This window comes from Lactuca sativa, chromosome 8 (genome assembly GCF_002870075.4).
Source record: "Lactuca sativa cultivar Salinas chromosome 8, Lsat_Salinas_v11, whole genome shotgun sequence".
NCBI classification, from domain to species: Eukaryota; Viridiplantae; Streptophyta; class Magnoliopsida; order Asterales; family Asteraceae; genus Lactuca; species Lactuca sativa.
The window spans coordinates 116,235,481-116,307,569 of NC_056630.2; positions in this window are offsets into that span (position 1 = coordinate 116,235,481).

Consider the following 72,089-nt stretch of genomic DNA (forward strand, 5'->3'; position numbering starts at 1 on the left):
CGGTTTCGCATTATCAATGTACAACCAATTAACAAATAACAAACCATATATCTGTTGGAATAGTGTCTAAGGCTGCAACTATATTAGACAAGTATTTGATCCGGTTGTGCATGGTCCTTTTGGGTTGCCTTCACCATAGCAACTTGATAGGATGATTTATTAAGAGAGAGTAAATATTATTAATATATTATGAGAATAATATAATGAATAATATATTTGTTATTTGATTAATCTAAGTCATAGAATTAATTGGAATTAATTTGGTGACTTAAAGAGATTAATTAGATAAAGGGGTATAAACTGTCAATTGTTTGATAGTTAAGCTTTAGACTGTAAATCCTTATTGATATAGGATTGGACGATTTCTAGGGCTAGGATAAGCCAAAATCGTCCAAAGGGTTATCAAGGAAAGGATATGGATTAACTTGAAGTCTAGGTTATCCAATTAGGGTTTAGGTTGTAACCCTTAAGGAGTCTACAAGTATAAATAGACCCCATGGTATAGAGAATTCGACACATCTCCTAAAGTAAGAGAACTCTGGTCGAAATTCCTCCCCTCTCCTCTCTCCTAAATCATTCTTCTTGCTTTGGTGTTTGTAAGCCATTAGAGGAGTGACATTTGTGACTCTAGAAGCTCCAAGACCTCAAGATCAACAAGGGACTCAAAGGTATGATTCTAGATCTGTTTCAATTTTGTAATTTAACCTAATTAGTCATTAGGAGACTTGGATTCAATGCATGTTTATTAGAAAGCCTAGATCCAAGCATTAGGGTTTTGCATGCGCACATAGGAAAGTTCTTATGGCTAAAACCCATCAATATCTAGGTTTTAAGACCATATGATATTATCGTCTTGCGATCACCCTTTTTTTTATCATATTTCATAAGGTGATTCTAGCAAGCGCAGGTTTGTTCCAATGCTCAAAACTAGTTCATAAGCACTCATGAACGTTGCAACAAACTTTTGCTATGTCTAATACCATTTAAACAATCTACACACCAATTCATGACAATCTTCATTCATACCTACTTCCAACATATGAATGATTGTGGACAATTTGAATAATTCGATTATTCTTAATAAACTCAATTATTCTGGAAGTCAAAACATGCAAAGTGAAACAATAGTTAAACAATTAACATAAGACAGTAACATTACCTATAAATAATACTCCTTTATTTAATCATCAAATGTTAATTACATTTATCTATTACACGTTTCCAATACTATCTAATCTATACTAATATCATCCTTCAGCCCAATACTCCTAGCATACTGCCAGTGCTTAACCCTGCTCAGTCTCTTCGTAAGCGGATCTGCTGGGTTATCTTCTGATGATATCATCTTAACCACGAGTTGTCCTTCTTCTACTCGATGTCTAATAAAGTGATATTTTCAGTTGATATGTCTAGATCTACCATGATCCCTCGGTTCCTTGGTCAAGGCAACCGCTCCTTCATTATCACAAAAAATTTCCACGGGCTCCTTTATGGCAGGTACAACTCCAAGATCACCGATGAAGTTCTTCAACCATATTCCCTCCTTCGACGCTTCGCTCACTGCAATGTACTCTGATTCGCACGTTGAATCAGCTACGGTTTCCTGCTTGGAACTTTTCCAAGTCACTGCTCCTCCATTCAGGGTACAGACCCAACCCGACTGCGAACGGTAGTTGTCCCTGTCGGTCTGAAAGCTGGCATCACTATACCCTCGCACCTTCAAGTCATCACTCCCTCCGAGGACTAAAATCCATTCCTTTGTCCTCCGAAGGTACTTAAGGATATTCTTGACCGCAATCCAATGGGCTCTGCCAGGGTTCCCTTGATATCTCCTAACCATGCTCAAAGCGAAGGCTACATCAGGGCGAGTACAAGTCATAGCATACATGATAGAGCCAACTGCGGAAGCATATGGGACTCGGCTCATTTCTGCTATTTCAACTTCGGTACTCGGACTTTGAGTCTTACTCAACTTGGGATTACTTTGTATCAGTAATTCTCCCTTCTTTGAGTTTTCCATACTAAAACGTTTCAGTACTTTATCTAAGTAAGTGTTCTGACTAAGTCCTATTAGTCTCTTACTTTGTTCTCTCACTATCCTTATTCCTAGAATATAGGAAGCCTCTCTGAGGTCCTTCATAGCGCAGCACTTCCCGAGCCAGGACCTAACCTCCTGCAGTGTCGAGACGTCGTTTCCTATGAGTAGTATGTCATCGACATACAAAACGAGGAAGCTTACTATACTCCCACTGGCTTTAACATATACACATGATTCATATTCGCTTCGTACAAATCCAAACTCTTTGACTTTCTCATCGAAGCAAAGATTCCATCTACGAGACGCTTGCTTAAGTCCATAAATGGACTTCTCAAGCTTACACACTCTATTTGGATGCTACGGATCAACAAAACCTTCTGGCTGAGCCATGTAAACATCCTCAGCCAACTTCCGATTAAGGAAAGCGGTCTTGACATCCATTTGCCAAATCTCATAATCATGAAATGCGGCAATCGCTAGCATCACTCTAATAGATTTTATCTTCGCAATTGGTGAGAAAGTCTCATCATAGTAGAAACCGGGAGTTTGAGTAAAGCCCTTCGCAACCAATCACGCCTTATACGTGTGTACGTTTCCATCCACGTCGGTCTTCTTCTTGAAGATCCATTTGCACCCAACGGTCTTACGTCCGGGCACATTATCAACCAAATTCAAAACTTGGTTGTCATTCATGGATTGGATCTCGCTGTCCATTGCCTCTTTCCATTTCACAGACTCCGGGCCTACCATGGCTTCCTTATAGCTATTAGGTTCATCTAGATTTATTAGTGTACCATCACTAATATACGTGTCCCCTTCGGTAGTAATATGAAAACCATAAAACTGGGGTTGAACTCTAACTCTTTCGGAATGTCTAAGAGGTAATGATTCGTCAATCAGTTCAACCGGAGTTTCCTCCTCGGGTTGAGTGCCAGCGGTAGAGGTTCCTTCATCAATCGACTCTTGAATCTCTTCAAGCTCGATTTGCCTCCCACTGTCTCCTTGGCTTATGAGTTCTTGCTCTCGGAAAACTCCTCTCCTCGCAATGAAGAGAACATTGTCCTTCGGTCTATAGAAGAGATATCCAAAGGATTTCTGCGGGTAGCCGATGAAAATACATCGCTCACTACGAGGTTCGAGCTTGTCGTGAGTATCTCGTCTTACGAAAGCCTCGTAACCCCAAACCTTGATATGTGCTAATGAGGGAGCTTTCCATGTCCACATTTCATGAGGTGTTTTGGTAACCTTCTTAGTAGGGACTCGGTTAAGGATATGGGCGGCAGTCTCTAAGGCATACCCCCAAAACAAGATAGGTAGCGAAGCACGACTCATCATAGAGTGGACCATGTCTAACAAGGTTCGATTACGCCTTTCTGCCACACCATTCAACCGTGGTGTCCTAGGTGGCATCAATTGTGAAACTATTCCACACTCCTTGAGATAGTCATGGAATTCAAGACTTAGGTCCTCTCCTCCTCGATCGGATCGAAGCATCTTGATTTTCCTGCCCAATTGATTCTCCACTTCATTCTTAAACTCTTTGAACTTTTCAAACGTTTTTGACTTTTGCTTGATTAAATAGATATACCCATATCTACTATAGTCATCGGTAAAAGTTACATAGAAGCGGTTCCGATCCTTTGTGGTTGATCTAAACGGTCCACATACATCGGTATGTATGAGGTCCAATAGACCCTCACCCCTTTCACATGTGCTAGTGAAGGGTGACTTGGTTATCTTTCCAAGTAAACAAGATTCACATGTGTCATCTTCCCTAAGGTCGAATGACTCCAACACTCCATCCTTTTGGAGTTGGGCTATGTTCTTCTTGTTGACATGTCCAAGACGACAATGCCACAAGGATGCCTTGTCCATACTATTGGAAGAATACATGCATAAAACATCATTTCCTAGGTTATCTACAATCATAATAGTTTCATAAATTCCATTACATGGTATTGCTTCAAAATATAAGACACCATTTAGATAAGCATAAATAGAACCATTCTCATTATTAAAAGAAAATCTAAATCCTTGTCTAAACAAACCATGAAATGAAATGATGCTTCTTGCCATTTCTGGTGAATAGCGACAATTATTAAAATCTAAACATAAACCATTCCTAAGCACTAGAGAATACACTCCAATCTTGGTCACAGGCGACGATCTTCTGTTCCCCATGATTAGATTTATTCTTCCATGCTCCACATCCTTATTTCTTCTTAGTCCCTGCAATTCAGAACAAATGTGGTAACCACACCTGGTATCGAGGACCCAAGAAATAGCATGAGATGAATTATTAGATTTAATTGTGTATATACCTGCGAAAGACAGCTTGATCTTTCCTTCCCAGATGGCTTGCAGGTAGTCTGGGCAGCTTCTCTTCCAATGCCCTATTTTGTGGCAATGGTGGCACTCTGCCTCCTTTGGGTTAAGGTTGGGCTTAGCATGAGCAACTTTGGTCCCACTAGAAGAGGAACCATCTAGGGACTTTCCCTTGCGGTAGCTCTTAGATGGAGCCTTCCTCTTCTTACCCCTACCTTGTCCAATTGCCAAAACAGGAGCAGCTGGTGGATTAGGAGTTGGTGCAACAGACTTGTCCTTGAGGTTGCTCTTAGCAACCCTAAGGAGACCTTGGAGCTTACTTAGGGTGACCTCTTCTTTGTTCATGTGGTAGGTCATCCTAAATTGGTTGTAACATGGAGGCAAGGAGTGAAGCACCATGTCGATAGCCAAGTCTTCCCCAAAGTCAACATTCAACTTGCGAAGACGATCGACATACCTTTGCATCTTTTGCAAGTGCACGGTTAGAGATTCTCCATGACCCATTTTATCGGAGATCATGTTAGTGAAGATCTCATAAAATTCCTGCCTCGCGTTTTGATGGTATCTCTCCAATAAGTCTTGGTGCATTTTGTACGGATACATGTCCTCGTATGACTTTTGGAATTCGGCCTTCATTGTGGCTATCATGATGCAATGAACCTTCGTCGCATCACGTTCATGAGTCTCAAAAGCAATCATTTCAGCCGGAGTAGCGATTTCTGGGTTGATCTTCTCGAGCTTCTCATCGAGGACATACTCCTTGTCCTCGTAGCGAGCAATCGTGTGAATGTATCTTATCCATTCGCTAAAGTTAGTCCCATCAAAAGTCACCTTTTGGCAAAGACTCATCAATGTGAACAAGATAGCAATAGCGTTGTTCGCGTTCGACATCTACAAAATAGAAAAGGACAAAGATAGATTAGAATTTGAATCCCTAATTATCACCCAATAAGAAAAATTAGGGCTAGGATCCAACAACAATATTTACATATTAGAAAAAGGATGTCGTAATCTAACATGCAAACAATTTGAAGGTAAGTGAATGATGATTCACTAATTCTCCACCATGAAAACATAACTTTAATTTCTAAATGTATTGAGAATTCCTAGGTTTTGATGAGATTCATTGAACTTTTCAATAGCATGTTTAAATCTCGATATGCCCCTCTTGTTTGTGACTAGGATACCGAGGATCACAAAGTGGGTGTGAATTACCATGCAAATTCACATGGTGCCTTCATTGTAACAATCACCTATTCGATGTGCCGGTAAACCACACACGCTCCATCGAACTATGATAAACAATGAATCACCCTTTGCCACCTATGCTTAGAACCAATTAGTGTGCCGGTAAATCACACACGCTCCACTAACTTCTTACCAAGGGTGCAAAGTGTAATTTCATGGGATTGCATCAATTCACTTTTCCTAAAGTAACTAGGATTGGGAATTTTTTTGAAAAACATGTAGTTACTTTCTATTTCATATTATACTTTTAATGAGGAGATGAGGTTGCCCTATCCTACCCGTTCGGCTAACGACCCTCCACAGATCAAGCATGCAGTGGGTGTGAGTGTACACCCGTTAAGCGCCATTTTATAGGCCGCAACCTTATACCCACCTTATAAACTGACTTCGTGAATGAGGCCTACTAACGGTAAGACTAGCATTTTAATTATACATACATACATACATACATACATATATATATATATATATATATATATATATATATATATTAGTCTTGTAATATTATATTAGTATAGGGTTGAATTTTAAACTTGTAAAATTCTAGGGTTTGAAATTTAAATTTGTCTAAATTAAACTTTTAATCACAAAACATAAATTTCAAAACTTGAGGGCAAGTTTTAAACTTTTCAAAAACATGGGGAATCAAATAACAAATAATCCAAATTAACATTTAATCACATAATCATCCATATTTGATTTATTTAATTATTTCTTGCAAAACAATTTACCAATTAAAATAATTAATCAATTATCACATAAGGAAATTAATATTCAAGTAATTGATAAATATCTTCAATTAGGTCAAGAATATACTCAAATATATATTAAAATCGGATTTCTATTGACCTATTAAGATTAAGGTAAGTATCCTAAAGATAAACAACAAGAAATCCTGAAATTAGCTCTTTCTGACGCTCGAACTCGCCGAGTACCACAATGGACTCGCCGAGTTGAGGCCTACTCGCCGAGTCCACTATGGAACTCACCGAGTTCATTAAGCAGAATGACAAAATTCGAATTTTGCAAGGAACAAACAAGCAACCAATGCATGAATTCAATAGAAACCAATCAAGGCTCTAATACCACTGATGGGTTTTAGCCATATGAACATTCCTATGTGCACATACAAACCCTAATGTTTGGATCTAGGTTTCTCTAATTGAACATGCATTGAATCCAAGACTTCTAATGATAATTCTAGTATAATACCATAAGAAATCAGATTTAGATGATTACCTTGAATCATTTGCTTGAATCTTCTTGTCCTTGGAGCTTTAGAGTCACAAGTATCACTCCTCTAATGGCTTACAAACACCAACTTAGCAAGAGGATGATTAAAGAGAGAGGGGAGGGAGCTAGAAATCGGCCAGGTTTCTTCCAAAGACAAGAGTGCCGATTTTATTGACCCCTTGGGTCTATTTATACTTGTAAGGCTCCTAGGGTTTCACCCTTAAAACCCTAATTGGATAACTTAGGCCCTAAGCAATCCAATCCCTTTATGATAAGCCCTTGGACGAATTCTAGGCTCTTCTAAACCCTAAATTCGTCCACCCCTTATCCTTAAGAGATCATAGCCCAAAGTACAACTATCATACAATTGACAGTTTATGCCGTTCTATTTAATTAATCTCTTTAAGTCATCAAATTAATTCCTAATTAATTTATGACTTATATTAATCAAATAATAATATTATTATTCTTTATATTATTCTCATAATATATTAATAATATTTCTTCTCTCATTATAAATCATTCTGTCAAGTTGCTATGGTGAAGGCAACCCAAAAGGACCATGCACAATCGGGTCAAATACTTGCCTAATATAGTTGCAGCCTTAGACACTATTCCAACAAAAACGAACCGGCAAGTATATTTATATCTCCCTATTCTAATAAAAGAATAGGTTTAACCTCCTATTGACAAGTGTCATACAATTAGAACACTTCATTAATGTTATATATCCATTATCATGCCACTTGTCAACCTATTAATTATTCATTTCAAATATTAAATTTTAAATTTTTGCACTCTAATTACATTAAACTAATAATTGATTCTTTTATTTAAATTTCAAATTTTAAATTTTCCCCCTCTAATTATATTAAATTAATAACATTAGATTGAAAAATAAATTAAATTTAATACATATTATAAGATGATATAATTTCATGTATTTATTTAAATCAACAATTCTAATTTTATAAACTAAAAAAATTTCTCTTAAATAATAATTTATTTAAAATAATAATTTTGACTTTTTATATGAAAGTTTAATTAATTTTATAACCGTGGTTTTCACGGGTTATAAACTAGTTTCCTAATAAATCAAAGTGTAGTTTTAGTATTAATTATTAAGTATACAGTGGTCTTTGTTAAAATAAATAAATCTAGGGTTTCATTTCGCCAAAAGTCATACTTTAGGGATTGATATTACAAATTACTCTCAAGATAGGGGGTTAAACATATGCATTTGAAACTGTTTTAGGGTTTATGACTTAATTTATTAGGTTTTTCTGGGGAAGGGGCCAAATCTGTTTAATTTAAATATAGGTTTGACTTGGCTTGATAACTTATTTCATATAAGGGACTAGAGTCGTAAGTATCAGAAAGCTCAGGGTCATAATTTAACAAAATTAATTGAAGTTTGTACATTTGTTTACAGATCACGAACGGGGAAAGTACAAGACCCATTTCTATAAGGGTGTGTATGGGGCGGTTTGGTTCGGTTATTGGTTAAAACCTAACCATAGCCATTATGATTGGTTAATGCATTTTGGTAGTCATTGGGTATGGTCAATATTGGTTATGGTTAGTGGTTTTTATCGGTTAATGGTTTTTGTTAATGGTCAATATTGGTTAACCATAATGTTCAAAATAATATAAATGACGAAAGTAATTTGGCATGAAAAATAAAAATAAAATACCAAAAAGTCCTCGACGCCGATGTTTGTAACCTAACTTATAGTAATAGAATAAAATGTGTACCTTTAATACTTAGTGTGAGATAACACATAGTCACATTAAAAATAAAAAATATTCAATAAAAATATAAAACATTAAAAAAAATGAATTAATAATTTCATATATTGATATTGATATTTATATTAAAATAAAGTCAAACATTAATACATGTTCAATACGATTAAATCAAAACTATTAAATAAAAGAGCCAAACATTCATATTATGTGTTATTGGATTATAAAAAAAAAGCCAATCACTCATCTACATTCAACGTGATTAAGTCAAAAACATTAAAAAAATCAAAAAATTCAAAAAAATACGTTCTTAATATATCACAGAGTCAAAAAGAACCAAAAACTTAACTTACCTAGAAGTCTTGATTATAAAGTCAAAAAAAATCCTTCGAATAGGACTATAAAGTCCAAACAATCTTTGATTAAGATTAACAGTGTGAGAAGTCTTCGATTAGGATTATGAGTGTGACGATTAAATTAATTGTGAATAATATTTACAAATTGTAGAATTAACTCAATGTATGATTGGAAGATTATGTGTGTTTGCGTGATCAGTCTTCGATGGTTTGATTGCTCATCCGTCTCCTGATAAGTGAGGGTTAATGGATTATATTTTCAAAATTTTAATGGATCTTAAATAAGTTTGACTATATTATTTTAAATATAATCTATACTTTTTATATATTAAAATATAAAGTTATCAGTTCGGTTAATAATGGTTCGGTTAACCTATAAAACCATAACCGGACCGATAGTTATCGGTTAACAAAAATTAGAAACCGAACCAACGGTTTTTAAAATGGTTCGGTTATATCGGTTAATTTAGTTTTGGTTTGGTTTTTCGGTTATTATGCTCACCCTACATTTCTATCCCATGAGGAACAAAAATACAATGGTAGGGTCAAAATTCACAGTGGTAGGTGATGGTTGTGGTGACTAGGCAGTACACAATAGCGGCGACGGTGAGCATCGATGACAGCTCTAGTGTTTCCATTTTTTTGTTCCGAAGAGTTCGACGAGAGGGGAGAAGAGAGGCTGGAGGCGGAGGGATTTCAATAAGGGGCTGGTCATGATAGTTCCAGTAACATCAACACCACTGTTGATGGTGGTGGTGTTTTCTCGGTGGTGACTCACAACTAGGAGAAATCGAAAGCAGAATCGATGGGCGGGGGGGGGGGGGGGGGGTTGTTAGCTTCGATCAGACAGGAGAAAGGAACGGGAATATGGCTTTTCTGGTGGTGATTTACAAAGGATACCGTGATGCAGAGGCGGCAGCTGGTGTTCATTGGTGTCTTCTGCAATGGTGGCGAGGAAAGCTGCTCTGGCGGCCTCCTCGTTTCCTCTTCTTTTCTGATCCAACAAGTAGTGAAGGAACATGGAGTGATTTGTGTGGTGTTCCACAACCAATGGAAGGGGAGATTGAGGGTAGGGCTGCTACGGGAAAAAGAAAGGGTGGAGAAGGGTTGTGAAGGTGGCGTTCGGCGGTCCTTCCTCGCCGGAAAAATAGGGTGACGATAAAGAGTGTTAGAACTAGATAGTGAGGTACAATACTGAGACTGGAGATGAATCGGATGTACAAAATCTGATCATTGTACATATTTTGGGAAGATTTAGGGGGTGTTTGACTTGTCTTTTTGAGAGGCAAAAGTCCTTGTTGGAAAAAGTTAAAAGGTAAAAGATGTTTGATAGAAATATTTTAAAAGCTACTTTTGGATTTAGATAAAAGGAAAACTGACTTTTTGGAAAAGTTAGGAAAACCTGAATTTTTGTAACTTTTCCAAAAAGGACTTTTCCTCTCAAAAAGAGAAGCCAAACACCCACTTAATCAAGATTTCTAAGTACCAATCAAAGATCATCCCTGATCGGTGACATATCTTGATGTCATTACCCATTGAATCGATCTTCGTGCCATCATATCGCTTTATAAAAAATTTATGAGTATGCCTTCTTATTGTCTCGGTTGTGTTGATTCCATAAATGCAGATGAAATTCAATTCTGATATACCAAACTCTGGGAACAGCCTTTAAAGTTTTGCGATTAATTAGCTCATATTCGACATATTTTTACGAATTTGATTTTGGTCATGATTAAAAATATGATAAAAAAATAATAAAATAATAAACCATAATCTGAACTCAAAACATGCCTAAAAGGAGTTTACGAGATTCGAACTATTCGATACGAAGCAGTACATAGTTCGTTTCAGGAAAAATCAGGTAAATACTGATTTTTAGAAGGGTTTAGGTCATTTTTGATCACGTAACTTTTGGTTTTATGCTCATTTGGTCACTTAACTCTTTTTAATTTTTAAAAGGTCATCAAACTTTTGACTTTGTGCTCATTTAGTCACCTAAATTTTAAAATTGTGCTCATTTAGTCACTAAACTTTTGAAAAAATTTATAAGTTTAGTGACTAAATTAACACAATTTTAAAAGTTAGGTGACTAAATGTGATAAAAAAAAAGTTAAGTGACTAAATAAGCACAAAGACAAAAGTTTGATGACCTTTTAAAACTAAAAAAGAGTTAAGTGACCAAATGAGCACAAAACCAAAAGTTGAGTGACCAAACATGACCTAAACCCTTTTTATAACTTTAAAAATGCGTTACTTTCTCATACGACCACCATTTTGGATGTTATTTATATTTATGAATTCAGGAGACCATAATCTATTCAAATATCTTATCTGTAACTCTCAGATATATCTGATACAAAAATTTTATTTTTAACGCCACAAATAAATTAAATTTTTGGTGATCTTCGATTCGATCTACAACGATAGATGGTTTGAGTAGTTTGAGATGTTCTTAAAGAAATTATATAATATATATATATATATATATATATATATATATATATATATATATATATATATATATATATATATATATATATATATATATACATTATAAACACAAAATTACACATAATTGGTCATTAATACCGGTTCGTGGTGGTTTAACCGCCGAACTCTGACCGATTTTTACCAATTGTGACATTGATATGTGCCACTGTCTCAGTCGTCTGAAGAAGGTCCTGAAACTCCCTCGCCAAGTGCTGCACCTCGATAGTTGGTGCAAACTTGGCCCGAAATCAGGTCACAAACTAATCCGAAGTCATTGTCTTTAGGGCTTCGCCTCCCAAAGTGAAGTCTACCTCCTCCCACCAATCTCATGTTATGTCCTTCAGAAGACAGGAGGACAATATGACCTTCGACTCCTCGAGGTAGAAACTTGTCCTGAAAGCATTAGCCATATCTGCTAACCATCTCCTACTGGAAATGGGGTTATTCTCCTCACAAAACTCGAGAGCTCCACAATCACGAAAATCATGGAAAGAAAGAGTGTGAGCCTCAACACTAGCCATAACCTCATTACAGAATGCGCCAAAACACTCATCCAAAATCTCCAAAATCCCCTCCTTGACCATACCAAAGATCACAGGAGTCTGCTCCAAAATACCATGGGTAATCTCCGACGAGATGAAATACCACATCCGTTCATCAATCGACTCTTTACCTGCACCTGAACCTGAACCCCCTTCCCGAGTGCTCATCACCATACTGAAAAACAAACATGCAAATGATCAAGACACATCCATGAATCCTCATTCTATAGGCTTCCTAGATTCTGCAAGACTCTCCCTGATTCGAGTATGGATCCTATGCTTTCAGTGGTACGGGCCCAATACGACCTTCCACATCTATCCATACTTTCCTTAAGAATCATCCTGAATCCTCCAAGTCACCTTCTGAAACTAATAGTCCAAACACTCACTAAAATAGTGCAACTAAACCCACTGAAGCACTTCCTAAACTTTCCTAGGTTTCCGACCTCAACTTGCCATCAACCGCTGAAGAAATCCCCATAATGCCAGTTAACCATCTCATGAATAAAATCACATGCAATAATGCTTAGATAATCCTTCTAGTAAAATAGTCATTCCTACAATGGTTTGACTCAAACGAGAGTTGTGTAATAGGGTTAAATCCATCACTCTAAGATTATTCAACCTTTGTCACGTGTGACTTAACATATTCACTTAATATCTAACTCACATCACTTAAGAGTTCTACAAAGCACAAAGCAAGCAGTAGTCGTGCCGTACCACTCCAATCCATAGAATAACCAAAGACCATTCAAACTCAGATACAACAACTCATGCTAGGAACTTCCATTCTCACTGTTGGTTGCCTTTTGCATGCAAATTAAACACAATACAAGGTCAAATAGACTATCGAATAAAAGACTCTACCCTAGGACCACAACCAAACGAGGAATAAGAAATAAGGTCAAGTCAATCATTTTAGGGCTATATAATCTTAATCATATACAATTATTAAAGCATATACTTAGCAATTACTAATACCAGTACATATTCCCATTCTAGCACAACATCCAATGCTTCCTAAGCTACAAGGCGTCACATATTAGGCCAATCTATCATGAAATTCCAAAAAGTAACCCTAGCCTTATCCTAGCATGAAAACATTCATATCATATGACATATCATCATGTATGGGTATTCTGGGAATCACTTACTTTATCTCGGCTGATTGCACGCATCACACCCCTTTGTCTTTATAAAATCCTTTTAGAAATTTATTCTCCTTTACAAAATATTTTTAGAAACTCATTTTCTTTCAAAATATTATCAATTCCTTAGTTTGAGTTTAGACATACCCGAGAGTGTGCCTGAATCCCTCAAACCAAAGCTCTGATATCAAATTGTAACGTCCCGAAAATTACAAGGTAAAAATTTCATTTTTAATTCGATCAAAACATTAATTATCTCTAAGTCAAATGTTCATTACCCTTTTCCTAAATATTCAAAAGTACTTTATAAGAAAATAGTTATCAGACTACAATCCCAAAATCATCAGAATGCGGAACATGGGTGGATGCGCTGCAATCAATTCGAACCGAAAGTAACTGAAACCATAACCATAAAAACCGTAAGCAAAAATCTTAGTGAGATCCCCCAAAATACCACATACCATACATACCAATGGGCCTAGATTGGGTCTAACCCACCATAATAGGCCTAGCCCTGCCAAACCATTAGGCCTAGCCCAATCATACAAATGCAAAAGTCACAAAGACAGTTAGCACCTACATAACATACAATGGGCCTAGCCCTTCCTTTTCTATAGGCCTAGCCCAACCTACAAATGGGCCAAGCCTATCGTACAATGGGCCTTGTACAACATACAAATGCACCTCGCCCAACATAACATGCAAGAGTCACAAAGACATCTATTATAAAAGAACCTAGTGGGCCGACATTGGTGCCTTCGACCCACGAGTACCATGAGGAGACTCATCTTTAACTGCTGAATCACTCAAATAAATCTCTGTTTGTTGGTCCAACAAATCCCTATGCTGTCATCATAAAACACATTGAATTAATAATTGAATTCCGACCCATATCTAAGAGTCTAAGGTAGGGTAAAAGATCATTTTGCTCTTTATCTAACTTGGCCCAAGGCCAAGGCCCAATCCAACTTCTCGAAAGGGCCAAACCCAAAATGATCACCCAAAGCCAAATTAAACTAAGCCGAAAACCCCAAATGGGCCAAGGCCCAAAATCAATCCATTGGGCTTCTGATGAGAATGCTTGGTGTTCCTTCCTACGATGCCTGGCATCTGAACACCGAGCATTCACATGCAAACGCCTGGTGTTTCCTCGATGTTCACCAACTTCCAAACAAATGACTTAATGGCTTAAGATATCAATTCCAAACTTTAGATCCATAGCTAATTGAACGTATAAAGTCATAAAGTTGCAAACTTTATGGCCATGCATGGTTACAATGAGTCCAAAAGCTAAAACTCCAATCCTTTAACCCATTAAGACACCTCAAAACCTACATGGAATGAGAATAAGTTCAAAGATCACAACTTTATCACTTAATCTACCCTAAAACGTCCAAAAGGACAAATCCTTTGGTCTAAGGTAGCTCCTACCCAAAACACCAAGAAAATGGTGCTAATAAGCATAAACTTCTACTATAAGCAAGATCTAATGATATGATGATCGAGTTCAGAACTTTATACCAGAAAATGATGCTCCAAGATGCCAAGAGTCCAGATCCATAGGCTAGAGAGCAAACACAATACTCCAAAGATCTTCCTTCTCTTATTAAGAACACTACATGATACCAAAAAGATGAAACAAGGCTTCAAACTCTCATACACACTTACGACTTTAAAAATGAGGATGGAGGCTGGAGTGGTGAAGGATTTTGAGGTCATAATGTTCTTGAAATAAGGTGCAAACCCTATAAATTTGGGTTTGGTCTCTACGTGCAAACTCCTGGCGTCCATCATAGAATGTATGGCATTTGAACACTTAACGATCTATGCCAAACACCTAATGTTTGGACCAAAGAGTCAAAAATTAACACATCATAGTTCTAACGTGAAAAGTACTTTGAGCCAAGTGTTACATGTGATTAAACACATAAAATCCAACACTGTGTTTTAATCAAATATGATTACCATCTTTGAGATACACAAAACATCAAAGACTATGGTTCTATCGCATATGACTAATATTTGTTCTTAACATTCTATGGTTAGTTACTATAAAAACGCATCATTAATTTAAAAATATTCAAGATAAATGATTATACTTAACAGAAAATTGATTTAAGCATATATTTTATACATCAATCACATATGATTAGATACTTTATGCTTTACTTATCATGACTTGTTTTAGTTGTTTATGATTTTCCGAATATCGTCTTTATTTAATCACGTGTGATTATTTATACATATTAGAGATCCCGAAAACAAGAAAAAAATGTCACTGGAGAAGAAAGTACAGAGAGGAGAAAAAATAGAAACATGACCAAGGTATAATTATATCACATGTAAATATGAGCCTAAAAATCTTTTATACAACAATCACCAATTATTATATACATAAACAACCACAATCTAGTTAAATCACGTATGAGTACCATCTTTTATATACATAAAATATATTCAGTCACATGTGATTGACATCTATTATGAACAATTTATTCTTATTTATAATGAATTTGTTTAATAACATGTGATTGACATCTATTATGAACAATCTATTCTTATTTATAATCACCAAACCAAGAAAAACAGGTGACTGGAGAAGAAACTAAAGAGAGGGTATCCAAAAAGAAAATTTACAAAGGTATAATTCAATCATATGTTATTAGTTAGAATTTGAGTTGAACATTGTATGCTTATTTATCATGAGTTTTGATTAAAACTTGTTTGTTAATGATAATTGTATTAACATATGATTATCGCATATGATTTCCAAAACAGTTTTGATAGTAGCAGAGAAGAAAACATAATTAAAAAGAAGAAAAGTAATAGATTCAAGTACATAAAAAAAATTTGTTGATGAAAATGAAGAATCTAATTTTGAAACAAAGGAAAAAGAGAGAAGGACGAAGAAGAAAGTAAAGAAGAATTTTCATACAATTAGAAACATGTATATTTTTGTGATTAACATCTTTTATAAATTCTATTTTAAATCATATATGATTAACATTCGTTATAATAAAAAATGTTTTAGTAATATATGACAAAAACTATATATGATTTGATGAAATAAATAACATATGATTATATACGTAAACAACCCATAGTATGTTATAATCACATGGTATTATAATATTTGTATAAATAAAGACATAAATCATATATGATTATATTTCCTATGTTTTCAGTTAAATCACATATGATTTAAATATCACACATGTATACTAATAACACTAATTCTTATTATTACATAAGAATTTAGTTCATGAAATGTTGTATTTGATGGTAAGTGCTCCCTAGAGCTTTACTTTAGATAATTCAAGGATTCAATAAAGTTCAAAACGATTGTATTAGAGATATGTGATGTGGCGATTTTTAAAGATGAAGTTGAAGGAGGTGTTTGTGGCACTGAGTTGCTTTACACTTAATAAGTTCGAGCAAATAACAAAGAACATTATTCTTCAAAGGGGTGAGATTAATGTGGTAAAGGAATCAGTCAATTAAATTCTTTGATTTCCGTTGTGAAGGAATATTTTTGAAACTTCCATTTAGAATATCAGAAGATAACACCTATGGTGAATGGGCACAACAGTTAGAAAGTAAGAGTATGATCAGACTTCAATAAATAAAAATGAAGATTTTATCGTCAAACAAAGACGATATCAACTTTATAATGAATTGCTTGGATTTGTTTATCAACTCTTTGATTGAATCAAACGCATCTGGAAACGAAAACACATACCCATTAAACTACATAATGAAGAACACAAAAATAAGCAACATTGACTGGTGCTCCTATTTGACAAAATGTTTGGCTAAAAAAAATAATCTTATGATCCATCCAATTCAACAAGAAATTTTGGTTGACCATGATCTTATTTAGTGGTATATTTAATAACTTCTCTTCTATTTCATTATCTATGTAACACTAAAATTTTTAAACCATTTTTTTTCATTTTAAAACACATAAACTATTTTAATATTACATAAAAAACCACAAATGTCTCAAATGTCCATATAAATCCACAATAAAATTCAAATCCCATAATCCCCAACATAATCTCGGGTAGGTGTGTGCAATCATGTTGGTACCTTCCCACGGTCCTAAGAGGTACCTGAAACACATACACATAACACAGTAAGCACGAAGCTTAGTGCGTTCCCCAAAATACCACATAGACAAATAATAAGCCTCTCATGGCTATAACTCTGCATGGACCCTCCGGTCTCATGCGTCTCGGTGTGGACCCTCCAGTCATGTGTCTTAGTGAGGACCCTCCGGTCCCACAGCTTGGTTTGGACCCTCCAGTCCAGTATCTCAGTGAAGACCCTCCGGTCCCACAACTCGGTTTGGACCCTCCGGTCCTATCTCGGTAAACATAGAAAATAGCACAAAAGACCCTCCGGTCATACATAGATACCACTCATGGTAAGTATAGTGAGAAGACTCACCTCTTAGGAAAGCTAAGGAAATGTGTACTCCTCGAACACGAATCACCGAACCTAGCCTCCGCCTAGTCACATTTGATGATTATCTTTAGTTAACACTTAAATCAAAAATTCTGCCAAACTAGGTTATTTTCCTTCTCTAACTCTAGGTTTGGGAAAAAGACCATTTTACCCTTCCATGGTCACCATGACTCATGATTGACCAACCCTAAAGTCAACAGAAGTCAAACTCGAGTCAACAGTCCATGTTTGACTCAACTCGCCTAGTGCACCTATGTGAATCGTCGAGCCCCCACTGTTCCTCAGAATGTCGCGAAAATCCATCTTAACTCTTCGAGCTGTGACTCGTCGAATCCCTTAATTCAAAATCTTATTCATACATTTTAAAGGCAGATCTACCACTCCAAACTTTAGATCTAGCCTCCTAAGGTTCGAATGTCACGTAAAGCTTCGTTCTTTACGTTCATGCATGGCATATTTGCTCTATAATGCCACTAAAACCTCTAACTAAGGTGTTTAAGCACAATAACTCTTAAATGGTTGAATAAAGTTGGGACCTTTGGACTCTATGGACCTCATAAGGTCCAGATCTGATGTCTTAATGCTTGGCAAGCACAAGTCATACCAAATCTCAAGGAAATATGGAAAAAAACCCAACAGTTCCTCACTAGCAAGATCTAAACAACACGATGAGCAAGGTGATGGATTTTACCTTCCAACAGAAGCTCCAAGTCAAAGAATACTAGATCCCACAGCCTCTCCTCATTTCTTGCTTGTATTTCACTTCTTCCCTTCCAAAAGATTCACCAAAACACTCAAATATTAGCTCAAACACTCTCTCTTAGCTCAATGGCTGATTAGGGTTTCACATAGGGGAGTTGGATAGTTGGTGAGGCGGAAATGAGGACATAAGTTTCCTTAAATATGCTCCAAACCTAGGGATTTAGGGTTTCCTCACACAGCGCCAACTCGGTGAGTCGGCTCTCTGACTCGTCGAGTCGGTCATTAAACCCACGTGACTAATCCAACTCTACTCGACGAGTCGAACACACAACCAGTCGAGTCACTTATTAAATCCAAAATAAATAATTAAATAAATAAATGCAATACGTGGAAGTTGGGATGTTTTAATTCTCCCCCACTAGAATCAGACTTCGCCCTCATAGTCATGCTCTATAAATAACTCTGGATACTGCTCTCGCATTTCAGACTCCGGCTCCCAAATCCACTCGGACCCCTTCCGATGCTGCCACTAGACCTGAACCAGGGGTATCTCTTTGTTCCTCAAAACCTTAACTTTCCGATCCAAGATCGCAATCATCCTCTCAATACAATTCAGACTTGAATCCTCCTAAATGTCCTCTAATGGCACCACCACTGTCTCATCAGCTACACACTTCCTCAACTGAGACACGTGGAAGGTGTTATGAATCTGACTCAACTTCACAGGTAGCTCCAGCCGGTAAGCTACCTTACCTACCCTGTCGATCACTCTGAAAGGACCAATGTATCGGGGCCCTAGCTTGCCCCGTTTCCTTAATTGGATCACCCCTTTCCATTGGTATACCTTCAGTAGTACAAAATCTCCGACCTGGAACTCTAGCTCAGATCGTCATTGATCTGCATAACTCTTTTGGCGACTCTAGGCTGTCAGTAACCTCTGTCTGACCTGTTGAAACTGCTCGTCGTCTTCAGCACTATCAGTGCCACCCATCACTCGCTGGCCCACCTCTCCCCAACAAATGGGAGTCCGACACCTCCTCCCATATAATTGCTCAAAGGGAGGCATGCCAATACTGGAATGGTGGCTTTTGTTGTAAGAAAACTCAGCCAAGGGAAAATAGGTGTCCCAACTTCCACCGAAGTCCGTGAGACATGCACACAACATGTCCTCGAGCATCTGTATCGTCCGCTCACTCTGCCCATCTATCTAGGTTGGTAAGTTGTACTGAACTGCAGCCGGGTACACAACTCCTCATGAAACTGCTTCCGTAATCTGGAAGTAAAACACACATCCTGATCTGATATTGTTGATGTCGACACCTCATGTTGTGCCACCACCTCTCGAACATAGATCTTGGCTAATTTCACTGCAGAAGAGCTCTCACTAATAGCGAGGAAGTAAGCACTCTTCGTCAACTGGTCTACAATCACCCATATCGCGTCTACTCCATGTGCGGTCCTCGGTAACTTAGTGATGAAATCCATGTTGATCTGTTCCCACTTCTACTGGGGAACCTCTAAAGGCAGCAGCTAACCATGGGGTCGTTGGTGCTCTGCCTTGACCCGACGAAAAGTCAAGCATCTCTCGACTACCTAAGCCACACCCCTCTTCATACAAGGCCACCAATAATCCATCTTCAGATCCAAATACTTCTTAGTTGCCCCAGGATGGATCGAAAATCTCGATCTATGAGCCTCCTCCATCAATATACACTGAGCTCCACCAGCATATGGCACCCAAATCCGACCTCGAAAAGTCATAAGCCCCCGACTATTTGTCTGAAACTCGAAAACCTGCCCGACCACACGCTCTCTCTTCTGGTTCTCCGGTCTCACAGCCTCCACCTGAGCCTCTCGGATGGTATATAAGACTAGAGTCATCACCGTCATCCTCATACACACATCTCGGATCGGAGCGCTCTCGGCTCTGTGAATCAAGGCATCGGCTACCACATTAGCCTTGCCTGGGTGATATAAGATCTCGCAGTCGTAGTCCTTCACTACATCCAACCATCTCCTATGTCTCATATTAAGGTTGGGCTGATCCATCAGGTACTTCAGGCTCTTATGGTTCGTGTATATGGTACACCGGACACCATGAAGATAGTGGCACCAAATCTTGAGAGCGAACACCACTGCCCCCAACTCAAAATCATGGGTGGGATACCTCGTCTCATGAGGCTTCACCTGCCTCGACGCATATGCTATCACATGACCCCTCTACATCAAAACTGCACCTAACCCTGAAATAGATGCATCACAGTAGACTACGAAGTCCTCCACTCCCTCCGAAAGGGATAACACCAGAGCTTTGCACAACCTCTGGCAAAGAGTCTCGAATGATGCCTGCTACTCAGGCCCCCAAACAAAAGTAACATCCTTCCGGGTCAATCTGGTGAGGGGAACCGCAATCTTGGAGAAATCCTTGATAAATCTCCGATAGTAATTGACCAACCCTAGAAAACTCCTGATCTCAGATGGGGATCTTGGCACCTCCCATCTCATAACCGCCTCAATCTTGGCCGGATCGACCAATATCCCATTCTGATTAACAAGGTGTCCCAGGAACTGGACTTCTCATAACCAGAAATCACACTTGGAGAATTTGGCATAAAGCCTCTTCGACCTCAAAACCCCAAGAACGTCTCGCAGATGCTCCTCACGCTGCTCTCTGGACCTCGAATACACCAATATGTCGTCGATGAACATGATCACCGACCAGTCCAACATAGGCCTGCACACCCGGTTCATGAGATCCGTGAACGCTGCCAGTGCATTGGTAAGCCTAAAAGGCATCACCGTAATCTTGTAATGCCCGTAACGAGTTCTAAAGGCCGTCTTCTGAATATCCTCCTCGCACACTCTCATCTGGTGATATCCAGATCTCAAATCAATCTTGGAAAACCAAGATGACCCTTGCAACTGATCAAATAAATATTCAATCCTCGGAAGTGGATAACGGTTCATGATTGTCAGCTTGTTCAACTCCTGGTAACCTATACACATCCGATACGAACCATCCTTCTTCTTGACAAAAAGGATCGATGCTCCCCACAGAGAGCTACTTGGTCTGATAAAACCCTTCCCTAGCAGCTCCTGAAACTAAATCAATCTGAAAATCCACCGCTACTTGGTCTGATAACTCTTGCATCTCAGGCGGCACAAGGCGATAAGGTGCCTTGGCGATAACCGCCGCTCCCGAAACTAAATCAATCTGAAAATCCACCTGCCTCTTAGGAGGCACTCTCGGCAATTCCTCGTGAAACACGTCTGGGAGCTCGCACACTATCGGAACCTCGGAGATAGAACTCGGTCTCTCTGTAGCAACCAACGTATCCACCACATACGCCAAAAATTCCATATAGCCCTGCTGTATACTCTGTCTGGCTCTTGCAGCAGAGCAAAAAGCTGAAACGGACCTAGTACCCTCGTCGTACATGGTAACCAATCCCCCACTAGGGTCTCGTATAGTCACCATCTGATTCTCACAATCGATCATAGCTCCAAATCAACTCAACCAGTCCATGCCCACAATGACACAGACGTCACCCATCGCTATCGGCACCAGATCTATCGGGAACTCCATACCAAAGATCTCCAATACACATCCCTGGAATACCTCAGTCACATAAATTTCATGCTCGTTGGCTATAGAAACTCTCATAGGCCGACTCAACGCCTCTCACTCGACACTAATTTGACGACTAAGAGCTAAGGACACGAAGGATCGACTCGCACCCGAATCAAATAACACCAAAGCTGGTACCGAACTCACAAGAAAAGTAACTATATATATATATATATATATATATATATATATATATATATATATATATATATATATATATATATATATATATATATATATATATATATAACACAATGCAATCATGCACAAATCTCAAAATAACAGGAAAAAAGGAAATATGTACCGGCTACAACATCAGGTGTTGTGCGGACCTTCTCCGCTGTCAGCTGAAAAGATATCCCACGAGCACTCGGTGTCTCTGCCTTTACTGGCCGACTGTCTCTAGCACCAATAGCAGCAGGAGCAGAACCCTCGGCTGATCCCTGAATGAGCTGAGGGAACTCGGCCTTCCGATGGCCTGTCTGGTTACAGTGCAAACAAACCGAAAATTCCTTGGGCCAGTCCCTCGCCACATGCCCCTCCTTACCGCATTTTCATGAAATCCCAGATCGGTAAGATCCCTCGTCGATATTACCACACTTGCTATAAGTGTGGCCCGTCTAGCCTCCAGTCCTCGAATCAGCGGGCTTAGCCCGCTTAGCCGCCTGCTGCGACCGTGTCGGTCTCCTATCTCTCCCCTGCTGCTCTGCCTCCTCTCTCGACTGAATCTCTAACTCAGACTCCCTCCTCCTGGCATTGGTCTGAAACTCAGCCGATGTCTTATAAGATGAGTTCACCATGAACTCTTGAATGTCTCTCCTCAAAATGCTCAAATACCGACTCACACATGCATGCTCAGTGGACACGTGCTCAGGGCAGAACAACGCTGTCTCATGGAACATCCTCGTAATCTCAGTCACCGACTCCCTCTTCTGCTTGAGAGAGAAAAACAACTATACCAAACGCTCCCTCTCCACCTGGGGAACATACTCATCTCGAAAACAACTTGGTGAACCTCTCCAAATTCACTGCAGCATGATCTGCAAGTGTAAAATCAGTCTTCACAAACTTCCACCAATTCTTCACTCCCAAGCGAAGCTGGTTCAGGGCAAACCGGACTCTCAGATGCTCTGGGCATGAACAATTATTAAAGCATCCCTCAATGTCGGCGATCCATTTCATGGAATCAACCAGATCCCGCGTCTCGTCAAACTCTGGTGGCTTCGTGTTGCTAAACTCCCGAAACAACAATGAGTCACCTCCCTGTCGCCTAGCAGCAACAACAGTCGTAGTGGCTACTGCAGTAGCATCCTCAGTAACAACAACGTATCGCTCGTCAAATGTCTCTATCAGGGTGGTCTTAATAGACCCCAAACATCTCCGATATCCCCTCTCGAATGGATGCGACCACCTCCTCATGGATGATCTTGCATATCTCCTCATCACTGGTCCCACTGATCTCGGGGTTATGGCGCGTACCCACCATGATATCTCTGAAACACAACATAAAAATCATCAGAGACTCGCTCGAGCGTACTCACACTTGATTCCCGCCTCTACATGCTCCTCAGCACCCTAAGGATTCTTACTTAGATTGCATACAAATCTGGTGCTTTCAGTAGTACGGGCCCAATACTACCTTCCACAACTAACCTGTAGTCATCCCAAGTCCTCCTCCTAGGATTCTAATTCACAAGTACTCTATGTCTCAAAAATATCAGACTACTCTCTCAGTAGGCTACTCGACTGCTCATCTAGGTATCTCCCTAGATTACCGCTCGACTCAAAACTCAGCATATACTCAGGGAAAATAATAGCTAACACTAATCAATAGCATCTCCTAGGCTAAGGCATCACAAATCAGACAAGTCTAGCCCTAGAATATAAAATACCTAGCCTATTCTCTAGCATTCATTTCTAATATTTCATAAACATCTCATAAATATCTCATAAAGTAAACAACAAAGGGTATTTTGGGAAACCACCGTTCTGGCTCTGGCTGATTGTACACACTGTTCCTTCTCGTTTTTCTCTCAGAGACTCTTACTCGGTTTTAGAAAAGTCATTTCCTTTGAAATTTTTTCTCAAATCCTCAGTTTGAGTACATTAATACCCGAAGGTGCATTTGAATCCCTCAAACCAAGGCTTTGATACCAACTTGTAACACCGAAATTTTTAAACCAATTTTTTTCATTTTTAAACACATAAACTATTATAATATTTCATAAAAACCACAAAGTGTCTCAAATGTCCACATAAATCCACCATAAAAGTTAAATTCCAGAATCCCCAACATAATCCAGGGCAGGTGTGTACAATCATGTCGGTGCCTTCCCGCGGTCCTGAGAGGTACATGAAACACATACACATTACACGGTAAGAGCGAAGCTTAGTGAGTTCCCCAAAATGCCACATACACAAATAATAAGCCTCTCATGGCTATAACTCGGCATGGACCCTCCGATATCATGTGTCTCGGTGTGGACCATCTGGTCATGTGTCTCAGTGAGGACCCTCTGGTCACACAACTTGGTTTGGACCCTCCAGTCTAGTATCTCAGTTAAGACCCTGCGGTCCCACAACTCGGTTTAGACCCTCCGGTCCTATCTTGGTAAACACAGAAAATAGCATATATATCACATAGACAAAATGCATAACATCATATAACTCAAATAAGCACAAAAGACCCTCCACTCACACATAGATACCACTCATGGTAAGTATAGTGAGAAGACTCACCTCATACGAAAGCTAAGGAAATGTGTACTCCTCGCACCGAACCTAGCCTCCGCCTAGTCACATATTATGATTATATCTAGTTAACACTTAAATCACATATTCTAACAAACTAGGTTATTTTCCCTCTCTGACTCTAGGATTGGTAAAAAGACCATTTTACCCCTCCAAGGTCATCATGACTCATGATTGACCAACCCTAAAGTCAACAAAAGTCAAACTCGAGTCAACAGTCCTGTTTGACTCAACCCGCTGAGTGCATCTATGTGACTCGTTGAGCCCCCACTGTTCCTCAGAACGTCGTGAAAACCCAACTTAAATCATCGAGTTGTTTCATCAACTCGCCAAGTCACCGTTGTCCAAACTCATCGGGGAAAACCCTAGCCGACTCGTCGAGTCCCTTAACTCAAAATCTTATTTAGGCGTTTTTAAGGCAGATCTAGCACTCCAAACTCTAGATCTAGCCTCCCATGGTTCGAATGTCACGTAAAGCTTCGATCTTTACGTTCATGCATGTCATATTTGCTCCATAATGCCACTAAAAGCTCTAACTAAGTTGTTTAAGAACAATAACTCTTTCATGGATGAATAAAGCTGGGACCTTTGGAATCTATGGACCTCATAAGGTGCATATCTGATGTCTCAATTCTTGGCAAGAACAAGTCATACCAAATTTCAAGGAAATATGTAAAAAGCCCCAAAAGTTCCTCACTAGCAAGATCTAAACAACATGATGAGCAAGGTGATGGCTTTTACCTTCCAACAGAAGCTCCAAGTGAAAGAATATTGGATCCCATAGCCTCTCTCATCCCTTGCTTGTATTTCACTTCTTCCCTTCCAAATGATTCACCAAAACACTCAAATATTAGCTCAAACACTCTCTCTTAGCTCAATGGCCGATTAGGGTTTGACACAGGGGAGTAGGATACCCGGTGAGGCGGAAATGAGGACATAAGTTTCCTTAAATAGGCCCCAAACCTGGGGATTTAGGGTTTCATCACACAGCGCCAACTCGGCGAGTCGGCTCTCTGACTCGTCGAGTCGGTCATTAAACCCATGTGACTAATCCTACTCTACCCGACGATTTGGACACACAACTCGTCGAGTCCTTTTATTAAATCCAAAATAACTAATTAAATAAATAAATGCAATACCCGGGAGTCAGGATGTTACAATCTATATAATCGTCTGATATTTCCAGGGGTTTTTATAGTTCTGTTAAAATCTGAAATGATATAATCATCTGTGATTTAAAAGTAAATTTCTTTAATCACATGTGATTGTATTGCAAAATATTTTAATCACATGTGATTGCCATTATTTTTATAATGACATGAGATTTCAAGTGTTTTTTTTATAGATCTTAAAATCTGAATAGGTATAATCACATTTGATTTAAAAGTAAAGTTGTTAAGTCAAAACTAAAACTCATGATATTTATAATCATATGTGATTTTTAGGGAGTTTTACAAATTTAATATTTGAATTGCCATAATCACTTGTAATTTAAAAATAAATTTCTTATACTAAAATATATTTTAATCACAAGTGATTTTTAGGGTTTTTTTTACAGATGTTAAAATCTAAACAACTATAATCATTGAACACCCATAAAAATCAAAACGAATTTGGACTTTTCAAAACAACCCCAAATCATAGAATGTTTTCAAAGTACTGTTCCATATCAGAGTATCACATAGATCAAAAGTACGTAAAACAAAGGATGTGTATGGTCACGCCTTCGTCTTCTCGCGATCATCAGAAGTATCTAAAACAATAACTAAAAACCTTAAGCCAAAGCTTAGTGAGTTCCCCTAAAGTACTAACACTTAAACAGATATCATATATAATAATATGTTGGGTCAAATCAACCATCGGGTTGGAATACCCCAGAACCAGTCACCCTCCGGGTCCAGTCATCCTCGAGATGGAATACCCTAGGTGGAAGGCCAATATACAATGGGTCGAGTCAACCATCGGATTGGAATACCCCAGGCCCATTCAACCATCAGGATGGAATGCCAATATACAACTGGTCTAGTAATCCTCGGGATGGAATGCCCTCGGGCCCAATCACCCATCGGGTTGGAATGCCCCCGTTCTATTGGCCCATGCATATAGATGTAAATCCTCAACCACCAACCAAAATATGTGCACATATAACAGATAAACATATATTCATTCAACATACAATCAGGTAGATCTACAGATCACTAAGCATAACATCATCCTATATACCATGATACAGATCTAATAGATCACTACAACACGATAACATACTATCACATAACAGGATATCTATTCCAAAGAGCCGGCCTTGGTGCCTTAGACCCGTAAGTAGAGTAAGGAAAATTCACCTCTCGGTCTGGAAAAAAGTTGATGGGGTCTCGATTCTGAGTCTCAATTGTAACCATCACTTATCCACCCAAAAGACCAATTTCTCAAATACCATTCAAATTACCCAAAATTCCCCTAGTCAAACTTGGTCAAATTCAAAGTCAAACGGGTCAAAATCCATAAGTTAATTGAGTTAACCCAGCTGGGTCAACCCAACTGAGTCAACTCAGCCGAATCAACACAGAACACTTATGTTGGGCATACTCAAAATGTACGCGGAGTGTACTCAAGCTCTGACCACCATCGAGGAGGTTCACCACGTATGCGATGCATACTCATATTACACAGGATGTACGCCCAGTCTTCCCAAGCTCTCATTAAGAGCTTAATGCCTTAAGCTTTTATGTCCTATATTTACATCCAAGGCTAAATCATCCTCAAGAGTCATAAAGTTTCCAACTTTATGACATTGCATGTCCATTAAGTTCTTAACTTAAGGTCTTAATACATTAAAACCTTCTAAAGAGTTCATGGAGAAAAACCAACCATTAAGACCCCATTTTTATGATTCAAGACCCTTCCTAAGGTATGAAAGGACAACTTGATGGGTCAAGAGCAATCCATGCTCAAGAATCACCTTTTTGGACCAAAAAGTGACTTAAAAGAGTAAGAATCAAAATATATATGAAGAAGGGGTAAAGTTGCAAGCTTTATACCTTCAAAAGGTTACAAACAAGGTAGAAATCCCAAATCCAAAGTGATATCAACTCATATATATTCTCACCACCTTATTCTTTCTTCAAAACCAATTCAAAACTCTCTTAAGGGCTCACAAATCGCTCTCTTTCTCTTAGGGTTGCTCGGGGATCGATGTCACAAAAGGAGGTTGGGTAAGAAGAAGATATGAGACCTTAAAAGACCAATTTATCAAATACCATTCAAATTACCCAAAATACCCCTTGTTAAACTTAGTCAAAGTCAAAGTCAAACCGATCATAATTCATAAGCCAACTGATTCACCCCTGCTGGGTCAATCCAACTGAGTCAACTAAGCCGAGTCGACACAGAACATGTACGCGGGGCGTACTCTAAATGTGCATGGGGCATACTCAATCTCTGACCACCATCGAGGAGGTTGACCACGTATGTACTGCGCACTCAGATTACACAGGGCGTACACCCAGTCTTCCTAAATTCTCATTAAGAGCTTAATGCATTAAGCTCTTACGTCCTATTTTCAGATCCAAGGCTAAATCATCCTCAAGAATCATAAATTTTCCAACTTTATGACATTTCATGTCCATTAAGTATTTAAATCAAGGTCTTAATACATTAAGACCTTTTAGAGAGTGCATGGAGCAAAACCAACCATTAAGACCCCATTTTTATTATTCAAGACCCTCCCTAAGGTCTGAAAGGATGGCTTAATGGGTCAAGAACAATCGATGCTTAAAATTCACCATTTTGGGACAACAAAAGTAACTTAAAAGAATAAGAATCTTGAACTACATGATGGAGGGGTAAAGTTGCAAGCTTTATACCTTCAAGAGGTTGCAAACAAGGTAGAAATCCCAGATCCAAAGTGTTCTCAAATCCAAGATCTTCTCACCACCTTCTTCTTTCTTCAAAACTCACTTAAAGGCTCAAAAATTGCTCTCTTTCTCCTGGGGTCGATGTTACAGAAGGAGGTTGGGTAAGAAGAAGATATGTGACCTTAATGATGGTTATATATGAGCCAAAACCCAAAAAGTTAGGGTTTTATGATTTCCATGTATGCCTTGTACGAGGTTTACACCCAGCATACTAAGGCACGCCCTAGTACGCTTAGCGTACACACAATGTACTCCTTAAATACCCAATTTACCAAAATTCCACTATGGGATCTTTTTGCACTCTTTCTTAAACGTAGGGACCAAAATGAATTATAATTTAATTATAGGGTCAAAATTAGAAGTACCACATCATTGGAATGTTACAATTCTCCCTCACTTGAGCTAGACTTGGTCCTCCAAGCCGGTTGCGGCGAATAACTCAGGATAATGATCCCGCATCTTAGCCTCTAACTCTTAGGTTCACTTGGAGCTTCTCTGATGCTTCCGTTGAATGTTTACCAAAGGTATCTCCTTGTTACGCAAGACATTCATATTTCTTTCCAGAATAGCCATCGTTCTTTCAATATAGGTCAGGTGCTCATCGACCTAAATATCATCCGACGGTACCACTGCCTCGCAGTCCAACACACACTTCTGCAACTGAGAGACATGGAAAGTGTTGTGGATCTGACATGAGCTCACTTGGTAATCCGATATGTAAGCTACCTTTTCAAACCTGGTGATCACTCGAAAATCTCTAATATACCAAGGGCCCAATTTCCTCCTTTTCCTGAAGCGTATCACACCTTTCCAAGGTGAGACCTTCAGTAATACCATATCGACGACCTGAAACTCCAACTCATATCGACGTCGATTAGCATAGCTCTTCTACCGACTCTTAACGGTCTGCAGCCTCTGCCTTATCTTTTGAATAAGCTCTGTGGTCTGAAGGACTACTTCGGTCCTTCCCATGACCCTATGACAACCTCTCCCCAACATACAAGGGTAGGACATCTCCCACCATACAAGAGCTCAAAAGGTTGGGCACCAATGCTGGAGTGATAAGTATTGTTGTAGGAGAACTCTGCAAGAGGTAGGTAGGAGTCCCAACTCCCACCAAAATCAATGACACAGGCCCGCAACATATCCTCAATGGTCTGGATGGCTTGCTCACTTTGACCATCATTCTGCGGATGATAAGCGGTGTTGAAATGTAACCTCGTGCCCAGTTTCTCATGGAACTTCTGCCAGAATCGAGACATGAACCAAACCTCTCGGTCAAAAACAATGGAAATATGAACCCTATGATGAGCAACGATCTCACAGACATATACATTGGCCAACTTTTCAGCTAAATAGCTCTCCCAGATGGCCAAAAAGTGGTCACTCTTGGTCAATCATTCCACGATGACCAATATATTATCACATCCCTTGGCCGTCTTCGGCAACTTGGTGATAAAATCCATGGTGATTTGTTCGCATCTCTACATGGGAACCACCAAAGGCTGAAGTTTCCCATGCGGCCTCCGATGTTCGGCCTTGACCATCCTGCATGTCAAGCACCTCTCTACGTACCAGGTTATCTCTCTCTCTTCATACACGGCCACCAGTAACTCAACCATAAATCCTGATACATCTTGGAGGCTCCCAAGTGTATAATAAAATGAGACTGATGAGCCTCCTCTAGTACAATCTACCTAATCCTTCTAGAAACTGGGACCTAAACTCGACCACATCGAGTCAAGAACCCTTGATTATTGGTGACAAACATGTCGATCTCTCCCATGATCCCTTCCTGTTTTTAGTTCTCCTTCTGAACTCCCTCATCACGTACCTCTCTGATCAATCCTAAAAGCGGAGAATCAGCGAATATCCTCATCCACACCCCTCTAACTGAAGACCCAACCGAATTGCTACTCAATGCATCCTCTACCACATTCGCTTTACCCGGATGGTAAAGGGTCTCGCAATCATAATCCTTGACCACGTTTAGCCACCTGTGTTGCCTCATGTTTAGGTTTGGCTGATCCATAAGATATCTCAAACCCTTGTGATTTGTGTAAATAATACAACGTACCCCATAAATATAATGTCTCCAAATCTTGAGGGCAAACACCACTGCCCCCAACTCCAAGTTAGGTTTGGGATATCGCATCTCATGCGGCTTCAACTACCGAGAAGCATAAGCAATCACTCGTCCCCTATATATAAAGACCGCCCCAAACTAGTGGTGGATGCATCGCAGAATACCACAAAATCCTCGACTCCCTCCGGAAGGGTCAAAACCAGGGGATCACATAACCTCCGCCAAAGTGTCTTGCCAACAGTTGCTCAGGCCCCCATCGAAAATCCACTCCCTTCCTCTTTATACGAGTGAGGGGTACCACAATCTTGGCGAAATCCTAAATAAATCTCCGATAGTACCCTACCAAACCCAAGAAACTCCTGATCTCTAAGGGGGATTTCGGAGCTTCCTACTGCATCACCGCCTCGATCTTGGTCGGGTCGACCAAACTCCTGATACACACTGGATGTAAAAAACCTGTGTTTGTTGGCGATAGAAACCCATAATAGACACTCTAACTCCCTAATATGCATATCAAACTCCCTATTGACCGAGACAAAATGGACTAACTCGCGCCCGAGTTAAATTACCAAAGAGAAAGCAAAGACTTCACTAAGAACATACCTATTAGGTGCATATACATGAGCATACCATAAAAATATAATCAACGAAAAAATAAATAGAAACATACCGGTCACAACGTCTGGTGTCACCATGGCTTCCTCTGCCGTGAGATGAAAAGTACGACCTCGAGCCTTCGGGGGCTCCGCCCTGCCCTAACTTTCATCCGTGATCCTCAAAGTAGCCGACGCTGGAGCATGCACTGGCTTAGCAACAAGCAAGGGGCATTGAGCCTTTATCTGGCCCACCTGATCACAGTGATAGCAAATCTTAAAGTTGGATACTGGAGCCTACTGTCGGCAGTCCCTCACAATGTAGCCCTGCTTGCCACATTTGTGGCGTCCGAAAGAAGATCGACAAGCTCCATCATGAACCTTTTCGTACTTCCCGCAAGTGTGGCCCCTATGACTCCTAGATCTACCATCAGCGGCCTTGAACCTCTTTGACGCTTGTTGTGACTGCATCGATGCCTGCCTCTACTCCTTCGTCTGGAGCTTCGTCTCGATCTCCCGCAACCTATCAGCCTCCTGCAAATGTACCAAAGAGCCATAGTGTTGTATACTCACAAACTTCTCAATGTCCGTCTTGAGCATGCTCAAGTACCAGTTCATCTGAGCTTGCTCAGAAGCAACAAACTCAGGTAAAAACATGGCTCTCTACGTAAACATCTTGGTGATCTCTATCACCTACTTAGTCCCCTGTCATAAATCCAGGAATTCCTAGACTAACCTCTCCCGTTCCAACAACGGAACATATCTAGAATGAAACATCTCATAGAACTGCTCCCAAGTCACGACAACCCTCTGCTCAGGAGAATATGAGCTGGTAACAAGTCTCCACCAATCCTTCACTCTGGACTGAAGAAGGTTCATAGCACACTTGACCCTTTGGTGTAAGGTCAAAATTATGTTGTAATATGTCGAAGCCTATGTAATGCTTGTTTTGTTAGTTTTATTATATATTTACTAAAGCATTTTTGTAACGAATTCGAATGCTTAGTCCAATGTATTTTTTGTACTTTCAGTCCTCTTATAAATAGGGGTTTTACTTAGAGTTAGACATGAGTTTTTACTGAGTTCTCTTTCTGATTTTCTCTCTGTAAAACGTTGAAAGTAATATGAGCTAAATCAGATTTTATTTAGATCCATTGTTCTTTACTTGTTTACTCTGATTTTGATTCCAATACTCGATTATTCACTTCTTCATTTGGTATCAGAGTAGGTATCTAACTGCTAATATCTGATTCTCAAATTGAATCGTTTGTTTTTGAGTCGAAATTTGTCTCAAAAGTTTACGCACGATCTAGTTCTGAAAATCATCTCTGATCTTCAGTTTTGATTTGATTATGCAATCAAAATGTGTAATTGAGTAATCGACTTTGAGTTTCTGATTATTTCATTCATTCATCTTTGAATTTCATCAAGTTTTTCTTAAAAATCATATCCATACGATAATGGCGAATTTCAACATGAGCATGATGACTTCATTTTCTCATCTGTTAGGGTCTTCTATGAAGATTCCTATGTTGATTTCAGAGTAATATGATCAATGGGTTGATCAAATGGAGGATTACTTGAACAGATTGGACGAGGAACTCTAGAGTAGCATTTCAGGAACTGCTCAACCTCCATTGAATGTTCAAAACATTGGATCATTAGGATCAACACCTAATGTTACTGAACAATATTCAAGGTTAGAGAACAATGAGAAACGTTGTATGAGAGAATTGAGATGTGCCTTGCCACCTGTTGTTTACAATTACGCTCGTGGGTGTAAAACTGCAAAGGATATTTGGAACACTCTTAAAGAAAATTTTCAGGGGAGTGAGAAAACAAAGATCAATTTAGTTAAGCAATGCTTGGTTGAGTTGAAGGAATTCACACAGAAAGACAACGAAATAATTGAAACCTACTATGATCGCTTGAATGAACTTATCTACAAGTGTAATCGCTTTGGGATTACAAGGTCAACAATGGAATTCAACCTTACTTTCATCACGGGGCTTCGAAAGGAATGGAGAAGTGTTACTTTGATGGTCAAAAAACAATCAAGTTTTGATACTTCGTCTTTAAATGACTTGTACAATCTTCTGAAAACTCACGAAGGATAGGTGATTGAGATGTCAGAAGAGTCGAAACTAAGTGTGGGAGGTCCTTTGGCACTAGTTTCGAATGTTAGTAAGAAAGAGTCGATTGAAAAAGAGAATTCAGATGAAGAAGGATTTCTTATGAATTCATATGATGAGGCGGTTACTTTTTACTCAAACAATCAAGTAAAGAAGTTTTTCAAGAAACCGTTCAATCCAAATATGAAACAAGGTGATGCTAAACGAAGTTTCGTTAATAAGTCAGTTGTTGAGGAGAAGAAAAAGTTTGAGAAAATTGAAGTAAAGACTAATGAATCCAAAGCTGAGAAGAAACTTAAAGGATATTCAGGAATTGATTGTCACTACTGCCACAGAACTAATCATATGGCGAGTCATTGTATGCTTCGTAAGAAAGACCAAAAGAAGAATAAAGTGAAGGACGAAGCTTACTATGTGGAGCGTTTGGAAGAGGTTCGTGCTAAAGCTAAAGGAATTTCTTTGGTTGCACGAGGTGAAGGAGAGGATGATGACACTTATCAAATCTGGTCATCTGGATCAGATGATGAAGAAATGCGTAACCCTACGCATGGTGCTATGTTCACGAAATATGTAAATGATGAAGAAGAGATGGTGAAAGGTCATTGTTTCATGACCAAAACAGGAGATAAATCACAACTGACAACTAAGCTACATTCTATTCTTCAATATTTTAAAATTCCTTTACAAGCCTATGATTCTGAGATAATTGCTTTTGATGATAATGTTGTTGATTTCGATACTATTGTTGTCTTTGCTAGTAATGAAGCTAAGAAACTTAGTACTCAGTTGCAAGAGACCCAAAAGTTCTTGGATATAAAGAAAAGCATAGTAGAGTATTTGGAAATTCAATTGAACAACCTTGGTTGTGATAGGGAAAACTTGGAATGTGATGTAAAATTGCTTTTGACTGAGAGAAACATATACTGTAATACATCTAAAAGACTTTATACGAAGTTAACTGTTTTACATCATTCTTCTGAGATAAGTAAAGAACAACATAGAAAATTATTACCTTTTCTTATTTTCGAAAGAGAGAAGGTTGATAGTATATCATATGATTGTGAGGAAACAATAGTGGTTTTTGATAAAGTTCCTGACAATAGGTTTGCATATGGTGTTTGATGAGTTGAAAAACTCTTTGATCGTTTAGATCTTACACAGGTTAATCAGAATAATGTAAACAAAATAACAAACAAGAGAATGAATCAATAATGAGCTGAATGATTCAATAGATTCACGCCTCAGCAGAGCTCAATGAAGAACTTCCGTTGTAGAGGCTTTTAGGGTTCCAATCGATAAAACAATAATGATCGTTATGAATGATCGACTAAAACGCTACATACAAAGATGCATCCAAGCAACTATAAATATGAAACCCTAATTATTAAATCACGGATGGACAGGCCCAATCCGAATACAAAATTGGACTAAGAACCGAGCACAAGACGCAACACATAATGGACCCAACAATCTCCCCCTTTGCGTCAATCGGGCGAGACTCTACTTTGGCTTACTGGATCCTGCTGCATTAACCTTCTTCTTAGTTTCGAACAGGCAAGGAATGAGGGCAAGAATAGTTTGTCGAAAACAAATATACCAGTGGATCATGTCATTGAAGTATTTCTTATCATCTTCAGAATTTTGCTTACATCGATTGATGATCCCCAGAACATGCTCCAGACACGTAGTGGTGTAAAGATGTTTGTCAGCTAAAGTGAACAGACATTTCTGGCCTTCATTCCTGGTGAACATAACTGAGTTTTGCTTCAGATCAATCCTCCCCATCTGCATTTTATTCAGGTCACTTGCAGAACCGACTGGGGAGATGGTGGGCTTCTTCCTAAGTACATTTTCAATTTCCTAATCCATCTTGGAAACCTCCATGATATAACAAACCAACATCCTCTTGAAGTGATCTATGATCGACCCATATTCAACTTCATTAGTGAAGAGGATGTTATGCACAATGATCCAATTGTGAGGATTTAGATTAGGAAGATCAACGAGAGTGATGGCATGTTCGACTTTATCTGGCCCCCTCAAGACTTTGAATCTGACGTTCGTGAAGTTACCCTCCCGAAATGGTTTGAGGACCCGAACATTGACGATCTTCTGTGCACTCCACGTCTGATACTAAGGCTGAGCAAACCTCAGATAGAAATCGATAAGTTCCCTATCAACCTTCGGGTGAGGATGAGGGACTTCAGTTATGTGGGGAAATGCATGAAAAATAAATGCCTTTCGGGTCAAGGGCATGTCGAATTGAGAATCGACAGAATTAGCCCTGTCCAAAGAGATCACGAGTTCAAGATAGAGGATGCTAGGGGACTTGATAGCTTCTTTGATAAGCTTCTTAAGAGTCCATGGAAGGAAAAGGGTTTTTCGACTTTCAAGGAGATCATGAGCCTCCTTCATCTTCCTTTCATTTGCTTATGCCTCCCTAGAAATCTGAGCACTCATGTCTGGTTCCTTGTCCCTGGCTTCTTTCTTCAAAATATCATCAATGGTTTCTTTGCCTTAGTCTCCATCACTGTCATCGAGAACCTTTTTGCCTTTTTCTTGAGCACCCGAACCTGATGCATGACCAGTTGTTGGTGGTTCGGTTGCTTTAGTTGGAACTGATGAAGAAATCAGAGGCGGTTGGGAGTAAGCTGTGGAAACAGGAGGAGGTTGAGATTGATTACTGCCCTTTGAAGCTCCTTCTCCCCCTTGTTTTGGATGGACCACTTGCTCAGGAAGCCCCTCAATTTTGCTAAGCATGGCAAGGGCTGGAGCAAGTTTCTCAGCAAGAGTTCGCCTCACTGAGTAGTTGAGAATCGGGTCATGCGCCTCAATGATGTTAGAAAGGGCTTCGTGGACATCCGAAACACAACTTCTAACCACAGCACGCTCGGATCGAAGAGAATCAATCTCCTTCTCATTATGGGAAAGTTGAAGACTCTTGATTTTTAGCGTAGTTGTTTTGCGTGCAAGTGCATCCATCACAGAATTTTCTGTGGCAAGGTCTTCTTGGAGCTTGGTCAGATGATCCTCAATGGTTGTCTGAAAGGATTTGTTGTCTGCTTCAAGGGTCTGACGAATACTGGCGAAGTGGTTCTGTTCTGTTTCAAAAGAGGTAGCCAACTTCTCAACAACCAAATTAACCTTCGCAGCATTGGATTCGGCTGCCCCCTGCAAAGACTCCAAGAAGATGGTAGCATCTCGAAATAGTTTTTCAACTTTTTCGGTCGCAACAACAAAGGCCTTTGTTGAAGCATCAATAGCAACAGTAGCAGAGTTGATGGAGGCTTCGTGCGCCTTGGTGAAAGTGTCGACCATCCCATGAATGGCAGCTTCCGTGATATGGGACCGAGAGGAGGAGGAGGAAGAAGCGATGAGATTATCAATCTTCTCGTGAAGTTCCTTGATGTGCTTTTTGGTGAAAGGAGCATCATCATCATCATCATCATCATCGTTGTGAACCTGGTAGGGATTGTAGTAAACTGAATCGAAGGTCATATCTTCCCCTCCTAGAAATGTCTCGGTTTCGACTGAGTGATTGGGAGAAAAAGGCGATGTTAGACATTCGGGTGTGGGAGTAGGTTCGGGTATGGAAGTGGGTTTGGTTGTAGGTGTGTGTTTGGGTGCTGAAGTACGATCCCCCATATCAGATACGTTGGTTCGAACTCCAGTGGTTGTTGGTTTTGTGGTTTCAGAGAAAATGGGAGGTGGTATAGGAATAGAGGTGGGTGGAATATGAGTGGAGGAAGTTATGGGGGAATGGAAATAGAGATAGTAATAGGTGGAGAAGAGACAGGTTCGGTTGTGATAGGTACCTCAGGTGAAGGCGAACGAGGAGGAGAGTCGCCTCAAACCGACCCCTCTGAGTCTGAACTTTCATCCTCTGATTCGCTGGAGGAAGAAGCAAGAATAAGTTTTCGTTTAGGGTGTGTTTTCGCCTTCTTCAGTGGAGGTGATTGGGCTGCCTTTGTGGATTTTCTCTTCTTAGGAGTAGGGCCTTTTGCTCCTTTGACCACTTTCTTTCCTTTCCCTTTCTCTGGTTTTTTGCCCCTGGGAGCAGGTTTGTCTGCGTCGTTGATGGATTGAACCATCTCTGCAATCAGCTCTCTTGGACCCGAAGGAAGAAATTCCTTGTAAGTCTTGATGATGTGGCTCTCAGCTGATATACAAGCATACATGGACTCAGGAATTGAGCCGCAAAGATGAACTTAGAGGGATCAGTAACAATGATCTTGGTAGTATGGAACACGCCAATCGAAGAGAGTGGAGAAGTGGCCACAGTAGGGACATGATACTTGTCCATTGCCCATTTGGTGACGATCTTCCAGAACCTGGTATAGGAGATTTCAGTGTGTCGAGAAGAAGAGGCAAGGCTTTGAATCAACTGCAGCCAGAGAACTGAGCCATAGTCGAGGTTGATCCCATTGTACAACCCATAAAGAATTGTCAAGAATAAACGACTGGCCCCATCAGAACCTGCACTCCTCTCAGATAAACCTTTGAACAATACCGTGAAGAAGTCGTTCCATTGAGGAGGAAGGCACGACTTCTTGAAGTTCGTGACAGTAGTAAGGATTTCAGTGTAACCCATCTTGTAGAACATGGAAAATAATTGACCCACAGTGACCGAATCAGGGTTAACCCTCGATTCGTCAGGTTTAAACCCTAGAAGCGAGCAAAATCGCGGCTTTGAGATGGAGGTTTTGGTGTCAAAGATGTCGAAGTAGATGCGATCAACAGATTTGTCGTAGTGAGCTGTGGAGAAAATCTGGGATAGACATTCCATAGGCACAATTTCAACCTTGGTGAGTGCGAGAACCAGTGGAGAGTATTTGAGACACTCCACGATGGGATACATGAAAGCATCATAGGAGATGGGGGTGAGGTCGATGACCAGGCTTTGCTGAGGTCTGATTGGGAGAATGTTGGAGGTTTCATGAATAGAGGAGGAATCCGCCATTGTTGAATGCTTCGAAGAAGAGGATGAACAGTGGGAAAAAAATTGCCTTTGTTTGCTCTCAGAAATTTGGTTTGCAGTAAAGAGGTAAAACAATTAGGGTTTTACCCTTTATACCGGGTATGGAGGAGAGAGAAAAATTCGCCCCCAAATCCTCTTGAAACGCGAAACGGTTCCTGAGTTGATTGAAACGTGACAGTAGGCAACCCCGATGATTACGCATGAGAGAGAAAAACGTTTCAGTTTAGCACACCTGCCCACCAAATCCCTTTTTGAATTCTTGAAACCTTTAACCTTCCGGCTTAGTCATCATCTTATCTTTTAAGTGAGTTGTCATCATTAAATAAAACCAAAGACTTAGAAAAACCCCATCATTCCCTTGTTGAGTATATCCTTAAGAACCAAAGCTACATAAAGGAAAATAGCGTGTAGAGAACCAAACCAAACTTTTGGAAAATCAAAAAGATTTTCGTGCATAGAGTGTCAAAGATAAAGAAAGAAAGCAACATCTATGTGGGAATTTGTGATGTCAATATAGACACGAAACAGTGGATCCCGGGCACGAATCTCTTCCTTCAATGTCGAGAGAGACTTTAAGGTGTCTGTGTGGTTTCCCATTGAATTACGATCAAAAGCTTGTTAAGAAGTGTTGAAAGGCATCTTTTCATGAGGCTTAGAAGGGTGGCTTTAGCTTCAGTTCAGAATTCCGAATCTTGACATAAGACCGAAACCGAATGAAGTACCTGTGAGACTGATGTGGTCTGTTGAACAAGTAGGTTTGGTCTATATTCAGTGACTTATTGGAAATGTTTGGTGTGAAATCTAAAAAAAAAAATTAAAACTGGATTCTATGGGAAGAAATGTTATGGTGTGTAACAATTTCATAAGAATCACACAAAAACAAAAATGAGATTTCATGGTACAACCACTTGGGTGGTTTCGTTAATTCATTGGTGAAAGCTAGAGCAAATTTAATTGTTCACCTTCAATTCATAGTGGGTATTGAATTTTGGGTTTCACTTAGCATGTAGTGACACAAAGCTAAGATCATAAACACAGAGATTGTGTAACCATAAACCTCAATGGTTATTTCTGAGAGTCTCAAGGGTTACATATATGGACCGGAATGAGATGGAGAAAAGTGTTTGAGGTGTTGTAAAAAAACCAAAGTACCTCTGCTATAAAAGGAATGACCAAGCAGAAAACTCTTAACTCATATGAGAAAAGAGTAAGGTAGCTAATGATTAGAATAAATTTAGCAGCCTAATTGGGAAGACAAGGTTTGTATATACCCAGTCAATAAGGCTTTATTCAAAATCAGTTGAGGCTTAGGACAACATGCAGCAGCATGCTTCTAGGGACACTTAGCTAATATAAAGTGTGGGAATGATACCTGCCCCATCGATATTCCAGAAACTATTAACATAAACAGAAGTAGAGACAAAAGAAAGAACATATTTTTGGAATTTTGATATTTTGAAAAGAGAAGCACAAAACAAACCAAACAGGAAAAAAAATTTGAACCGAACCAAAAATGGCCCGAACGCTCGGTTCATTTTGGTTCCTTAAAAAAATATTTTTGGAATTTTGGAAAACAATTGTACAAAAGTATACAACCAAAGACATCTCCTTTTTGAGATAAGCGAAAACAAGTGCAGTGGGACCGAACCCGAAATAGACCGAGAGTTCGGTTCATTTCGGTTCCTGTGTGAACCGAGCCCGAAATAGACCGAGCGTTCGATTCATTTCGCTTTCAACTTTTAGTTTTGAGAAGGTGTTTTTGGTACTGACTCCGATTCCATCATAACTAGGCCTTGTAGGATTTTATTGAAATTTTCTTCAGGATGGGCTTTGGTGAAAATGTCGGCCAGTTGATCAGTGGTTCGAACAAAGTGAATTTCGACGTTTCCATCTTCCACATGATCTTTAATAAAGTGATACCTCAGTGCTATATGCTTGGTCTTGGAATGTTGCACTGGGTTATGACAGATCCTAATTGCACTTTCTAAGTCGCAATATAGTGGGATCTTTTTCATATTGAGTCCATAATCCCGGAGTTCGCTTTAGATCCAAATCACTTGTGATGTGCAGGAGGCAGCTGCAATGTACTCTGCTTCGGCTGTAGATAGAGAAACACATGTTTGTTTCTTCGATTGCCAGCTAACCAACTTCCCGTCTAGGAATTGGCAGCCTCTTGTGGTGCTTTTTCTGTCTAGACCATATCCTCCTAAGTCTGCATCTGAGTAGGCTTGAACGAAGAAACCTGAGTTTGAGGGATACCAGAGACCGAGAGAGGTGGTTCGCTTCAAATACCGGAATATATTCTTCACTGCCAGCATGTGTGGTTCACGAGGATTTGCCTGAAACCTGGCACAATAGCATACTGAAAACATTATATCGGCCCTGCTAGCTGTGAGGTACATCAGGAAACCAATCATTTGGCGATATAGCGTTATGTCAACGGCCAGTTTTTCCAAAGACGGTGTGATCTTGGTGTCGAACGCCATAGGGACTTTGAACTTTGAGTCTCCCATCATGCCGAATTCAGCAAGGAGAGTCTTAGTGTATGCTTCCTGGTTGATAAAGATGCCTTCGGGTCCCTGTCTAATATTTAAACCAAGGAAAAAGTTAATCGGACCCTTTGAGCTCATTTCAAATTTAGTCTCCATCAACTTCCTGAATTCAGCTGTTAGGCTAGGATTCGTGGAGCCGAAGATGATATTGTCGACATAGATTTGAACGATCATAAGGTGGTTACCTTCCTTTTTACGAAAGAATGTTGGGTCAACCGAACCTTATCTGAACTTAGACATCTTTAAAAACTTAGTTAGTGTTTCATACCATGTCGTAGGAGCTTGTTTCAGACCATAAACTGCCTTATCCAAGATGTAGCAGTGATTTGGATGCTTTTCATTTACAAAATCAGTAAGTTGCTCCACATACACGGTTTCTTCAAGTTCCCCATTCAAAAAGGCACACTTCACATCCATCTGGTAGACCTCAAAGTTCTTGTGTGCAGCATAGGCAAGAAATATACGAACGGATTCCAACCTTGCAACCGGAGCGAATGTCTATTCGTAATCGATTCCTTCTTCCTGGCAATATCCCTTCACCACTAACCGATCCTTATTCCGGATCACATTTCCCTCCTTGTCCATTTTGTTTCTGAACACCCATTTGAGACCGACAACCGAGGCATCTTTTGGTGTTGGAATAAGTCTCCAGACCTTATTTCTTTCGAACTCATTGAGTTCGTCTTGCATTGCCTAAACCCAATCAGAATGATCGAGAGCAATATTGATGGTCTTCGGCTCTATTTTGGAGATGAAAGAATTAAACATGCAAAATTCTACTTAGGAGAATAGAGCAGTTTGCTTCGCCTTCGGTTGTGATCGAGTTAGAACCTTTTCTGATGCATCACCTACAATTTGAGATACAAGATGATCTCTGGTCCATTTGGTGAGAGGAGGATAATTTGGATCATAAGAGGGATCCAATTCAGCATTTACCATTTCTTCCATCTCTGATTGAATATCATCATCATAGTGCATATTGGAATTCTCCCCCTCGACAGATGATGAATCATTTGGATGTGAACCAAAAATTCTTTCTCCGACTGGACTTTCGGTCTGTTCCGGACTTTCGGTTGCTACATGACTTTCGGGTCCAACCGGGCTTTCGGGTCCAACCGGGCTTTCGGTTCTGGCTGGGTTTTCGGGCTGTTCTGGACTTTTGGTCGCTACAGGACTTTTAGGTGCAACCGGGCTTTCAGTTCTGGTTGGGCTTTTGGTTATGTTAAAGATTGGATTCTCCCCCTGGATATGTGAGTCCTGTCGATCCGAAGAGAATTGATTCTCCCCCTCGACTGAAGTATTGCTCTGAGGAGGTTCATTTCTAACCTGTTCTTCTTATGTCATTTCTTTGGCTGCGTCTTCGATAATCTTCTTAAGGTGATCCATCTTGTTGTCTGCCGCCATGGCTTCATAGTGAATAGCCTTCTCAGGTTCATCAAATAAATCCATGAACTGGTCAAACAAATTGGCGATTGAGGCTGTGACCTGACCGGTTTGAGAGAAAATTTCTCCAATTGCCCCTTCGGTAGACTTCAACTTCTTGACGTAATTGTCATCGAACGTTACATAATAGGTTTCTTCAATACGTTTAGAATGCTTATTCAGAACCCGGTACGCCTTTGAAGTAAGAGAATATCCCAGAAAGATGCCTTCATCGGCTTTGACATCGAATTTGTTACGATGCTCTTTGGAGTTAAAAATGAAGCACCTCGAGCCGAACACATGAAAGAACTTAACATTCAGCTTCTTGTTGTTAAGAATCTCATAGGGGGTGAGAGAGAAACGCTTGTTGAGATAAGGCCTGTTTTGAGTGAAACAAGCTGCAGCAATGGCGTCTGCCCAGAAATATAGAGGAATAGAGGCAAAACTCAGCATGGTTCGGGCCGCCTCACACAAGGATCGGTTTCGCCTTTCGACAATTCCGTTCTGTTGAGATGTATAGGGGGCTAAGAAATTGTGACTGGTGCCTTTTTCTGCTAAGAAATCTTCGTATTCTTTGTTCTTGAATTCTAGTCCATTGTCGCTCCTGATATTCGAACAATTTTTCTCAGTTGCACTTCGATTTGTTTGATAAAGATCTTCAGCTTGGGAGTAGCCTCAGATTTGTGCTTTAGAAAGAACACCCAATTGAACTGTGAGAAGTCATCGACAATAACAAGGATGTACTTGTTACCTCCAATGCTCTCGATTGATGATGGACCACATAAGTCAATGTGAAGCAACTCAAGTGGTTCAACAACTTTGGTGTTTATGGTAGTTGGGTGACTTTGGCGACTTTGTTTCCCCATTTCACAAGCAGCACATAAGTGTTCTCGATCGAACTTAAGCAGTGGAAGACCTCAAACATGATCACCGATGACTAGGTTGTTGATGTCTTTGAAGTTGAGGTGAGAGAGCCTTCGATTCCACAACCAACTTTCGTCTGAATGGGCTTTAGACAATAGACATATGGTTGGATTCCTTTGATTGGGTTACGATTCAGAGGGAACATTTCACCTTTTCATTCTAACTTGAGAATAACCTTGTTGGATTTCTTCTCTATTATCTCTAAACCTTCGTCATCGAATGATACATTGAGACCTGTACCTCCCACTAGTTGAGACACACTGATGAGGTTATGCTGCAACCCCTCTACATAAGCCACCTTCCTGATTGTAAAATCTCCATTGGTTATCATCCCATAACCCTCTATCGTTCCATAGGAGTTGTTACCAAACTTGACGTTACCACCGTTTTAAAGGGACTGAAACTCCCTTAGCTCTTCCTTCCTGTCATGTGACGTGAGCAGCCACTATCTATGTCCCATTCTTCGTCGAACTGCTCGTCACTTATAACCTGCAAAAATTAAGCAGATTTAGGAACCCAAAGTTTCTTGGGTCCTCGTGAGCCTTTTACAGAAACAGGAATAGTAAGAGAAGCATCAACAAGATAAGTTCGTTTTATTAATGTTGTTTTATCTTTCCTCTTAATAGTAAACACTTTGATTTAATTGGAGTTAGATTCAAGTGTTTTGGATTTTGGTTCAGGAGTTTTGACTTTAGCTTGCTTTCGGTCTTCATTTGCTGAGGAATTCATACTTTTTCCTTTCAAATCCTTCGTCGATTGTGAGCTTGGTGTAGGACGAGAATTAGGCTTAGAAGAAGAATGAGACCGAGAAGAATTAGAGAAATAGAAATTAGAATGAGAATCTTTCCTGACTTGAGGTTCGAAATGACCCTTTCGGTTGTGATCATTTGAGAAAACGAACCTGGACCATCGGTTGTTATTTGTTGATGGACCGAAGCTGGGTCTTCTATTGTAAAAGCTTGAAGGACTGAACCCTGGTCTTTGTCTGTTGTTGTTTGGTAGACCGAAACCAGGCTTTCGGTTGTTGTTACTTTCAGGACCGAACCTATCCTTCCGGTCTTGTTCTTTCTGTGGCCCGAAAGTCTTCTTTTGGTTCTTTTGATCCAACGGAAGTCTGAGAGATTTTTCTTGTATCTCACATTCCTCTGCTGCTTTTGATTGTTCACCTGTTTTGGTTGTCTGTGAATATTTGCCTTTTGTTTTGGCTTCTGAACAACAGGTTCACTTTCCATGGAAGAGGTTTCGCTTGTTGAGGAGACGTGTTCCACTGGAACCTCTTTTGTGCCACTGGTACTGGGCACATCAAATTTGGTAGGTTTATTAAGTGGTTCTGCCACATATCTACCTTTGACCTTCCATGATGTTCGCTCTGACAAACCGACTGTTTCATCTGCATTGTCTATCGGTGCAGTCCATAAATACTCATCATAACCATCTGCATTATGTTCATTCACCAATGTAGTGAGTTCGGCTGTCTGATGTTCGGTTACTCCTGTGACCTTATAAACCTGATTGGGAGTGGTTCTTACCTTTTGGTATACAACGGCCTTTTTTATAAGGATTGGGAACTTATTTTTAGACAGACGAGCGAATTCCATAGAATTTTCAGAAATCAAGTTTTTGTGGTTTGCAGGTTCGCTCCTAAGAAACTCTGAATAGTCAATCTCATCCTCTACAGAGATTTCACTCCTGTCATCGTCTTCATTAAGTTCAGATGCATTTTTAGCATCAATTTTATTTTCTGAACTTAATTTGGTACTCAATGAGTCAAATTTTTGTATAGTTTCGGCTCTAAGTTTCAACCTATCATTTTCATCCAAAATATTCTTAAGCATGTCCTTATGGTCTTTGGACTTTATAAATGATTCAATTTTGTCCAGACCAAACATATAAGTGGGATTTACATCATCAGAAGATACAACACTTTCACAGTTGTATGCTTCGGCATCGATTTCATCCTCCTTTAGCTCAAGGAAGGGCAAAATCATGCGATGTATTTTCTAGCCTATTTCACAGTCTAGATGCAGTTGTGTAATGTTAGTATAAAGTCTTTTTGCAATCAAACAAAAAACATTTCTCTATTTTAACAACTTAAGATTGTCTCTTTGCAAATAGGTATTTTCATCCCTAGACTTAACCAGCTCCAACTCCTTCTGCTCAATCCACATTCTTCGCTCCTCACTCTTGGATGACACCCTGCTTATTTGGTCAGTCAGATTAGAATTCGTGACTCGTGTTTGAGTTAAACAACTATCTAGATTTGAAATTCTTGAATTCAAGTTATTTAATTATTTTTCATATGATTTTTGTGGAATTTTAAATGAAACAAAAATGGATTGTACCTTCTTGATTAGTTCATCAAGTTCACTGATCTGCACACTGAGGGGCTTCGTTGTAAAGCACACGTCCTCTCGCTCATTAGCCACTTCATTTCCACCATCAGTGATGTATCCCCTGATCTGGAACACATCTGTAACCATCAAGCATCCACTAGCATCACCACACTTCGCCACATAAGCCTTTTTATGAGTAGGCTTTCTCACTTCATCATCTTCTGAATTGGTCGACCACACATGTACGCCACCGAACTCATCATCATCTACCGAACCCTGCATAATTAGAGCATTTATAGAGGGATTAGTAGCAGCTTTCTTCCTTTTAATCTCCTCCAGTCTTTTCAGGAGACTTGCTTCTTCATCCTTCTCCTCATCTTTCTCCGCCATTTTCTTCAACACACAATCTTTTGCGTAGTGGTTTTTCCCTCCACAGTAAAAACAGCTAACACCAGAATCAGCTTCACCCTTCGTTTTTTTCTTTGGTTCTTCAACCTTCGGCTCCTCTTTCGCTTTTTTGGAGCTGTAGCTTCCTTGACAATTACGGTTCTTGTTGGTAGGGAACTTCTTCTTGATGAACCTCCTGGGATTTGGCATAATCTTCAAATGTCAAATCATAGTCTCCCAGATTCAGATCTTCTTCTTCTTTTGATGCACTCTTACCTTTAGACAGAAGGGCCAAAGACCCCAAGTTTGAAACCACACTCTTCTCTTGCAGCACAATCTTTTACTGGGATTTCAGAATCCCCACAGGTTTCGCCAAAGAATATGATTTGAACTGCTCATGTGCTTTAACTGTCGACACAACTGCCCTCCATTCGGGTCTTAGGCCATTTAAGAAAGTGACCTTCTGTTCGATGAGCTTTCTTTCTATGTCATGTTTGACAATCTTACTAAGAAGATGATTGAACGGATCGAACGTTTGTGTAACAACCTCCTCTGGCTTCTACTTGAACTCTCCAAATTCTGAGAGAAGTAGGGTCTGAATCGAGTGCTCCAAATCTTCATCTGTGGAGTACAGCTCTCGCAGCCGATCCCAGATTTCCTTTGCTGTACCACATGAACTTACTAACCGAAATGTGTCGGATTAAAGGGCGAATTGAATTAGTCTCAATGCCTTAATGTTGCATTGAAACCTCTCCTGTTCGTCCTGAGCGACGTCCTTTACATCTTTCAATAGATCATTGTACTCCTTCTGAGTTTTAATGATTCTTGAAGTGCTTGAATGAGCGAAGGGGCCAACTGTGATTGCTTCCCACATCAGATACCCGTTATCTTCTAATCCAATAACGTAATCTTCAAAATGGTGCATGCATACTTCATAGTCTTGAGTGTAGAGGATTGGGGTCTTGGTTGTTGATCCGATGCTATTAGAGATGTTGATGGGATTGGATTGAGAATCGTCCATGCTTGATCGTTTAACCTGTTATAAGATCAGACTTGTAATACGTAATATTAGGGCAAGATTAATAATTAATGAGATGCATCAATTATGGAGTGACGGCTCATTAAATATCAATGAATGCGAAATGAACCCTAATCACTTCTCTGACAGAAGAGATGTGTATGAATTACACAGCCTTCTGCTCTGATACCAATTGATGAGTTGAAAAACTCTTTGATCGTTTAGATCTTACACAGGTTAATCAGAATAATGTAAACAAAATAACAAACAAGAGAATGAATCAATAATGAGCTGAATGATTCAATAGATTCACGCCTCAATAGAGCTCGATGAAGAACTTCCGTTGTAGAGGCTTTTAGGGTTCCAATCGATAAAACAATAATGATCGTTATGAATGATCGACTAAAACGCTACGTACAAAGATGCATGCAAGCAACTATAAATACGAAACCCTAATTATTAAATCACGGATGGACAGGCCCAATCTGGATGCAAAATTGAACTAAGAACCGAGCCCAAGACGCAACACATAATGGACCCAACAGTGTTGTTAAAATAGATGAATGTCTTGATCCAAATAAACTTGTTGATATAGTGAATGGAACGTTGACCAAAAGTGAACAAATCAAAATTTTGAAAACAACTGAGAATTCAAAATCTGATTCTCAATCAAATTTTGCAGATATCGAAGATAATTCTGATAGTTTTAGCGAAATCAGTGAAATTAAGGAAGAGGAAAGTATCGATTGTTCTTAGTTATCTATCATTAATGTCACATCTAAGTCAAAAGGAAAATAAATATGTAATGATTCGATGATTAAGGTTGACACTGACATGCCCTCTACTTCCAAAATTAGTGATTTCGATCATGTCAGTGTCATAGATAGTCAAACTGATAGTAGTGATGATGAGAAAGAGGATGAAGTTTCGAAAAAATCGATGTCCGAAACAGAAATTTCGAAAGAAAATGAAATTCCAAGAGTTGTTGTTGATCAAGTGTATGGAGACACTGAAAAATTCGACAAAGTGATGACTGAAAAAGGTGCTCATTATCTTGAGACAAATACAGTTGTCTATCCAAATTTCAAGTGCACAGATGATGTTATCTTTCCTAATCAAGTGTTTGTCATTGCTAGGAATGTTGATAATATCAAACAAGAATTCAATAAGATGGTTGAAGAATATAACAATAAAACCTCAGATGAAGGATTCTTTTCAAATCAGAGCATTGTCGAAAATAATCTTACCAAAAATTTGTACACTTTTCAAAGACAAAAACCACAAAGAAAGTGGGTTGAAAAACAAGAGATTTCAAAAGAAATCTGAAAGCAAGATGTTGTCAAAACTCATCAAGACATTAAACTCAATTCACAAGAATTCAAAGATCTTGCTGAAAAAGTTTCCAAACAAAATGGAATTTCGAAAAGACAAGCACAAAAGAAATTTTTTTGGCAAGTTGGGGAAAATGAAAAGAAATCGAAGGACTTAACAACGAAAACGACTGAAAAAGTAATATTTAAATTTGTTAAGACGAAGTCTTTAGCACATGCAAAGTGAATTTCATTCCACAAAAACCAAACTTTTCAAATCCATCTACTAAACAACCTTCGAAAGTTTCATACACAAAGGGTTGTTTAGAAATGAATAACACAAACCATTGGCTTGAAGGCAAAGGGAAATCATTCCAATCTGGAAAATACTCTCATCAACAAATCAAAGAAGCATATGAGAAATATTTGAATGAATCTTCAAATGGAAGCTTTTCGTCAAAAGATTATATTCCTTCTGTTAAAGCATGGAATCTCTAAATCTTTGAAAAAGGCGACTGTCAGTGACAACTCTAAATCTTCGAAAGTTCATGTTCCTGAGACTTTAACTCATGATGTGGACTTAATTGATATTCTCAAATCAAAAGTTCGCAATTGGATCTTAAATTCGACTTTTCACTATGTTCTTCAAACTAATCACCAAGGACCCAAACAACCTTGGGTACCTAAATTCTTCCACTAATTGCAAGTTTTATGTGACGAGCAATATGAAGAAAAATGGTATATTGATAGTGGTTGCTCGCGTCACATGACTGGGAGGAAGGAAACTTATGAGATTTTTGAAGTTTACAAAATGTTGGAGTGGTGAAGTTTGGAAACAATCACAAGTGTCAAGTGAAAGGATACGGAAAAGTAACGAATGGAGAGTTTACTGTAAATTGTGTTGCTTATGTCGAAGGTCTTCAACACAATTCAATAAGTGTTTCACAACTTGTTGTGGGCACTGGCAATCAAGTGGTTTTTAACGAAGAAGGCAGCATAATTTCAAATGTTGAAACCAAAGAAGTTTTGTTAAAATCCAAAAGACATGGTGACATGTTAACTATCGACATTGAACTAATTAATGGGAAACCTTATGTATGCTTACTAATGAAAGCTTCATCAGATGTTAGCTGGTTATGGCGTAGAAGACTTTCTCATTTGAATTTTCGAAATATAAACAAATTGGTGGTCAATGATCTTGTTCGTGGTTTTCCTGTATTAAAGTTTGACAATGATACATTGTGTGCACTTGCAAACAAGGAAAACAACATAGGCAAGGACATCCAATTTTCATAGATTCGAAAATTACCGAACCGTTGGAACTTCTTCACATTGACTTATGTGGAACATCAATTGTTGAAACACTCAACAAGAAACGGTACGTTTTAGTTATTGTTGATGACTTTTCACGATTCACTTGGGTTTATTTTATCAGGTTAAAATCCGAGGTAGCTCAGACAATGATCGATTTCATCAAGCAAATTGAGAAAAGCTTAAGGAAGAATGTTCGAAAGATCAAAATTGATAATGGAATTGAATTTAAGAACAATGTTTTTGACTCGTTCTTAACAGATAAAGGAATTTCGCATAATTTTCTTCACCATATACACCGCAACAAAATGGTGTGGTTGAACGACGAAATCGTTCACTTTGCGAAGCAGCATGAACGATGCTCACATATGCGAATCTTCCTCAATATCTTTGGGCTGAAGCAGTTTCTATTGCATGTTTTACTCAAAACCGTTCATTCATTCATCGGCGTTTCAATATTACTCCACATGAAATTATCAATAACCGAAAGCCTAACGTCAAATTCTTTCATGTTTTTGGTTGCAGGTGTTTCTTAATGAATCTCAAGGATAATCTTTCGGAATTTCAGTCAAAGGCTGATGAAGGCATATTCTTGGGATATTCACATAATTCGGTTGCTTATTGAGTGTTGAACAAAAGAACGCAAAAATAGAAGAAACGTTTAATCTCACATTTGATGATTATTATGTTAAAAGAGTCGAAAAATGCTTTGAACAACATCCGATTATTAATGAATCAAATACTGAACCTATAAATGAAAATTCAATAGATTTTGATTATGATTTAATCTTTAGTGTTCCTGACAGGGCAGTTGATGCAGAAGTTAATGTAATGGATAGTCACATTCTTGAAGCATCGAAACACACTGATGATTCGACTTTAACACACAGAAGTTTAGATTTACTCTTAACATCGAATTCTCTAAGAATTAGCGAAAGTATGTTGAATAATCAAGTGGAGGGGGAGCACTTGAATTCCTCTTCTCAGATTGTGGGGGAGCATTCTTTCGAGGGGAGACAAGGAGTATGAATGTAAATGTTGAGGGGTGGGCAAAATCATGATAATCATGTCCAGGGGGAGCAAATGGATATGAATATGTCAAATGGGAATCAAAATGAAAATTTTCATGATTCAACTGATAATATTTCTGTTGCAGGATCAAAAAATGAAGAATTGTACGATGATGCTCCATTAGATTTTGATCCAACATATCCACCATAGAAAAATAGACAAAAAATCATCCAAGAGAACAAGTCATTCGGAATCCACAAGATGGAGTTTTGATAAGAGCTCAAATTCGTGCAAAGAATGAGGTACTCAATGCTCATCAAGAGCTTTTCATGTTTAATGCTTTTATTTCGAAAATAGAGCCAAAGACGGTTAAGGTTGCAATGGAACACTCGGATTGGGTTGTTGCGATGCAATCCAAACTTGCTAAATTTGAACGAAACAAGGTTTGGAGATTAATTCCTAAACCTGGTGATGTTTCGATTGTTGGTTTAAAATGGATTTTCAAAAATGAAACTGACAAAGATGGTAATATTGTTCAAAATAAATCTAGGCTCGTAGTTAAAGGTTATTCGTAACAAGACGGTATCGACTATGAAGAAACCTTTTTCCCCGTCGCGAGACTCGAGGCGGTTCGAATATTTTAGCCTATGCAGCTCACAAGGATTTTGATTTGTTTCAAATGGTTGTTAAATGTGCATTTCTCAACGGTGAACTTGAAGAAACAGTTTACGTTGAACAACCTCCAGGTTTCGTAAATGAAGAATTTCCTAATCATGTTTATATCTTAGATAGAGCAGTTTATGGGTTATAATAAGCACCAAGAGCATGGTATGCAACTCTTACCAATTTCTTAAAACAATCGAAATTTAAACAAGGATCAGCTGACCCCACATTATTTTGAAAGAAAGTTGGGAATCATCTAATGCTTGTTCAAATTTATGTCGATGATATTATTTTTGGCTCTACTGATCCTGCTTTGTCTAGTGAATTTGAGAGTTTGATGAAAAGCCAGTTTGAGATGAGTATGATGGGACAATTTAACAATATTCTTGGGCTAAACATTCGTCAAAGTAGAGAAGGAATTTTCATAAATCAAGAAAAATATACTAATAATTTTCTTGAAAAGTTTAGAATGACAAATAGCACGAAGCTTAGAGTGCCAATGGCGGTTGGAATAAGGCTTACACCTGCTGTTGATCTTACTTCGTATAGGAGCATGATAGGTTTGTTACTTTATCTAACTGCAAGTCGACCTGATATCATGTTTTCTGTTTGTAATTGTGCTAGGTATCAAGCAAATCCAAGAGAACCACATTTGATAGCTGTGAAAAATATTTTTCGTTATCTCAAGGGAACAATTTCGTTAGGATTGTGGTATCCTTTGAAATCAGGCTTTTTCATTCAAGCATACTCAGATGCGGATTTGGGAGGATGTAATCTTGATCGAAAAAGTACAAGTGGAGGATGTCAATTATTGGATGGGAAGCTTTTAAGTTGGCAATTGAAAAAGCAAACTTGTGTTTCAATTTCAACTGCTGAAGCTGAGTATATTGCAACTGCTACTTGCACTTCACAAATCATATGGGTCCAAAGTCAATTGCGTGATTATGCAATAAACGTGAAAAAGATTCCATTGTATTGTGATTCACAAAGTGTTATTTGAATTTGTCATAATCCAATACATCATTCGAAAACTAAACATATTGCACTTCGTAATCATTTCATAAAAGATCATGTGGAAGATGGAAATATCGAAGTTCATTTTTTAAAAACAATTGATCAGCTTGCTGATATTTTTACAAAACCATTGGACGGAAAATCATTTGTTAGAATTTTGACAGGTTTGGGAATGATGGACGCAAATTCTGTTCCAGAACAAATTTCGAAAGAATGATAAGTTGATGTTGATGAAAATGTGTCGATTCAGAGGCAAAAATGAATCATTCAGAGGCTGATAGTATTAAGCATCCAGACGTTACTGTTCACATTCAGCGCTTCGATACGCTTTGTTTTTGATATCTGGGAAAGAAAATTTTTGTTAGTTTGGTACATTCTTATTTTTTCGTTTGTCTTTTACTTTTGAAAAATTTGAAAAATACAAAAATATTTTCGTTATCTAGATTTATATTTCATCAAATCAAAAATACTAAAAAGATTTTTTTTTGTTATTTGTTTCTTATTTTCAAAAATCAAAAATCACAAAAATATTTTCATTATTTTCAAAAATATAAAAACCAAAAAGATTTTTGTTGTTTGTAGTTGGTTTGACTTGTTTCATGTAGATTCTAACGGAGTCTATCAAGATTCATGTTTTCAACTCTGGGATCAGGTAATCTTTCGAAAATTTTGAACTAGTTGGGTTGTCCCTTGAAGCATGTTGTTGCATGTCGACCAAAGCCTCCTTTGACTCATTGTGTATTTTCGAAAGTCTTAATGAAATTTTTCATTACAAAATTTTTTTTACCAATCAGGCTGTATTCACAATAGTCCATGAGCTACCTTACTCTTCTCATATGAGTTAAGATTTTACTGCTTGGTCCAAATATAGTAGAGGTACAAAAGTTTCGAAAAAACAATCTTTTTCATCAAAAGTTTCTTACACGATCACACACTATGACATATGTCCAAGAGATCTTTGATCAAAACCAATCAAGATTTAGACATATCAAAACTCTATATTTATGATTCGAATTCATGAGGTCTTGATGAAGGTGAAACCCAATTCTTCGTAAACTAAAAAGGAATCGACGGGGAACTAAAATCCAGATTTTACGAAACATTTTTTTCAGTAGCAATTTTTCGTATACTCAAAATCATATTCTTTCGTGTGAGTGATCTTGATCAAATGTTAGGATCCAGCTAACACTTTTCATTTTATGGAATATGATTTTTGTATGAGTATCATTCGTTGTCTTTGTCACAAAAAATAATTTCCAAAGCATACTTTTCATTGACTACACTGGTCAAACAAGTAATTTTTATTACAATTTATCACCCTTATGTTGAGTGCTGAAATGTAACGAAATTTTTTAAACCGCACATGAAGCCATACCAAAGAAGCCCTTTGTCACACCCCGAAAACCGAAGGCGGAAACATTTCCGGGGTTGACTCCATGTTGAGTATCAAATCCAATGTACATAGTAAGTCAAGTGAAACAAACATTACATTACATATTAAAAGTTTTACAATTCGTTTCAAAAGACATTGTTTATACAATTGTGATACATAGTATAGATATGAACAAAACGAACGAGCCTTTCACGCACACCGACCTGGATCAAGTAAGTCTTCGGGTACCTGTACTATCAATGACCTGAGAACACAAGCGGTTTGAAAATCAGCATAACACTGGTGAGTTCATAAGTAGTTTTGTTTTGTGAAAATGTTTATATTTCCTTTCTGTTTCTGAAAATGTAACACACGCCAAGAAAATCCCACATTTTCTTAAAAGTCGGTTGTTGTTTCACAAAAGTAAAGTATATTTTAGTTATCCAAATTTGTTGTTCTAATCCGTTTATGTACCTGTGTATTCCCAGGAAAGTCCCATACTTTCCTGAATGTTAGTTATTGTAAAAGATGTAATGTTATTCAGTTGGTTACACTTTTCTGGTTATGTAAATGTTACCCAGGAATGCCCCATGCTTTCCTGTATGTTGGTTTTCAATGTGAAAGATGTATTCTGTTAGACCTGGTTATGTACGAGGTTTCCCAGGAAGGTCCCATACCTTCCTGAATATTGGTTATCATTGTAAAAGATGTATACGTGTTTTGTTTGATATTCTCCCCAGGAAAGTCCCATACTTTCCTGAATGTTAGTTATCATTGTAAAAGATGTAAATGATGTAAAAGATGTAAAGTATGTAAACCGAAACCTGGTTATTTGTAAAGTGTATAAAATGGTTTATTATTACTATAAGTAAATCTCCATTATCCTAGTTGCGAGTTCCATAACCATACAATAGGCTAAAACCTGTGGCAATAAGTGGTCCACATCCTTATGACTTTCGTCACCCTTGAACCATTTCGGTTCGGCTGTAGCTAGCAGCCAGGTGTGGGGTAGTCAGCCCCGTATAGATCTATACACTCAAGTCACGCTCGCTAAATCCCAGAGATTCTGGTTACGGGTGTAGTCCTCCACTCGCGTATCTCTGTGGAGTGTTCGCCGAGGACGTGTCTTCAATCATACAGGAATAACAAATTTACTAGTAATAATAGGATAATCCTCCATTCGCGTATCTCTGTGGAATGTTACCGAGGACAAGACAGTGTACAAAATATATGTTCAATTATTCTAATGTCATGCTTTTAACTGATAAAATGTGGAAACCATTTATGAAATATATAAAACATAACAATTTATAAACCCATTTCACAAATAAGTGTTTATGTGATCTTTATGTTCTACCAATTATCAGTTACGTATATCAATATTAAAAGCATATAAATTGTGAAATACACACACACGAAAATAAGTTTTGAGTACAAGAACCCTTGTACTTTGCTTGTGTTTCCCCCTGAAAACAGTGAAAATCAGTGAATAGGTAGGGGTATGAACTCACCGGACTCAGAAATGTGTCGGTTTTGGATACTAGACGTTGGTTCGGGGATTGTTTACTCGCGATGTCCCTATGTAAAATGTAATAATTTCCATATATAACTAATTAGATTTACAATCACTAATTATTTGGGACATTACACTCCAACGAGGTTAAACACCTCAAAACGAGCGTTTGGAGTGACCCGGGTGACATCTACGGACGTGTATTGGCACTAGGGACTTGGGACTTGAGTTTACTCTCCAAAAGTAAACATTTAAATGAGTTTACAACCACAAAACACACCCACACATGAGTTTACGGCCGTAAACTCATGTTGGTGTGATTTTGAGGGTTTAATGGCTTGAATGGACTTGGGGATTACTAGAATGGATTTCTAAAATGCCTTGGAATGGATTAATTGCAATTATACCATTTAAAAGGGAGTTTACGGTCACACTCTTGGAGTTTACGGCCGTAAACTCACCCATCGCCAAGAATGATTAATTTGAGCTACAAAGGACAATCACATGTGATTCTAACTAATTTTCTAAGGCTTAGTATCAATTTTTGGCTTCAATTAACACCTTTGTATGAGTTTACGGCCCAGATACATACTCTCTGGCCGTAAACTCTAGTATGGTTGAGAAAAATTAGATTTTGATGTTTAAAACACTCATACGTAATTCTAGAAATTTTTTTCCAAGCCTTAAGGGTGAATTAGGAGCATTTTTGGCATCACTTTATGAGTTTACGGCCATAGGCTATGTGCTTAGGCCGTAAACTCCAATATGTATGACATTTGATGTGTTTAAGGTCTCCAATCCATTTTTAGATGAATCTAGGATTTACCACAAGGCCATTGATTAAGTTACAAGGCATTTGGACATGATTTAAGGCATTAAATCCCCATTTTAGAGGAGTTTACGGCCCAAGAACAAACCTTGGCCGTAAACTCTCTTTTTTCCCTTATAATTCATGTTTAATGTGTTCCATGCCTAGATTTGCAAGCCTTATATGTTGGGTTTTGAGCATTCTAACACTTCCTAAGTGTACATGCAACCCTAAATACCTTGGATCTATGTTTTCTCTATTATACATGCAAATAAGAACATCCAAGGTATTATCCTAATCTAGCATACAAAAACTATGAATGTAACAAGATAGAATACATACCTCTTGATGTAGCTTGATGTCTTTAAGCTTTAAGAGCTTAGCCCCAATAGTGTGGAAGCCTCAAGTGGAATCACAAATCACCAAGACACCTTGGAATACTTTAGAGAATATGATTACTTGGTTCTCTCTAGTGAGATTGGCTAGCCCTTCTTTAGTGTATCCACACTAGTGCCAATTTCACCAACCAAAGACATCTTTATATAGTATGGAGGATTAGGTTTAAACCCTAATACCCATGACTTTTCATTTCCTAGGATCCATGGGTTAAACACTCCATGGACTATCCATGAAAGCTTAGCCCAACCTAAATGAACTTGGCCCATTCCATATATATAAGAGTCCATATTTAATTAGTTCCTTTTGATCACTTAATTAATTATAAATTAATTCTTGATCAATACTAATTAAATAATATGATTCCATAATAATATATTAGAACTTATAATATATTAATATTAATCATAAACATACTATTCTCAAAAGATTATCCATATAAATTGTGTCGGTGAAGTGCAACCCAAATGGACCATGCCGGGTCGGGTCAAGTACATACCAAATATAGTTATGGACTTAGACATTAATCCAACAGTCTCCCACTTGGATAAGTCTAAAACTATTATTGCGTATGACTTCAAACCTAACTGGCAATCGTAGCTCTTAAAGCTGCTGTCGAACTCTGATCTTGTCAACGAACTTGTCCATTAGATAAGGGATCATATATTCCTCCATTCTAGATATCATATGGACTGAGACATGGATTATAATCATTCTCTCTGTCCATTTGTTGTTTCCCAATTTCCGATTTATGACGACTGACTAATTGAACAAATCAAATCAGTCCTGGCCCGGCCGAGCACTTCCATTTGTCATCATCAAATCATCGAGGGGCCCACATATATCGCTTTTATCCCGACGGTAAAAGGAATGGATAAACTTCGACTCATATGGCTTGTTCTACTACTTGTTGAATCATACACAAAGGCACGTTTTATAGCACCGAGTTACCAAATGCGTTTTCGTGCAATCAATGTACAACCAACTCATAGTAACAACTCATATCTCTAGGTTTGAAGAATATAAGATATTATCGTCTCATGATCACTCGTGATAAAATCCATGAAGTGATTCCAATGAGCGCGGGTTGAATCCAATACTCAGAACTTATGAGCACTCATGAGTGTTGTAGCCCTTTGTCCAACACCTTAGACCTCTACAAGCCAACCCATGACAATCTTAATTCATATCTACTTCCAACATATGACCGACTGTGGATGGTTTGAATAACTTAGTCATTCCGGAAGAATAACCCAGTTTATTCGGGAAGTCAAAACATGCAAAGTGAAACACAATAATAATTGAATCCAATATGGTATCAAAACCTATGAACATAAATAAAACACCTTATATTTATCACCATATGATTGCACATTATTCATTGTATACTGTTTCAGCTATCAACTTTATTCTTGAATTTAAAACAATAGTTGTCCCATGCTCCAAGCATGTACACTATGTTTTTCTAAACACTAGTCATGCCACACACCAAGTATGCATACTATGTTTTTCTATGATCTTTACCTTGTGAACTAGATCAATTGAACATAACTTCAATGATTCTCTTTTCACACTCCCAAATCCTTATTGCAATTGCAAGAATTCCAAATTCATGCCATTTACTGAAATCTGTTAGATTCTAAACTTATACGCATTGAACCTCTTGTAATGATTATGCACAAAGTCAGGACTTGACAACAACCATTACAGAGCATTCCAAAGGGGATCAGTTCCTTGGAAACATCCTTCTTGCATTTAGTTTCCTTAATCTTACACAGATTGAAAAATCTTAACTTTGAAACATTTCCAGATTCCATTTTGACTATCACTTCTGAACAAGAGTTGCCTCCTTACAGATTATGTCAATATGGTCCTTCCAGAATTATCACTATACTTCCAACTCTCCTTGAGCAACCAATCTTTGGTAAACCTTAGATTGTCCTCGACAATTGTTTAATCCTTTTAGTCATAATTATCATGCTCCCACTAACATAATTAATAATCATCATGTTAGTGGGAGCATGATAATTATGACTAAAAGGATTAAACAATTGTCGAGGACAATCTAAGGTTTACCAAAGATTGGTTGCTCAAGGAGAGTTGGAAGTATAGTGATAATTCTGGAAGGACCATATTGACATAATCTGTAAGGAGGCAACTCTTGTTCAGAAGTGATAGTCAAAATGGAATCTGGAAATGTTTCAAAGTTAAGATTTTTCAATCTGTGTAAGATTAAGGAAACTAAATGCAAGAAGGATGTTTCCAAGGAACTGATCCCCTTTGGAATGCTCTGTAATGGTTGTTGTCAAGTCCTGACTTTGTGCATAATCATTACAAGAGGTTCAATGCATATAAGTTTAGAATCTAACAGATTTCAGTAAATGGCATGAATTTGGAATTCTTGCAATTGCAATAAGGATTTGGGAGTGTGAAAAGAGAATCATTGAAGTTATGTTCAATTGATCTAGTTCACAAGGTAAAGATCATAGAAAAACATAGTATGCATACTTGGTGTGTGGCATGACTAGTGTTTAGAAAAACATAGTGTACATGCTTGGAGCATGGGACAACTATTGTTTTAAATTCAAGAATAAAGTTGATAGCTGAAACAGTATACAATGAATAATGTGCAATCATATGGTGATAAATATAAGGTGTTTTATTTATGTTCATAGGTTTTGATACCATATTGGATTCAATTATTATTGTGTTTCACTTTGCATGTTTTGACTTCCCGAATAAACTGGGTTATTCTTCCGGAATGACTAAGTTATTCAAACCATCCACAGTCGGTCATATGTTGGAAGTAGATATGAATTAAGATTGTCATGGGTTGGCTTGTAGAGGTCTAAGGTGTTGGACAAAGGGCTACAACACTCATGAGTGCTCATAAGTTCTGAGTATTGGATTCAACCCGCGCTCATTGGAATCACTTCATGGATTTTATCACGAGTGATCATGAGACGATAATATCTTATATTCTTCAAACCTAGAGATATGAGTTGTTACTATGAGTTGGTTGTACATTGATTGCACGAAAACGCATTTGGTAACTCGGTGCTATAAAACGTGCCTTTGTGTATGATTCAACAAGTAGTAGAACAAGCCATATGAGTCGAAGTTTATCCATTCCTTTTACCGTCGGGATAAAAGCGATATATGTGGGCCCCTCGATGATTTGATGATGACAAATGGAAGTGCTCGGCCGGGCCAGGACTGATTTGATTTGTTCAATTAGTCAGTCGTCATAAATCGGAAATTGGGAAACAACAAATGGACAGAGAGAATGATTATAATCCATGTCTCAGTCCATATGATATCTAGAATGGAGGAATATATGATCCCTTATCTAATGGACAAGTTCGTTGACAAGATCAGAGTTCGACAGCAGCTTTAAGAGCTACGATTGCCAGTTAGGTTTGAAGTCATACGCAATAATAGTTTTAGACTTATCCAAGTGGGAGACTGTTGGATTAATGTCTAAGTCCATAACTATATTTGGTATGTACTTGACCCGACCCGGCATGGTCCATTTGGGTTGCACTTCACCGACACAATTTATATGGATAATCTTTTGAGAATAGTATGTTTATGATTAATATTAATATATTATAAGTTCTAATATATTATTATGGAATCATATTATTTAATTAGTATTGATCAAGAATTAATTTATAATTAATTAAGTGATCAAAAGGAACTAATTAAATATGGACTCTTATATATATGGAATGGGCCAAGTTCATTTAGGTTGGGCTAAGCTTTCATGGATAGTCCATGGAGTGTTTAACCCATGGATCCTAGGAAATGAAAGGTCATGGGTATTAGGGTTTAACCCTAATTCTCCACACTATATAAAGATGTCTTTGGTTGGTGGAATTGGCACTAGTGTGATACACTAAGAGGGCTAGCCGATTTCACTAAGAGAGAACCAAGTATTCATATTCTCTAAAGTCTTCCAAGGTCTTGGTGATTTGTGATTCCACTTGAGGCTTCCACACTATTGGGGCTAAGCTCTTAAAGCTTGAAGACATCAAGCTACATCAAAAGGTATGTCTTCTAACTAGTACTTTGTAGATTAAGAACATCATAATATGCTAGTTAGGATTAAAGCCTTGGAAAGTTCTTATTTGCATGTATAATAGAGAAAACATAGATCCAAGGTTTATAGGGTTGCATGTACACCATGGGTTAAACACTCCATGGACTACCCATATACAGAATTTCCTTATGTTGAGCCATTCCAACATGAAATTCATATATATCCTTGACTAAATGATTAAAACCTCACGATCTAAGCTTATAGATTTGAGATGAAGCATAATTTCCTCTCCCTTAATTATAGCAAAACAACTTTTTCCCAATTGAAACTTTTGTTTTCTATAATTAACATTGCTAACTTGCAATACTTATCATAATTATCATGCTCCCACTAACATGATGATTATTAGCATAACACTTATGCTCCCACTAGCTTTGACATGTACTTAGAAATCAGCTGGACAGTCTGAAATTTAGATTCATACACCCTTTCCGTAGATAGCTCACCTGTGTGTCTAAGCAATTTCAAGAACCATGAAAAGGGATACCGTAATCATGGTCTCAATTGCTTAGGCATTTTCCATTTCTCACAAGTCCATGTTAGTGTGCCGGTTAACCACACGCGCTCCACTAACGACTTTTGAAAATGCAAATAACACAATTGATATCTTCGTAAAATCTACTTAGTGAAAGCGTTTCCTTACCAGAATTTTCATGAATCGGAGAGAAACCTTATGACACTTAGATTTATATGGTGTATGAGTTCCTACCCATATGAATTTGTCAAACCATAATCACAAGACAAAGATAATGACAAATCCAAAACCATATGGATTGAACTCAATCTTAACTTCTTGCCACCTGGCAGCTCAAGGGCCTGCCATTGCTTCCAAGTTGTTATGCAACAAACTGAGAACTCTAAGAACTCATATGCAAAGCCAACTTTAACTGGAATGGGCACAGATATGTCAACACGATAGGTTATAAACCTCAATTCGTGTGCTAGTGAAGAACTTCAGGTTTTATTCTTGATTATTTCTTGAGACTTTCAAGACCTTTAAGACTCCCACTGTCCTCTTGACATATAAGACTCCCTTGTCAAACATCCAAGAGATAGTGCGGATTCTAATCAAGAAAAACACTTTACCCAATTGGCCTAAGTTGGTCTTTGTTTTATCCAAAACATCACAACTTACCAATTTCAAATGTACAAGAGTAGAAAACTTTTACTCTTACATTTGACAAGTGTTTTAAACCTTCTTTAAGACATGTCACTCAAATGACAATCTTGGAGTATGACTCTAAGACTTGTATTGGAACGAAGTATGACTCATCTTCTTGATTTAACCATTTCAACAATTCAAGTTCCTCTTCTTAGTCATAAGAATGCACTAAGATTTCCTTAGAGAACTAATTTTGATATGGTTTCTTAACCATTAAGATGATCACAAAACTGATACTAAAGTACTCTCCCATCTTTTCAGATATGAGAAACTTTTATCCTTCTGCCTAATTTGATTCTTCTTATTCGCCCTGCCATACATTGGAACCTTTTCCAATGTCTCAGAGTTACACTTAAGCTTGTAAGTATAATCATATTTACTGAGCTTTAGTAAACTATGACGAATAGTCTTATCAATCTTTTGTGGTGGACTTAATCAGTGCACAAGAATGTGTACTCGATCCCTTAGTCCTTTACTTGACTCACACATCCATGTGGCCGAGTAATTAGTCTTAATTTTCCAAAACTTGAAAGTTCTCATTCATCATGCTATACAACTTGCATGATTCCAAGTTCCGGTCCAATTGAAACTTGGGTGATGAGAATCTTTCCCTATTTGGTAAATCTAGACATTACCACAAATGAAAGAATCAATTTCATATTTCCACTCTTGCTCTTAATGGAATCATATAAGCAACAATTTTTCCTCAAAAGCCATTGTAAGGATATTTTAAAATAAATAAAATCAAAAAATTTTTCTTTTATTTTAAAACTTTGCGGAAAAACTTATCCTTACAATCCATATGAAAACTTGTTGTTATCTATTCCTAAGCAATATCTCATAACTCCTAAGAAGTTGCTCAAGAATCCGATCTTCAAACTATGCGATAGAAATCCATCTACGCCATCAGATTCAACATATTCTTTCTTTAAGTTTCTTCACTTTTCTTTGATTCTTAAAACATCACCGTGTGACCCAGTCACATCATGTATCAGGAATCTCAGAATAGAAACTTAACAGAGTTAGATAGTGGTCTTTACCTGAAGTAGAGTCAAACTTATTGACTTTAACATCCTTAGGTAAATTTGGCAGCTTCGCAACCAATGCCCCTTCCCTTGGCAATATAAACATATGGACCCTTTGATAATGGTACACGGGACTATCACAGACTTAGCTTTCTCTTTACCATTTGTTCAAAGAGTTGACTATGGCCGATCCCTTTCCATTGGGAAGAGAATGTTTTTCTGGATTTCCTGTGTCACTATTGTCAATGTCCATCAAGTTTTAAGGAAGTTGATCTTAACAAATAGATAAGATCATTAAGGGTCTTGTCATAGTCTGTTTCATAGGTGTTCCAAAAGAACTCACTATGTGACTTAGAAAGTGATTGAACCACCAACTTTCTCAAGACTTTGACACCCAACTCTCCCGGCTTGTCAATATGTGACTACATCTCCAAGATGTGTTCACACCTAGACCTTGCCTTGCCAATAGGGCTTGAGTTACCTTAAACTTTTCAAGAACTTGTGGGTTGGGGAGAATAATTGGAGGAGGTGAAAGAAGTATGATTTCCAAAGGACATCATCTTCATTTAGGAAACCTTGTTTCACTAGATTTGGGAAGATCATAGGTGTCTATTACAGACATCTTTTGGGAGATATTCAAGATAGTTGATTTAAAGTCCTTAATATGACACCCAATATGAAATATTAAGGCTAGGACCCAACAAACTATTTTATAACTTACAAGAGGTATGCCGTAATCCAAGCTATAAAATATTTGAAGGTAGGTGAATGACGATTCACCAATTTCCACCAAGATAAATGAAATGAATTATTAGGTTTTAATTGGTTTTGAAACTCCTAGATCTTTGAGATTCATTGAACTTTTCAAAAGCATGTTTCAATCTCGAGTGTGCCCTTCAGGTTTTGTGACTGGGATGCCGAGGATCACAAAACAAGGTGTGAAGTAACCATGCAAATCACTTGGTACCCTTAATAAATTACCCCTCAATCGATGTGCCGGTTAACCACACACGCTCCATCGATACTATGATAAATATTAAGTCACCCTTTACCTACCTTGTTAAGTCCAAGTTAGTGTGCCGGTTAACCACACACGCTCCACTAACGACTTAGACAAAGTGTAAAGTGTAATTTCATGGGTTAGCACCTTATTCACATTTTTCCTAAGTAACTAAGATTGGGTATTATTAAGAGTTTAGTTACTTAGTATTATCATTAATACTTTTAATGAAGGGAGAATTCTAGTCCTGTCAAACCCGTTCGGCTAACGACCCTCCACCAGTCAAGCAAGCGGTGGGTGAGAGTGGACACCCATTAAGTTGCCATTTTATAGGCAACAACCTTATACCCACCTTATAGACCGGCTTCGTGAATGAGGCGTACTAGCGGTAAGACTGACTTTACTCTTATACATATATATATTATTAGCTTATAATATTATAAAGTATAAGGGTTGAATTTTAACTTTTAAAATTCTAAGGGCTAACTTGGAATTAAAGTATTCATAAGAGAAAACTTTACAAATTCCAAAACTTGAGGGCAAGTTTTGAAACTATTCAAAACTAATTAATTCCATAACTTATGTGTTTAAAGTAGTTTTAATCCAAAAACTCTTCAAGTTCCATAACTTGAGGACAAGTTATGGAATACTTTAAACTAATAAAAGAATTAACTTTTCTTTATTTTATAACTTATGGAATTAATTAAGGTTACACCTTTTTTTTTTATTTAATTAAATGAAGAGACTCTTGGTCCTCCATAACTTGAGGACAAGTTATTGAGTCATAAAATCATTTAATTAGAACTAGACTCTTCATTTTTGTAACCTTTGCCAATTTTTATGAGTTTTATGATTCTTAAATGTGACTTTTCATATAACTTGAGGACAAGTTACAAAAACACATTTTAGAATCAATTCTTAGATTAATTTGGATTAAAACCAACTATCACATAATTTTATTCATTAATCTAAATTCACTCATAAAACAAGGTAACACAAAAAACTTTTGGTGATCCATAACTTATTCTTAAGTTATGGAATCCTTTAAAACATTAACACCAAATTTTGTAACTCCAAGAAAACTTTGAATCAATTTTTTTTTTAAACCTTTTCATATCCATAACTTATGGAGGTTTCAAAAAATAAAACTCTTTAGATCAAACTTTTAAAACTAATAAAATAATCATATTATTTTATCTTTTATTAAATTTGACCTAATTCAACTCATAAAGCAAATTATTCAAATTTTACAAATAATTAGTTTTTCACAAGAACAAGTAATTATCTTAAAATTTGACAAACTTCATGTTTTTTTTTCAACTTTGAAAATAAAATATTTGCATCAATATAACAGAAAACAACCCGTGGCTCTGATACCACTGTTGGGTTTTGAGCATTCTAACACTTCCTAAGTGTACATGCAACCCTAAATACCTTGGATCTATGTTTTCTCTATTATACATGCAAATAAGAACATCCAAGGTATTATCCTAATCTAGCATACAAAAACTATGAATGTAACAAGATAGAATACATACCTCTTGATGTAGCTTGATGTCTTTAAGCTTTAAGAGCTTAGCCCCAATAGTGTGGAAGCCTCAAGTGGAATCACAAATCACCAAGACACCTTGGAATACTTTAGAGAATATGATTACTTGGTTCTCTCTAGTGAGATTGGCTAGCCCTTCTTTAGTGTATCCACACTAGTGCCAATTTCACCAACCAAAGACATCTTTATATAGTATGGAGGATTAGGTTTAAACCCTAATACCCATGACTTTTCATTTCCTAGGATCCATGGGTTAAACACTCCATGGACTATCCATGAAAGCTTAGCCCAACCTAAATGAACTTGGCCCATTCCATATATATAAGAGTCCATATTTAATTAGTTCCTTTTGATCACTTAATTAATTATAAATTAATTCTTGATCAATACTAATTAAATAATATGATTCCATATTAATATATTAGAACTTATAATATATTAATATTAATCATAAACATACTATTCTCAAAAGATTATCCATATAAATTGTGTCGGTGAAGTGCAACCCAAATGGACCATGCCGGGTCGGGTCAAGTACATACCAAATATAGTTATGGACTTAGACATTAATCCAACATTATAGTCATATCTAAGTCCCAACTATGATTTGGAAGGGTAAATTTGGCTTAAAAACCCCATTTTGAGGAGTTTACGGCCCAAGCTTGGTCCTTGGCTGTAAACTCATGTTCTTGGTCCCAAAACTTAATTTAATCATCAAATTGAAGGCTAAAGAGGTTGTATAGCATGCTAGGGAAGTTACCTCAAAGATTTGAAACCTTAAACTTGAGATTTGGACCTTTGATTTTGGATGAGGAGAGAGGTTGGGAGAGTTTTATGAGAAATTTGCCAAAGGCTTCAAATGGAGTCTTAAAACCATTTATATAGTGCTCGGGAATTGGACACGACGGAATTTTACCCGATACCGGCGTTAGACGAAGCTTTTGGTCATACCCGACCAATTTGTCGTGACCCGATATGGTCGATTCTAGAATTATTCCGATAATTACTATGGGGTGTTAGAATGATTCTTAATGACATTAAGACACCCATTAAGTCATTTTAGATTGATATAAGATAATGACTTAATAAAATAGCGAAATCGGAAACGAATTTGGAAACGACGTTTGGTCGATCGAATTGGATTACAATTAAGTTACAATATGTGGTATGAAATTTCGGGTTGTTACATTATCCCCCCGTTAGAGGGAATTTCGTCCCGAAATTCAAGACAAGATACAAGACAATTACAAATCATGGATCTAGAAAGAGTTGTGGATACTTCTGTTTTATCGAGTCTTCTCGCTCCCAAGTGAACTCCGGTCCTCGCTTGGCATTCCAGCGAACCTTCACCAACGGGATGCGACTTTGTTTCGTACGTTTGACTTCGCGATCCATGATTTCGATTGGTTCCTCCACGAAGTTGAGGTATTCATCGATCTCAATCTCGTCTAACGGAATCACTAGGGTTTCATCGGATAGGCACTTCTTGAGGTTTGAAACATGGAAGACGGGATGGATGTTACTGAGTTCGTGAGGTAAGTGAAGCTTATAGGCTACCGGACCAACCCTGGCAAGGATCTCAAAAGGTCCAATGTACCTCGGATTAAGTTTCCTACGCTTACCAAACCGTATAGTGCCTTTCCAGGGCGAGACTTTCAATAGGACACGATCTCCAACCTGGAATTCTAGTGGTTTCCGACGGTTATCAGCGTAACTCTTCTGGCGATCACGTGAAGCTTTCAGTCGTTCTCGTATTTAGATGATCTTCTCGGTGGTTTCACGGATGATCTCAAGACCAGTGAGAGTACTATCGGGGACTCGACTCTTGGCTAGCTGTGTATCTCCCACCTCGGCCCAGCACAGAGGGGATCTGCACTTACGACCGTATAGGGCTTTGAACGGGGCAGCCCTAATGCTGGTGTGGTAACTGTTGTTGTACGAGAATTCGATCAAAGGTAGATGTACGTCCCATGACTTTCCAAAGTCAATGACACATGCCCTAAGCATGTCCTCCAGAGTTTGGATTGTTCTCTCACTTTGTCCATCGGTCTGAGGATGATACGCCATGCTCATATCTAGTTTGGTTCCGAGAGCTTTCTGAAGAGACTGCCAAAATCGGGAGGTAAACCTGCTATCTCGATCAGAGATAATGGACGTAGGTACACCGTGCAGTCGGACTACATCCTGGATATAAATCCGAGCGATTCTTTCCATCTTGTATGATTCTTTGATCGAAACGAAGTGGGCTGATTTTGTCAAACGATCGACAATCACCCCAATGGTATCATACCCACTCGAGCACTTAGGTAGTTTGGTGATGAAATCCATGGTGATCATCTCCCATTTCCATTCAGGTATCTCGGGTTGCTGGTGCAAACCCGAGGGTTTCTGGTGCTCGACTTTTACCTTGGCGCAAGTCAGACACTTTCCCACAAATTTAGCTATCTCAGCCTTCATATTTGGCCACCAATATTGTTTCTTGAGATCTAAGTACGTCTTGTCAGAGCCCGGGTGAACAGAGTATCTGGTTCTGTGTGCTTCCTCCATGACTAACTCTCTGAATTCTCCGAACTTGGGAATCCAGATCCGATCCATGAAACAATGGACTCCGTCACCTTTGATCTCAAGTTTCTTTTCCATTCCTCTCAAGGCTTCAGTTGACATGTTCTCGGGTTTGAGGGCTTCTAACTGAGCTTCTCGGATTTGTATGGGTAGATTGGAATGGATGGTCATCGACTGGCTCTTCACCTTGTGGCTTGTATTCTCCTTTCAACTAAGGGCATCTGCTACCACATTGGCCTTGCCGGGATGGTAACGGATTTCACACTCATAATCACTGAGTAATTCTACCCATCGCCGTTGTCTCATGTTCAAGTCTTTTTGGTCAAAGATGTGTTGTAGGCTCTTGTGGTCAGTGAAGATCGTGCTCTTGGTTCCGTAGAGGTAATGCCTCCATATCTTCAATGCAAAGACTACGGCTCCTAGTTCCAAGTCGTGTGTGGTATAGTTGACCTCGTGTGCTTTCAACTGTCTAGATGCATAGGCAATTACTTTTCCTCTTTGCATAAGCACACAGCCTAAGCCTTGAGTAGACGCATCGCAGTAGACAACAAAATCCTCTGTCCCTTCGGGTAGGGATAGGACAGGCGCGCTACACAAAGCTTTCTTCAGTGTCTGGAATGCGGTTTCTTGTTTATCACTCAAACAAAAGGGTACACCTTTCTGTGTTAGAGTGGTTAGAGGTTTGGCGATTTTGGAAAAGTTCTGGATGAATCTTCGGTAATAGCCAGCTAGACCCAAAAATTGCCGGATTTCTGTGGGTGTCTTCGGTGCTGACCAATTCTCTATCGCCTTTATCTTGGAAGGATTTACATGAATACCTTCTTTGCTTACCACATGACCGATAAAAGCTACCTTCCGAATCCAGAACTCGCATTTGGAAAATTTCGCGTACAACTTCTCGGATCGCAGGGTCTCCAACACTAGCCTCAAATGTTGTTTGTGGTCTTCTTCACTTCTGGAATAGACGAGTATGTCATCAATGAACACAATGACAAACTTATCCAGATAAGGACGACACACCCGGTTCATCAGGTCCATGAACACTGCCGGTGCGTTGGTTAAACCAAAGGGCATCACTACGAACTCGTAGTGTCCATATCGAATCCTGAAAGCTGTTTTGGACACATCACTTTCATGAACTCGTAGCTGATGGTACCCTGATCGAAGGTCTATCTTAGAGAAGTAACTGGCTCCCTGGAGTTGATCGAAGAGGTCATCTATTCGCGGAAGAGGATATCGGTTTTTGACAGTCAACTTGTTCAGCTCACGATAATCGATACACATCCGAAAGGATCCATCCTTCTTCTTGACAAACAAAACCGGAGCTCCCCAGGGTAAGGAACTCGGTCTAATGAATCCTTTACTAAGCAACTCGTTAAGTTGACTGGATAACTCCTGCATCTCTGCTGGAGCTAAGCGATACGAAGACTTCGCTACAGGAGTAGCTCCAGGAATTAGGTCAATACGGAACTCGACTTGACGTTCGGGAGGGATTCCTGGAAGCTCTTCGGGAAATACATCAGGAAAATTACAGACCTCGGGATGCTCGCGAGGTCTTTAACTTCCTGCTTCTCATTGATTACATGGGCTAAAAATGCAGTACACTCCTTTCGCAGGAGTTTCTGAGCTTTGATGTAGGAAATGATACGAAGGTTGGAACTAAGTTTGTCGCCATAGATTACAAGAGTTTGACCCGAAGGAAGGTTGAGTCGGATGGCCTTTTCATAACAAAGGATATCTGCAAGATTGGGACTCAGCCAATCCATTCCAACGATGACATCAAAGCTTTTTATGGATACTGGCATGAGATCGATAGGAAACGAATGGTCGTTCAGGGTTAAGGTACAACCTACAAATACCTCACTAGCACTTTCTTTCTCTCCGTTTGCCATCTCGACGGTAAATATTTCGTTTAAAGGTTGGGAATTTTGTTTTAGGTTATGTTTGAATGCATGACTAATAAAACTCCTCTCAGCACCCGAATCGAAAAGAATATTAGCATATGAGTTGTCGAGAAGGAACGTACCCGAGACAACAGTGGGATCAGCGACCGCTTCTTCCCCTCCCATGGCGAGGACCCTTCTAGTGTTATCAATAGTAGTCTTCTTGGGGCAGTTCCTTTTAAAGTGCCCAGCTTCACCACAGTTATAACGGGCTTGACCAACGCCCGTTCCCGAAGATTGATTTGCTGATTGTGTCGGAGCTTTGCAGAATCGAACCGTGTGCCCCTTTTTACCACAATTGGTACAGGAAAGTTCTCGACAGGGGCCAGGATTGTGGTGATACTTTCACTTATCACAAAGAAGGAGATTACCAACATATCGGCTGGTAGGAGTTGGAGCTGTGGATCCCACAACAGAAGCAGCAGCAACGGGGGTAGTAGCAGCATGGACTGCCACTGTTTGCTGTCTTTTGGAGGACCCTTGGGAAGATTGGCCCTTCATCTTCTTCCAGAATTTTCGTTTCTCACCGCTCCTTTTGGTCGGCTCAGTAGTGGTAGTGATTTCCTCAACATCATCACTGTGGTGAATTATATCTTGAGCTAAAGTCTTAGCACTATCATACGTATCCAGGCGAGCAGCTAAGACATAACCCTTCGTCGGATTGGTTAGCCCCCAAATAAACCTCTCGATCTTCTTGCTTTCAGGAGTGACTAGGCCAGGGCAAAGGAGGGCAAGATCATCAAATCGGGAAGTGTAAGCAGCAATATCGGAACCTTTCATCTTCAAATTCCAGAGCTCATGCTCTAGCTTCTGCATTTCACCTCGGGGACAATATTCAGCAAGGAGGAGTTCTTTCATAGCTTCCCAGCTCATAGCATTTGCCACGGGAAGGGTCAAGGATTTGACTCGGCCATTCCACCAATTCAATGCTTTATCGAGGAAGGTACAAGCTGCGAACTTGACCTTATCAGACTCAGCGCAGGCACAGATTTCGAAAATGGATTCGATTATATCGAACCATCGGGACAAGGAAATGACACCACCAGTGCCATTAAAGAAAGAAGGCTTCGCATTCATGAAGTCCTTGTAGGAACCCTCCTTACGGCGTTCCTGGTTACTGTCTTGATTCTGATTAATTCCTCCTGAACCACTAGTGTTTAGCTGGGACATGGCAGCTGTCACCGCGGCGGTAACAGCTGTTTGAAATAACACTGGATCGATTTCAGGAGGAGGTGGCGGAGGGTTGTTGGTCTTTGAGTTGGGTCTCTTTTTGGGAGGCATCTTGATCTAATAAGATCAGGAAAGAGAGGATGATAAGTCCTCTGAATTGAATCGAGAGATATGATAGATATTTATTCTGAACAAGCGATAAAGCAGGAAAGAGTTATCAAAGCAAGTAAACTATCGCTAATGGAATGATTGAGGATCTATACGTGTACGAGAATTTCTACAAAGAATTGATTCGAGAAATACTCCCATAGTATTTCATGACTTGTTACGATACTGGCGCGTTGGTTGTGGTATTAGGGTAAGTTTTTAGGCATGCCGCATACCACAGTCACTCCCAAGCACATGTTGGCCGTGTCTCGCATGAATATAGTTGGCCAGGCTATATTGACCCTAGACACGACTACATAACTGCCCAGGTTTAACCGTAGTACACAACACCCATTTACTTATGTTCTGTTCTACTTGTAATTACGGATCTCGACGAGTCGGTATACTTATATACTTTTGAAAATACTTGTAGTTTGAAAATATTTTTAATTCAGAGCACTGAGGCCCTTTAGTGTTTATAGTTTTATACCATATAAGGTTTGGTATACTTTATTCACTATAAACAAGGGCTCTGATACCAATCTGTCACACCCCAAAAATCGAAGGCGGAAACATTTCTGGGGTTGACTCCATGTTGAGTATCAAATCCAATGTACATAGTAAGTAAAGTGAAACAAACATTACATTACATATTAAAAGTTTTACAATTTGTTTCAAAAGACATTGTTTATACAATTGTGATACATAGTATAGATATGAACAAAACGAACGAGCCTTTCACGCACACCGACCTGGATCAAGTAAGTCTTCGGGTACCTATACTATCGATGACCTGAGAACACAAGCAGTTTGAAAATCAGCATAACGCTGGTGAGTTCATAAGTAGTTTTGTTTTGTGAAAATGTTTATATTTCCTTTCTGTTTCTGAAAATGTAACACACGCCAAGAAAATCCCACATTTTCTTAAAAGTCGGTTGTTGTTTCACAAAAGTAAAGTATAGTTGGGTTATCCAAATTTGTTGTTCTAATCCGTTTATGTACCTGTGTATTCCCAGGA